Here is a 72,089-nt window from a genome sequence, read left to right as displayed (position 1 = left end):
CCTTGTATACATGGCCAGTTTCTTTGCCTTACTCTTTCTTCATCATACTCACCTGGCAAAAATCTCAAACCTGGCTAATTACCATGCTCTGACTATTGCATAGCTGTACCCATACTCCATGAATGAGACTAAGGAAAACGGCACAGCCCTGTTGACTGGCCTCATGTTAAATTCATGAGTATGAACCTTCAGTGATACTGGAATGCTATTTGGTAATCATGCTGTACTACCTATTTTCTCTCTTCTCTATTCTATTTTCTCTCTTGAACTCTTCTAGATAATAACTTCACGTCTTCTCCTTCTTCGAATCTCCAATACCTCCTCCCCACTCCTCATTCTCAGATCTCACTTACTATTTCATGGAGGAAACAGCAATAATCAGAAGAGAACTTCTGCAAGCTCCCATCCTCACATATACCCAGCTATCCCTTCCAAGAAATTTATCCCTCTTACCAACTGGAAGCCATTGCTCTAGCAATCCTCCAACTGTCTTCCTGCATCATTTTCCCCTCTCTAATGCATCCTTCTTACAGCATAAAGCATGCTTTCTCTTCCATTTAAAAAATGAAAACCTCTTTCTCATTAGCCCTAGGTCTCTTCTCAGTTCACAGCAAACTCCTCAAAATATTTTTCTATACTATGGTTTCCAATTTCTGTTTCCCTACTTTCTCTTAAACCCACTACAGTTGGACTTTGGTGACTACCACAACTCTGAATCTGCTTTTGCTTTTTGCTTGTTTTTACATAACCAACAGTAAATTTCTTATTGCCTGCAAGGGAAAAAGCTTAAAAATAATTTTGGTTACACAGAATGCGTAAGCTACTAACTAAATGTGAACAGTGAAAACAAACACAATAACTAACCACAAGCACACTCTGCAAGTGTGGGTTTAGCCTTGACCCCCAGTTAGGAAGCTGAAAATGGTTCTCCAGTTGGAGCTGGCTATGTCAGTGTCTCACAAACTGACCACCTAATTGATTAGCTGGTTCACTTACTCATTTATACACTTTTTCAGTCACTGATTTACTCATTTCCTCCACAGTCTGCATTTTTTTCTTTGCCCCCTTCTGCATCAGTTTGTGGGTGTTGTGGGGGAGCAGAATTTGCCACCCCAAAATGTGTCTCTTTGGCTGGATTATTTTTAAGAACCAAAGATTCAGAAAGAAACTTTGAACTTCCTTCAAACCGCCTAAAAGAATGTAAGATAGAAGCCTTGCTCCAGAAAGCAGTTACGGCCATAGGCAACCATAGAATAATATGAACTAGGTGTGGCAGACAGGGAGGAACTCAGCAAGGCCCATTTGATCAAGTCCTCCCCACATCTCATTGTCTTTGCAAGGCATGGAAAGATCTGTTTACTAAACATTTGCTTTTCCATCTCCATGTGAATTGCCTTCCTCCCCTTTGAAGTTGCCAAATCACTGCCCCCAACATCCTCTTTTGTCTTTAGCAGAAGATGGTATTTAAGGTGGTGGCTTTGGTCATTTTGGCAAGTTAGTCAGTTTTCCTGGGCTTCATCCATGTATAAATGTTAATAAACTTGGTTGATTTTCTTCTGTTATTCTGTCCCATGTCAATTTAATTCTTAGATCAGCCAGAAGGACCTAGAGGGTAGTGGAATATTTTTTCCTCCCCACAGTGTTGTAGGGGCTCTGAGGTTCCCTCACAGTGCCTCAGTGTTCATTACAAGGATCTTTTTTATAGTGCTTTGCTGCCCTCACAGAAACTCTGATAAACTACATATTTCATCTCCCCATTTTATTTATCTTATGTGTTTTATGATATACTCCTATTCAGTGAGTCATCAAGCCTGTTACTGCTTTCACTTAAAATAGGGAGATTTTAAAAAAGTACTTCATCATCCTATGAATAAAGCAGAAACTACATTTGTTATACATGTGGTTCAAGGATTTAACAACATTGTGATTTTTCTGCTCTCTCTTTGCTTTTGTACTCTGCACATTTTATGTTATTTTTCTCTTATCTTTGGGTCCAATTTATGGTTGTTATTTCCTAGTGGACCATGCTTCATCCTCTAATACAGCTTTGAGAATCTTCACTAAAAACTGCATTCTGTTACAGGTGGTAGTTAGTAGTATTCCACTTAACTAACTTCAGAATAGGAGCAAATATTTATTTTTCCAACAACAATTTCATTGATTCAGAGGAAAAGAACAGGTTTTCTGAAATAAAGCCATGAAGGAAGTCCTTCCTCCATGAAAAAGTAGTCCTTGAACTCTTCTAGATTCTTGTAGATTCTAGATAAGGCTTTCTGGGCCGCTTCTGTGTAATGCAGAGGAACTGATGCTTGGTGTTGTAGACACATTAAAGATTTTTAAACGCTTATGGAACAACTCTTTATGTGCATGTTTAACATATACATTGGACAAATATGTGTTTGCTATACAATCATCAAACATTTATTTATTTAGTACTTTTATTTATTGGGTGCCTTGGACATCTAAAGAATTTTGAGAAGTTTATACACTATGTCTGATTATTTTTTAAGGCAACATCTACTTCCATTCTATGCTATAATTTATAACTGAAATGTGTGTTACTAGAAACAAAGTTTTATTACTGATGCTTCTAGGTCCTAGACTTTTTGCTTTGTGGCTCACATAAGTTTCTCTGGAGTTCTGCGACTTGGAGGACTGGCCAAGGCAGGCTGTGGAATGTGCTCCTAGAACAGTTAGATTTCCTTCGTCGCTTGCTATGGAGTCTCTGCAAGTCTTCAGATGTCCAGCACTTGGCACCTGGAAGGCTACAAGGAGGCAGCAGATAAAAATATTTTTTTATGTTATTCCATGAACTGCAGTTTTAAGGTTTTGTCAGCACAGCTCTGTGGCCTGTGGGACTGAAACCCATTCCTTAGCTTTTGATCACTTGTTAGATATACGGAAGCATTTGTGGACAGCAGTCCCAGGTGGTGAAGTAAGGACATCGCTATTGGCAGGGTTTTGTGAAAGAGGAGACTGACAACACAGACAGGACAGAGAGGCTGACCAATAATCATAGGGTAGGATGGAGTCACAATGAGGGAACCAGCAGGAGACTCAAATGCACCTGACTCTGGATCCACCCAGAAAGCTCACAGGCTTCAATCATATGTTGGCCCACAGTCAACTGACATCGTTTCGTATTATTTCCTCAAGACATGAGCTGATAAGAATAATAGGACTGTATATTTTTTCTTTTTATTGAGGTTATGATAGTTTACAACACTGTGAAATTTCAGTTGTCTATTATTATCTGTCAATCATCTTATAAGTATAACCCTGCACCCTTTGTGCCCACTCCCCACCTCTCTTCTCCCTGATAACCACTAAATAGTTCTCTTTGTACATGCATTTGTTTATCTTTCACATATGAGTGAAATCATACAGTGTTTGTCTTTGTCTATCTTGCTTATTTTCATAATACCCTCAAGGTCCATCCGTGTTGTTGTGAATGGGGTGATTTTTTTCATTTTTTATGACTGAGTAGTGTTCTATTGTGTGTGTGTGTGTATATATATATATATATATATATATACACACACACACACCATATCTTCTTTATCCAATCATCAATCAACAGGCACTTAGGTTGCTTCCATGTCTTGGCTATTGTGAATAATGCTGCATGAACATAGGGGTGCATAAGTCTCTTTGAATGGCTGATTTCAAGTTCTTTGGATAGCTACCCAGTAGTGGGATGGCTGGGTCATATGATATTTCTATTTTTAGGCTTTTGAGAAATCTCCATACTATTTTGCACAGTGGCTGAACCAGTTTGCATTCCTATCAGCAGTGTATGAGGGTTCCCTTTTCTCCACAACCTCTCCAACATTTGTTGTTTGTTTTGTCTTGGTGATTATAGCCATTCTCATGGGTGTAAAGTGATATCTTAGTTTAGTTTTGATTAGCATTTCCCTGATGATCAGTGATGTTGAGCATCTTTTTATGTGCCTATTGGCCATCAGTATATCATCTTTGGAGAAATGTCTGTTCATATCCTCTGCTCATTTTTTGATTAGATTGTTTGATTTTTTGTTGTTGAGTTGTGTTGAGTTCTTTATATATTATGGAGATTAACCCTTTGTCAGATATATGATTTACAAATTTTTTTCCCAGTTTGCTGGGTTGTCTTTTCATTTCAGTCCTTGTTTCCCTTGCTTTGTAGATGCTCTTTAGTCTGATGAAGTCCCACTTGTTTATTTTTTCTTTTGCTTCCCTTGTCTGAGAAGACATGGTATCTAAAAAGATCTTTTTAAGACTGATGTCAAAGAGTGTACCACCTATATTTTCTTCTAAGAGTTTTATGGTTTCAGGTCTTACCTTCAAGTCTTCGATCAATCTTGAGTTTATTTTTGTGAATGGCATAAGAGAATGGTCTACTTTCATTCTTTTACATGTGGCTGTCCAGTTTTCCCAGCACCATTCATTGAAGAGACTTTCCTTTTCTCCGTTGTGTGTTCTCAGCTCCTTTGTCAAATATTAGCTGTCCATAGATGTGTGGTTTCATTTCTGGGCTTTCAATTCTGTTCCATTGATCTGTGTGCCTGGTTTTGTACCAGTACCATGCTGTTTTGATTATTATAGCTTTGTAGTATATTTTGAAGTCAAGGATTGTGGTGCTTCAAGCTTTGTTCTTTTTATCTCAGGATCGCTTTAGCAATTTGGAGTCTTTTGTTGCCCCATATGAATTTTAGGATTCTTTGTTCTATTTCCGTGAAGAATGTCATTGGGATTCTGATTGGGATTGCACTGAATCTGTAGATTGCTTTAGGTAATATGGACATCTTAACCATGTTTTTTCTTCCAATTCATGTGCATGGAATGTCTTTCCATTTCTTTATGTCATCATCAATTTCTTTCAGAAAAGTCTTGCAGTTTTCATCGTATAGGTCTTTCACTTCTTTGGTTAAATTTATTCCAAGATATTTTATTCTTTTTGTTGCAATTGTGAATGGGATTGTATTCTTGAGTTTTCTTTCTGTTAGTTTGTTATTAGAGTATAGAAATGCCACTGATTTATGTAAATTGATTTTGCACTCTGCAACTTTGCTGCAATTGTTGTTTTTTTCTAGTAGCTTTCCAATGGATCTTTTGGGGTTTTCTATATATAAAATCACGTTGTTTGCAAACAGCAAGAGTTTCACTTCTTCATTGCCTATTTAGATTCCTTTTATTTATTTTTCTTACCTAACTGCTCTGGCCAAAACCTCTAGTACTATGTTGAATAAGGGTGGTGAGAGTGGATACCCTTGTCTTGTTCCTGTTCTCAGTGGGATGGCTTTCAGTGTATCCCTATTGAGTATGATGTTGGCTGTGGATTTTTCACATATAGCCTTTATTATGTTTAGGTAATTTCCTTCTATACACATTTTGTTGAGCATTTTTATCATAAATGGACATTGGATCTGGTCCAATGCTTTCTCTGCATCTATTGAGATGATCACGTGATTTTTGTTCTTGATTTTGTTAATATGGTGTATCGTATTGATTGACTTGCAGATGTTGAACCATCCCTGTGTCCCTGGTATAAATCCCAGTTGATCACAATGTATGATCTTTTTAATGTGTTGCTGTATTCAGTTTGCCAATGTTTTGTTGAGGATTTTTGCATCTACGTTCATCAGCAATATTGGCCTATAATTTTCCTTCTTTGTGTTGTTCTTGTGTAGCTTTGGTATGAGGGTGATGTTGGCCTCACAGGATGTGTTAGGAAGTGTTCCTTCTTCCTCAGTTTTCTGGAATAGTTTGAGAAGGATAGGTATTATATCCACTTTGAATGTTTGGTACTATTCTCCAGAGAAGCCATCCGGTCCTGGACTTTTATTTTGGGGGAGGTTTTTGATTACTGTTTCAATCTTTTTACTTGTGATTGGTCTACCCAGATTCTGTATTCTTGATTCAGGTTGGGTGGTTGTAAGAATCTAAGAATTTACCCACTTTTTCTAGGTTGTCCAGTTTGTTGGCATATAATTTTCATAGTATTCTCTTATAATCTTTTGCATTTCTGTGATATCCGTTGTAATTTCTCCTCTTAAATTTCTAATTTTATTTATTTGAGTCTTCTCTCTTTTTTTCTTAATGAGACTGGCTAAAGGTTTGTCAATTTTGTTTATTTTCTCAAAGAATCAGCTCTTTGTTTCATTAATCCTTTCCATTGTCTTTTTTGTTTCAATTTCATTTATTTCTGCTCAAGTTTGTATTATTTCCCTCCTTATACTGACTTTGGGCTTGGTTTGTTCTTATTTTTCTAATTCTTTAGGTGTAATTTGAGATTGCTTATTTTAAATTTTTCTTGTTTGTTGAGGTGAGCCTGTATTGCAATGAATTTCCCTCCTAGGACCGCTTTTGCTGCGTCCCAAATGAATTGTATGATGTGTTTTCATTTTAATTTGTCTCCAGATAGTATTTCATTTCTCCTTTTATTTCTTCAATGATCCATTGATTGTTCAGTTTAATCTCCACATCCTTACCCCTTTCCAAGCTTTTTTCTTATAGTTGATTCCTAGTTTCATAACATTATGGTTGGAAAAGATGCTTGATATTATTTCAATCCTCTTAAATTTATTGACACTTGCTTTGTTTCCCAACATATGGTCTATACTTGAAAATGTTCCATGTGCACTTGAGAAGGATGTGTAACCTGCTGTTTTGGGGTGGAGTGTTCTATGTATGTCTATTAAGTCCATCTCGTCTAGTTTCTCATTTAATTCTACAATTTCCTTGTTGACTTTCTATCTGGATTATCTATCCATTCGTGCAAGTGGGGTGTTGAGGTCCCCTACTATTATTGTATTGCTGTTAATATCTTCTTTTAGGTTTGTTAATATTTGCTTTATGTACTTTGGTGCTCCTGTATTGAGTGCACATATGTTTATAAGTGTTATGTCTTCTTGGTGGAGTGTCCCGTTTATCACTATATACTGTCCCTCTTTGTCTCTCTTTACCTGTTTTATCTTGAAATCTACTTTGTCTGATATAAATAGGACAATTCTTGCTTTCTTTTGCTCATCATTAGCTTGGAGTATCATCTTCCATCCCTTCAGTCTGAGCCTATGTTTGTCTTTGGGGCTGAGATGTGTTTCTTAGAGGCAGGATATTGTTGGGTCTTGTTTTATAATCCATCCTGCCACTCTATGTCTTTTGATTGGAGAATTAAATCCATTTACATTTAGAGTGATTATTGATATGTGAGGGCCTAATGCTGCCATTTTCTTGCTGTTTTCTGGTTTGGAGCTGTATTTTTGACATTGCATCTGTGAATAATCAAGGGTAACATTCTGGCATACCATATGTCTGTGAAATATCTTTTTAGTCTTATAAAAAATGAAATATATATTTCTATGTTCACTTTATCCTTAATGTTCTAAGGTGACTACTTGACTAGTTATCTATAAACTTCTGCTTGTCTTTCAGAAATAAGTTTTCTTTAGCATAAACACACATGTGTGTATATATAAATACAACACATAATATACATATGCATATTTAATACTTCTCTTCTTCAACTGGATCCCCAAGAGGCCTATGTTTATGATTATGCAAATCAAGATTGAAAGGTCCAGGGGCTAGCCCTGTGGCCTAGTGGTTAAGTTTGGTGCTGTCCGCTTCAATGGTCCAGGTTCGATTCCTGGGTGCAGACCTACACCACTTGTCAGTGGCCATGCTGTGGTGGCATGGCAGCAATCCACATACAAAATAGAGGAAAATTGGCACAGATGTTAGCTCAGGGCAAATCTTCTTCAGCAAAAAAACAAAAAAAGAAAGGTCCAGTAAATTCTTCAGTGCGAGCTGTAAAAATGCAACATTAACAAAGAACTGATTTCCTCAATAGAAACCTACTTTCATAGCTTGAGGATATCTGTATGAGGAAGAGAAAGAACCAAAGCATTAACTGTGAAATGTGAAGATTAGTTCTAGGACCACTGAAATCTAAGCAGTCCAGCTCAACCAAAGAAAATTTCCCAAACGTCCTCATATGAATGAGACAGATTTCTGTCCTGTTTATCCTTAAGCAGAAAATTCGAAGAGGAAACATTGTGCTTCAGATGTTGCTCAGTCATTCAACCAAATACTTTGAATATTTGCTATGTGCAAAACAGTGTTCTGTAGTAGCTGCTACAACACTTAGTCTTTTCCTTTGGATCAAAAATCATGAAAAGACAATCCAGGGATATTCTGATAATAGGAATAAAATACACATTAAACAACAGAGCAAAGTATCAGCAAGTGGAAATTATTACGATACTAGGAAAGTACATTTAATTGGTGAGAACAATGGAGAAAAAAGTAAATAATGTATGGAAGGGAATATAACACAGTGATGAAGAGCATTCAGAATCAGCCAGGTTTAAATTCTCATTCTGCCATTAGACAAGTCACCTATTCTCCCTGTGCCTCAGTTGGCATATCCGTTAAATGGATACCATAACAAGATCCATCTCATAGAATTTTTGAGAGGATTTAATGATGACATTAATGTATGAAAAGTACTTGACTGAATATCAGGAATAGAATAACATTCAGTACGTGGTGGCTGCTGCTGCTGCTTTTATTATTATTGTTGTTGTCATTATTACTATATTTAATAATGAAATCTAGGAAAAGGTGAATTTCAAATGCAATTGATAAGAGAGAGAAAGAGAGAGCCAGCCCTGATGGTCTAGTGGTTAAAGTTCAGCGTTCCCACTGCTTTGCAGGCCTGGGTTCGTTTCCCAGTTGTAGAACCACACCACCCATCCGTCAGTTGCCATACTGTGGCAGCAGCTCACATAAAAGAACTAGAAGGACTTACAATTAGGATACACAACCATACAGTGGGGCTTTGGGAAGGGAAAAAAAAGAGGAAGATTGGCAACAGATGTTAGCTTAGGGTGAATCTTTCCTTAAAAATAAGAAAAAGAGAGAGAGAAAGAAAGAGAGAAAGAGATGGGTTAAAAAAAATGAGATAGTAAAACTAAGAATACAGTTTCCACCTGACAGAAGATCCAGAAAGAAATCATCTGTCTTGGAGTCATCGGGATGCATGATTTTTTCTGCAGTGCCTTCTTCCTCATGTCCATCCTTCCTAAACGTCTCCAGGACCTTGGTGCACCTGGGTCTTCTGAGAGCCCTTGATTCTCCCCATCGGAGGGACCAGGCAGGGAACAGTTCCTACTGGATCAAAACTTGAGACTCTTATCCAAACTGCAGTCTGCATGGCAAAACCAGCGTGTTCCTCTTTTAGAAGAATTTCACCCTGTGATTCTCTAAAAAGATTGCATTTCTTATAGCAACTCAAATTCTAAGGTCTTAATCATTATATTTTAGATTCAATGAAACGGTTATATTTCAAAAGGCTTTTCTCTTGGACAACAAAAGGAATGTTTTCTTACAGTAGAATGGCCAAATGAATATGTATACATTTCACTTGATGACATTGTTTTTTTTCCTTATATTTTTTACTGAAATAGTGCAGAGACTGAAAACCCAACCTATAGAGACAAGACAGAGTTTAAAATTCAAACCTGTGAAATTCAATTATCATAGATTTCAGTTAAACAGGAAGAATATCTTAATCCACAGTTTGCAGTTTTGTGCCACACACGCAGAATTTCCTAGTCTCCTTGTTGCATTTGGTATTTCAGTGGGAAATTTTTACATTTCTGTGTGTTCCAGTTTTTTGGCCAACGTTCGAGCATCTGTCACCAGGGAAGGGAAGGGAGCTGGGTCAAGGATGAAGGAGTTTGGAATACTAATTAGGAGGCTTGCGGTTCTGGATCCAGTTTGCCAGTCACTTGGCAAATCTGTGTAACCAAAGACTCTACCTTCTTAGATTTTTAATTTGCTCCCTCTATGCAATCTTGAGTTTGGGCCACACAACCACTCACAGTTGTAAAGTTGTAATATTCACAATGCTCCCTCAGATATTTCATACCTATTACAAAAAACATTATATTTGTCATAGAGACCAATAAGAGTGTATCACTGAGGTGATTTTTTTTTTTTTTGGCAATTATCACAAAAATTTATTGAATGCTTCCCATGTAGGATATTGGGTTAAGCATCTTACAAATATGACCTCAGTTAAATTCATCCTTACAACAATATTGCATGGTTATTATTGTTATTATGCTCATTTTATAGACAAAGAAATTGAGACAAATGGGAGCAAATTATAATGACAAAAACAACAGATGTCAACAGCATCCATGATTTCCTTGTTCCCAAATAGAATCTCTGAGTTTTAGCTGGCCACCTGAAATAAAGACAACTCTTCCCAGCTTCCCTTGCAGTTAGCTGCCGTCATGTGCCTATGATCTGGTCAACGGGACACAATTGAAAATGTGTGGAAGCTTCAGGGAACATTCCTTAAAAGACAGTCATGCTCTCCCTGTGTCCTTTTTCATCTTCTTCTTCCTTTTTCTACTCCACCAGAAATGCGGATATGATGTCTGAGGCTCTAGATGCCATCTTGAACGAGGAGGAGGAGCGCCACACCCTAGGGATGGCGGTGAAGTCTCTGAGGTCACTATGAGGTTGAGCCTCTATATGACTCCCTTAAGAACTAAGTCCAGCCTTTTAGAGGAGAGAGAAATAAAGTTGTCTAGTTTATGCCACAGATATTTTGGCTAGATTCAAACTTGATCTTACCTAACATGAATGTATTGCCAAAGGTCACACAGCTAGTGAGTGGCAGAGCTGGTATTCAAATCCTTATTTGCCTGATGAGAGAGGGCACAAGTGCATCATCACAGTGTTATACCAACCCTAGAATTAGGTCCTTTACTCTACAACATTAAAATAAGTATACTTGGTCCTGGAATACAGTTGATATATCGTTTCCAGTTAGCCTGTCTTTCTAATTACATTTGACCCTGGCTGACATGATATTGAGCTCCATACCCTAAACACGTACACAGTTTTTAGCGAGAGGAAGGATCTCATGAAAGCTAGTTTTTGTTGCAGATGCTTGGAAGATATGGAGAATGCACACCAAAGCTCTTGAAAAATTAGATTGGCGTAACAACGGTTTCCATCTGCCTTCTTCATTTGCTTGAAGGGAACCCTGCCTGAAGGACTTGCTGGGTTTGCCTCTGCACCTGAAAGCTGTATTGCTGGGGGCCCCTTACATTGGCCGCACAATTCAAACCGTGAAACCACTTAACATTTCTTTGGCTATTTTTAAACAGATAGATTTTGGATCTCAATTATCTGGAAAATGCCTCAATTCTACATTCAGAATTGTAAATAAGATGATAATGAACTATATTTTGTCCCTGAAAATGATGGCAGGCTGGAGGATAGAAAATGATCATTATTTGTAGATAATGTGATTTCACCACTCAACACCCCAAGAGAACTAATTGAAAAGCTGTTAAATTCATTAAGATTTCATAAGATGGACAGATATGATACAGTTACAAATATTGGTAATTTTCTATATAATAGACATAACTGTATAACATATTGGAAAAATCTTATTCATATGAGCAATCAAAAACAAAACAAAACAAACAATAGCAAAAACTTAAGTGACCTTAATAAATATATTGGACTTTTAGCAAGAAAATTACAAATTTTCTGAGATCTTTAAAGGATGATTTAAATTAATGGAAAGGCACATTACATTCTTCTCTGGGACAACTGAATATTGCAGAAGTGTTGACTTTTCCAAATTAATTTATAGGTTATGTCTGATCAAAATTATATTGGAATTTTATGAATTAGCAAAATAATTCTAACGTTCACTTGGCAGAATAAATTAAGGAAAACAGCTAAGATAATTTTGGACATTCAGAATAATGAGGGCTTTAGATACATTATAAAAATTAAATTATTTATACAGAGTGATATATATAAAAATATAGATGGAGCCAGCCTCGTGGCTGAGTGGTTAAGTTTGTGCGCTCAACTTCAGTGGTCCAGGGTTTTGCCGGTTCGGATCCTGGGCGCGGACATGGCACCACTCACCAGGTCATGCTGAGGTGGCATCCCACATGCCACAACCAGAAGGACCTACAAGTAGAATATACAACTGTGGACTGGGGGGCTTTGGGGAGAAGAAGAAGAAGAAGAAAAAAAAAAAGATTGGCAACAGATGTTAGCTCAGGTGGCAATCTTTAAAAAAAAAAGAAATATAGATGGACCAACAGTATATGTAACAGCTCAATAAATAATAAAGAGGTAATGAAAAAAATTGAGAGAGTAATAGATTATTTAATAAATAGTGTTAGGATATTTGCTATTTGGAAAAAAAATTTGATAGTAATCATGCATCTTATATTAAGATAAATTCTGAGTGTACTAAAAATTAGCAGTCACATCTGGAAAACGTAAAAATAGGTAAATATGAAACAAGAAGCAGTCTAATGAGACAGGGCCATCCGTAAGGCCCTTGACCCATCAACATAAAGCAGTTAACTAATCGGCAAGCTAGGAGAATCACCCAGATTAGAGACCACCGAGATCCACATTCCGTGGCCTCTGGACTTTACTAGGCTTACACATGCACCTTAGCACCCGGGAGACCACTGAAGGTGACCCTACCCCATTAGCATAACAAAGATCACACCCAGGAGTGGAGGGCTAGCATGCTAATGGTACATGCATCGCGTGTAGTAGCATGCTATGTGACAGTGCAGGCGCAAGCACAACCCCACCTCTGCATGCCATGCCAAGGCCCTCCTCCCCAACATTTGCCTAATAAAAGGTTCACTTGTCCCACTCCCTGACTAGCCGGTCACCTGACCCTTTCCTTTCCGTATCAGCTCCCTGTGACTCTCCTGTGAACGAGCTAATAAACTTTTACTTTTCTACTCCCATTTGATGTCTCTCTTGATTTCTATCCTAGGGGACAATGAGAACCCAATGTGCCAGTAACAAATATATGTCAAGTTTCTGGATGGGGATGAATTTCCAAGCGCAAAAGCAGTAAAACAAATCACAGAAGAAGAGATGAATAGATTTGACTCCATAAAAATTTATAACTTTTCTATGTCAAACAAACAACAGAAAATTACAAGGAAAAGGGGAGTTTCAATTCTGAGATGGCAGAATGAGGAGCCTGGTGGACCCATTCTCTGGTGAAACAAGCATAACTCATGAAAATTATACATACAAAACCCCCAAACATTTAGTCTCTAACAATTGTCCTAAAAATATACAGCAAATGAAGAAATATTTATTCAAGAAAATCTACTAATCTCAGTAAGAACAGCAAGAGTCTGTGGCCAGCCTGGTGGCATAGCAGTTAAGTTCATGTGCTCCACTTCAGCAGCCTGGGGTTCACTGGTTTGGATCCCGGGTGCTGACCTACACATCACTTACCGAGCCATGCTGTGGCAGGCGTCCCACATATAAAATAGAGGAAGATGGGCACAGATGTTAGCTCAGGGCCAATCTTCCTCAGCAAAAAGAGAAGGATTGGCAGCAGATGTTAGCTCAGAGTTAATCTTTCTAAAAATTGGTAATAATTATAATTTTTCAAAGAGACTGGGCATCTCACAGTCAAAACTGTCTAAGCATATCTAGGGCTCAGATCTGAGTTTTAAATACTATTCCTTTCTTAAAGAAAACCAGATTCAATCGGAAAATAGCTGGTCCCATTCCTGGAGCAGGGAAAGTAAACACTGAGTCTGAAATATCTTTTGGTGTGAGAAAATCAGAGAGTGGTCTGTACGAAAAGGTCACTGAAGCCAGCTTAAGTCAGGAAAAATTTGAGCATCAAAATGATTACTGACAGTAATGAATTATAGTACACTGAATAAGATATTGAGTCCATGTTAATAGTGAAAAATATAAACAAGCAAACTGAAGAAGCGGCGCTTTTTTGGTTCATTTGTTTATATTCTATTAACTGTCAGATAACTAGTAAATATAGAAGAAATGACAGAATTAGAAAGTCACCATTTTGCAACCATCATAAGAATAACTGATTTGGGCAAGAATCATCAATGGATACTAAAAGCACTGAGTGAAAATTTGTTGGGTTATCAGATACTTAGTCTCAGAGCATCTCCCCACAGATTATTTATTAATTGGAATGTTATAAAAGATACTTTAGACTGGAGAAATTTGTCAAACACCGCCTTAACTAAGTGACCAAAGTTAACATCACTAACGATGGGACCGGCTGAAATCATGTGCCTCTTGATGAAGGACACAGATCGCTTATGTCATATTCCAAAATGCATAACCTGAAACCAACCAAGGAGAAACCACCAGACAAAGGCAAATTGAGAGACATTCAACAACACAATTAGACTGTACTCTCCTGTGAATTCTGCTTCCTTCCATCTCTCCCATTCAATAAATCATCTTGCTCTGCTGATTTCACCTCCTAAATATTGGTAGAATTCATTCACTTCTCTCCATTGTCTCCGTTACACCATGCCACCTAATTGCTAAAACAGTTGCTGGCTGTGTTCCCCTTGAAGCCACGCTTCACAGGTTAGCCTGAGTGATCTGTCTACAGTATAAATCTGATCACGCCCCTTTCCTGCTAAAAGAGTTTCTGTGGCTTTCAGTGGCTATTAGAATAAACGCAGACTCTTAAATGTGTTTAACAAAGTCCATCCTTATCTGGCTCCTGCCTTGCCTTCTAGCTGTATCTCTTGCTACTCCTCCGTTGCCAGCTCCATAGTCTTTCAATGCCACTTCCATTAATTTTCAGGTTGAGATATGTTCTGTTTTGGGTAGGCTTTTTGTCCATGTCTAGGATCTTCTCTCTTTCTATACTTCCTACCCTACTACTCTCTTTTTGAGACTCAACCCTTTTTATTCTTCAGATCTTAGCTTAGATAGGATTTATTCCAAGATGTTTTTATTTACCCCACCACCCTCATCTCACTCCGAGTCTAAGTTAAATGTTCTTTCTGTGTGAATCTGCCATACCTCATGCTGCCTCAATCTCAGTACTTAGCATATTGTTTTGTAATTTCTCACTTAAAGTCTAGCTCCTCTAGAAGTCTGTAAGCCTCACAGGGCAGGGACTGAGTCTGTCTTGTTCGCATTTTTATTACCCAGGGCCCACCAAAGTGTCTGGGACATACTCGGATTTTGATTGAATGAATAGACAATGTAGTTACAATGGGAGAAGAGGCATTTTACAAAATAGTAGTAAATGTTCTAAATGGCACAAACTATGTGACGCTAACCTTAAGGACTGATATCTCAAGGTGATATTTAAAGGCTGAGAAGTAACTTTTCAACTTTCTATTAAAAAATATATCATCTGGGAGATGGCCAGTTTGCATAGCGGTTGGGTTCGCATGCTCCACTTTGGCAGCCTGGGGTTTGCAGGTTCGGATCCCAGGTGCAGACCTACACACCACTCATCAAGCCATGCTGTAGTGGCATCCCACATACAAAATTAGAGGAAGATTGGCATGGATGTTGGCTCGGGGACAATCTCCCCCAAGCAAAAAGAGGAAGGTTGGCAACAGATGTTAGCTCAGGAGCAATCATCCTCATCAAAAAAAGAAAAAAAGTCTATGTCCACCTCTTAGTTTCTAAATATCATTCTTCAATAAAAGCAACCAGGGATCCTTGGAGAAGTGGTTGATTCTAGGATTGAGAAAGGAAAATATAAGAGAGCCTGGAACATCTTATGAAGACTGAATGCAAGGAAAGGCTCAAAAAAAAAAAAAAAAAAGAGGTCATGTTGAAAGGACACAGGGCCAACCAAAGGAGATTCCATTGGCCAAAGCTTTGAGTAGTGAAATAAATAGTAGTGAATTATAGCCCAAAGAATAAAATAAATATCCACAAATCCATACCAATATAAATTAATTGCATAAATAAATACATGGGGAGGAGGCTTCTTATAGAAGAATTCCAATTAGTCAATGTAGAAGGAATAAGGAAAACAAAAAAACCACCATTCGGTAAACACTACAGTAATGATTGTTGCAGGCAAGATCCATCAATGGATCCTGAAATCAATGGGTGAACGTTTGAGGAGGAGCAGAATATTTGTATAGCCTCCTAATGTCTTCCCCAAGACATTGATTAATTACAAAGGAAAAAGTAGAGACTTTATAGTCGAGAAATCTGGCAGACACCATCTCAAGCAAATCATCAAGGTTAATATGACCAGTAATTAGATATATGGACATCTTACCCTCTAATATGGTACACTGAGGAGTGCAAACATCACCTGTGTGATATTTTTGTCAAAATGTGTAACCTCAATCTAATCACAAGAAAATATGACACTGAAATAGAGGGACATTCTACAAAACAGCTGACCAACACTTTTCCAAAGTGTCAATGTCATAAAACACAAGAAAAGACTAAGGGAGAGTCGCAGATTGGAGGAAACTAACAAGACGTGACAACTAAATGCAATTCTGAACTTTGTATTAGATTCTGGCACAGAAAAACGATAGGAGCGGAAAGCAAGATCCAAATAAAATCTGTAGGTAGGTTAATAGTAGAGGAGAAAACGGTTAGCTTAGCAAACAGATTATTGTCTAATAAGTAACTGCTGCAAACATTAAAGTACATTATGGGTGTAAGAGATATGAAATGAAACAAATACCAAGGTGTTGAAGCATCTGTTCAATTTTTTCTAAATTGAAACGAATTCTTCAAGGTGCCTGCCACTTGCCAAAGTGCTGGGAATTCTAACAGTCTTTTTCATTTCTGTTTTTTTATCTCTCCCTTGGACGGTACCAGAACCCATGACTTACATGGTTCAGGTCATCCGGTTCTTATGGACTGACTGCTGATCCTTCTGCCACACCTGCTACTGCACTGTGCTGACCCCCCTAATTTGGTCAGGCTGGGGGGCTTAGAGTGGTGCTCCCCTCTGAGGCATGGTGAGAACATGCTTGCTGCGGCTCCTGGGCTGCAGAAATCCTTCCTTGCCAGCTCCACAGGACTCATGGGAACACTGTCATTTGAGTCTAAGTCCCTGGTTGCAAGTGAGGATATAAATTGTGCAATAAGCAAATGCCTCACCTGCTCCCCTACTCCTTGGCATGTCATCTTCTCTTGGGAAAGGTCCCTGCAGGGCAGGGCCACTTGCCTCTAGCATGGCCTTCATCTTCTCCTCTTTGCAGCCCTTCAGCCAAGTGTATGCATGTGCGTGTGTGTGTGTATGTGTGTGTGTGTGTGTTTATGGTATAAGGAGGATGTGATGGTTAATTTTATGTGTCAACTTGACTGGGCCACCAGGTGCCCAGAAGTTTCATTAAACACTATTCTGGATACGTCTCTAAAGGTTTTTCTGAATAAGACTATGTTTGAATTGGTAAGCTGAGCAGAGCAGTTGCCCTCTCTGAGGTGGGTGCACCTCATCCATCCATGGGAGGCCTGAACAGAACAGAAGGCAGAGTAAGAGACAATTCGCTCTCTGCCTGACTCTCTTGGAGCGGGGACAACCGTCTTTTCCTACACTTGGACGGGAACTTAAACCGTTGGCTCTTGAGTCTCCAGCTTGTCAATTGCAGCACTTGAGACTTAGCCTCCATAACTGTGTGAGTCAATTTCTTATAATATGTCTCTTTCTGTACATATACACACATCCTATTGGTTCTGTCTCTTTGGAGAACCCGCGCTGATGTATGGGATGTTTACAGGATGGTCTCTGCCCCTATGAAGCTAAAAAGTCTGTCAAGCGCTCCCTGAGGGAAAAAATCCCAGAGCTCTGGAATACCAACTTTTCTTTCTCATGTAAAAGGAGAATTACTTTCAAATTTTAGTTTAATTTTAAATTATGAAGTAAGTCTAACATGCACAAAGAAGAGAGAATAATACAACGAACATCCCTTTAAAAATATTAATATTTGCTTTAGTAGACAATTTCCTATTCATTCTTTTGCTAATGAGCAAACATGAACAAAACACAAACTAATTAAATTATAATAAATTGCTTTGCCATAGCAGCTTTAGTCTCCATGCACATGACTTTATTTTATTCTCATGTATTTAAAAAAAAAAATAACACATTCACAAAAGAATTGGATTAAGAAATACTTTGAAGTCATTACACTTGAAAGAACTTGAAAATCATAAATGATATTTCTTTTCCAAATAATATCAACTCAGATTTTTCAAATTTACCTTCCCACTAATTAATGAGGGTTTTTTATTTTTGCCAAAATCCAGAGGCTGCAGGAGGTTCTTTCTATGACTCACTTCCTGTACCTTAAATGCTCTGAAGAGGTTATTTGAATTTATAATATTTTACTCATAGAAAAATCAGTGCAACAATTTATTCAGGGACTGGTGTCACTTTGCCCACATGTCTCCAGCATTTTTGGAAAGAGCCTGTCCTCTATGAGGAGTGGTTTAAAAGGAAAACTCCCTAAGTAGCCCATGACTAAGACTGAGCACATTTCACTTTTTTCCTAAATGAACAAGTCAAGTTGGTTTACTCACCAAAATATGATCAACTCCATCCAAGACCTTGTTCTGATATTTTGCAGTTAGTTGATTGACCAATGATTTGACAAAGATGACTGGCTCTACTTCATTAGGATGATTAATGAGTGTGGGTCCAGGCACAGCCACAGCACTCCTGTTCCCGTCCCTCACATGCAGCCGGGAAGCCTTGGCCAGAGGCAGTCCATACACACTGGAGAATTCTCTGGGCGGCACCAATTACAGAAAGAGAACGTTCCTTTGAGATTGATGAAAAGAAGAAGCGTGGTTTCCTGAGTCCACAGCTCTTGGCTGAGTGTTTTCTGGAGCAAAACCTTAATTATAATTCAGATCAGTTCCCTTCAATGTCCCAATCCAGGGTGACTGTAAAAGTTACCCCACAGTTGACTAACTTCTCTTTAATTGTGGAACAAGGGCAAGGAGATTTCCCGTACTCCTTTCACATTCTTTCCTCTTCTTTGGCTTCAATATTTCTGTGATGGTTGATTTTATGTGTCAACTGGGCTAAGCTATGGTGCACAGTTGTTTAGTCAAACACTAGTCTAGATGTTGCTGTGAGGGCATTTTGTAGATATGATTAACTTTTTCATTCAGTTGACCTTAAACAAGAGAGATTACCCTCTTTAATGTGGGTTGGCCTCATCCAATAAGATGAAGTCCATAAAAGCAAAAATAGCTTTCTTGTGGAAAAGAAATTCTGCCTCAGCACTGTAACAGAGAAATCCTCCCTGAGTTTCCAGCTTGCTGGCCTGCCTATATGGATTTCAGACTTGCCAGCTCCCTTAATTGTGTGAGCCCATTCCTTAACATAAATATCTATCTATATCGATAGATAAAGAGATGATAGATAAGATAGACAGATGGACTACATACACACACACACACACACACACAGATATTGCCTATCATCTCTCTCCCTTTCTCGTTCTGTCTCTTTCTCTCTGTCTATCCTGTTGGTTCTGTTTCTATGGAGAACCATGACACATACAACTCATTAAAAGCTTTCTTTTTTTCTTTTTTTAAATTGTCTATTTCCGTTTGGCAAAAAAAAGGACTTTTGCCTTTGTCACCAAAATTCTACCTTAAAATCAATTTCTTTATTCATTCATATAATGTTTAGATTTAGTTACATACATTAGAATCACTGGCATGGAGCTGAGAAGTCACTCATATTTGATAGATTCCCCCACCCCTTGCGCCACTATCTGACTGTTTTACAGCATCAACCTAAAAACATAGTATATCTGATTCATCCCTTAGGGAGAATTATCTTCAGCTTATAAAATTCCCAATAAAGAGAGAAAAGAGTATACAAATAATGCTATAGGTTACAGGCATAAGACACTAGGACCCATGAGCACCTCATGGGTATGAGATGAGTTGAAGGAGTAAAATATTTGAGTAGTGAGAAACCAAGGAGCCTTCAGCAAGATTTAAGATGTCATATGAGTATGTAAAGAGTGTATCGTGAAAAAGAACAGAAACAGCAGTACTTTTCCTTATTGATTTCTTGCTGTCCTGAGATTTTTTAAACAGTCATTCTTTCTCAAAATTTCAAAATAGATTGCTTTGGTCTCAAGATAACTCTGTGAAGCCAAGTCATGAATTCTTGAAAAGGAGAAATTATATGGAAACGTGTTCAGAACTCTGTTGTGTTAGCAAGAAAGAGATGTCAGCACTGTGCCTGATAGTCAATTTTTCTTAGCTGTTCTTCTGATCTTAGTGACAATATGATGGAAATTATTCACACAAATGTGTGACCTCCTTGTTTGCAGTTTTGAATATGCTGCTCTTTCCTGGCAGCATCCTTCCCGCCCCCTAGTCAGGCTAATTTTGAAGAATACATTTGAATGTGGAAATAGACATTTTAATCTGGAAGTGTTTATTATACACACTTTGTTATAGCAAATGACACACATTCAAGGAGCGAGCACTGCCTACATCTCTTTTGCCACTCTTGATGTTGTGTTTGAAGCAGAAAGAAGTGCTTATTGGAAGCACAAATTGAGCAAACTAGCACTTTCATGGTGTTGCCATGAGCTGATTTTGTACACAATATGGAAAGGCTTACAAACAAAGAAGCCAGTCAGTGGCCATTCATCTAGCGTCACCTTAAATATCAGGTTGGTTTTCTTTGTCCATTTACCACTTCAGAATCAGTTCCAAGGATTTTCTTTTGAGACATTTGTTGAACTGAGCTGGTTGGATTGGTGTCATATAGACCCAGTTTAATTTCCTAAAAGTCAGAGCCTCAGGACAGCCAAGTATATTTGCTGATGATGAATTAGAGTATTTATTTTTTCTGTGTCTAAAAAACACCCCCCAAACACCCCCATTCCCAACAGTTTAACAATAAGTAAGTTAGCATGTGATGCCTATGACTTCAACTTTAAAAATTTATGGTGCCTCTATTTATTCTTGTCAATTTTAAGAGTTAATGCAACTTCTTGAAAAATCGTTTAAGGGCAATGTGGTAAAACATGGGTATGTCTCATGGCCGAAATGTGAGATTTGCTCACATACAAAATCAAAACGGATCATAAAACAGCCACTGAAACCTTTTGCCAATCGTCTGTAAAAGGAGACCCCCAATGACCTACAGCAGGAACATAGATGCGAAGTTGTACTTTGCCTCATGCCCTAGGGAGGTTTTTGGCTTTAAGATTTTGTCTCCTTGCTGCCAAATGCTAAAGCCAAGTGCATTGCTAAAGCTTTAGACACATTTTCATCAATAAAATTTCTTATAAAACAGATCCTGCAAATGCTGAACTTATCTGCCAAATAGCCAATTAATTATTTTACATCCTTGTTGAACAATGAAATAATTTATGATAGGTAAAGGTTTTACCATCACAAATTAGTGTTCTGGAAACCACAAGGCCTAGCTTTCAATTAGCAGGAGACATCACAATTAAGGATGAAAAGAAGTAATGCTGTGTGTTGGAAATCCTCCCCATAGAGAAATAAAACTCCCAAGGAACAATGACCCAACTAATTTGAGAGAGTTGGGTTTTTAGAAAAACAGATCCTTGTTAAAGGGAAAAGTTCAAACATCACTCAGATGCCTAGACTCCTCAGTCGTTCCCTTCCCCCACGGCCCTTTCTTTTCATAAATTGCAGCTATTGAATTTGGACCATACTTGCCCACTGTGCATTAGTGTGTGTTAATCCCAGTTCAGACATTGTCTGTGAGTTCACTCTATCACTGACAGTCACAATTTCCTGCATTGGGTCAAGGGGGAATGGTGCCTCCAATTCTCTGAATTTTCCAGAGAAGAGGAAACTCTGGGCTAAAATATCACTCATACAGTTGATATTGTTTCTCAAGTTCAGACCAGATCTGGCATTGAAAGAGCAACCCTATAGGAGAGAGCATGTTCCAGATTCCAGATGGCTGATTTGGATCTTAATGCAAGCCATTTGCAAAGGATGATGTCAAACTGAATGGACCAATGTAATTAAGCGCCATATTTGTTTACCCAACCAGGATGAAATCAACAACCTGCAGGGAGATGTAAGGAGTAGGCAGTTGGGGCATGGAACAAGGAATTGTCTTTCAGGTTGTAGTCCAGAGAAGAGAGAGACTAAAGAATCTTTATTCCTAGATGAAATTCTTGAACCTTCTGGCGTCTTTGGATGTTTAAGTAGAAAGAGGTGGAAGCGAAATATAAAATCTCTTGAATCTATTTCAAATGATATAATTGGATGAAGCCTGAAATCGAGAAGCTTGACTGTCTTCTTGAGCGTCCCAATGTCCCTAGTATTGTCTGTGGGAGTCTTTACTTCCAAAACTCCTACAACTTCTGGAAAGTGAACTTACTCCCTTAGAAAACACCTACACTCAGCTGGCTTCACTGGAACAGAAATCCCCTGAGTTGTGGATTTTGACCTTGGAGTCACAAGGGCAGCTCCTGTTGGAATTCCTGGAAGCCACACATTGACATCAGAGAAAAAATTTGGCTTGGCCTTTTCCTCTTTACCCAGTCCAGGATGAAATCCTATTCTTTCAGAAACTTGGAAGTGAAAATGTTGGCAGGCCTTACTATGTGTATTCAACACTTGTACCTTCTCCTTTCCCACGTGAATGAATGTTCAGCACCAGTCTTGGGCATGTTTTCTATCTCTGTGTTGTTAGCCAAGTCAAAATCCTCCACACTACTTCTTCATAATGGGCCATGACGAAGACTTCCCAGAAGAACTTTGGAATAGCTTTCTCTTTGGTACCAGACCATCATCTGTGAAATCCTCACCTTAAGATGATCTGAGATATAAAAGAAATTCATATTTACAGATAAGATGAATTGGGTGAAATATAACTTTCTTTATCTGAAGAAAGAGATTTTATTTTGTTAGTAGAGTAACCACTGGTTCCCTTAATAATATGCTCCTTTAATGCTTAACTGCCACGGTTCAGATTTCTCCAAATCTGGTTTCCAGAAAAGTCTTCATCAGCACATCTGTGATGGCTCAATTGCTAGTGAACATTCTTTATGGAGTCAGCCATAAAGTCCTTTAAGCAAGTTGTTCCTACGTGACTGAATTCAAATGTCTGAAAGACAAATAAAACAACGACATATATGATAAAAGGCTTGTTTTCCCAGAGAAAGAAAAACATGATGAAATCTCTGATTTGGTCAGGCACTGCCTCCCTAGGATCAGGCCCTCTCTATGTTGACGAGAGCCTTCTCAGGTGGGAGGGGGCTTCTGCAAGCAGGTACCAACTTTCCCTTGCTGGGGAAAGTCAATCCAAGTCAGGGAAGTCAATCTAAGCACCTACCACTCCCCACCTTCATTGGAAGCAAGGACTAAAAGTTTAACAGCACCCAGAACCTGCACATCCCTCCTGCCTGGATATACTGGGGACGCCCCACCACTGTCACCAGAGTGAGGTGTCAGCCCTTTGGGGGCACAGATGAGTATTCAAGGAGGTTCCTAACTCTTGTCCATCAGATGGTGGGGCTCGAGCCGAGAATTTGAAGCAAAGAGAAGTTTGAGTGGATACTCACAAGGATTGATAGCTCCATTTATGTGATAAATAAGCGCCCCCCACCCCCCCCCCCCACCAAGAGCTCTGCCTCCTCAGTTTGCTTAATTTGGCATTTCCTCTTCAGCAAACACTCATTGTTTTGGTATTCTGTCAGCAGAAGCTAAAAAATAATACACTATTAATTATAAAATGTCTTTGTCCCCTAAAAGATTGTAAACATCTTATCTTGAAGAATGACAAAAGAGAAGGTTGAGGCAATTATTCCTGAGAGTCAGAAAGAAGGATAGACTTTCAGGCCTGATTTTATCATTTATTGAATTTGGTGGCTCTGGGTAAATCCTCTAATCTCTATGAGTCTCAGTTTCCTTATCCTTACTAGGAGGAAGAAGGCCATTCCTACCTCAATGGATTGTTAAGAGATGATGTGTGGGAAAGCACCTCGTGAAATTCCTGGAACATAATACTGCCTCAAAATAAATACTGAGTCTGACAAACTTGCATTACCAAACGGTTGTTTAGAGTGATTCTTTTGTTCTATTCAATATGCTGTGTTAATGTTCAGATATTCAGCTCTGCTCTCTATCTTTTTGTGTGTGTGTAAGGCATGGGAAATGAGGGAAAAGAGGACAAAAATTCAACAATACCTCTTGGTATTTTTTTTTCCCTTCTTGGATATTTAGTTTATTTCCCGTAAGTATTCATTTCTCTATTTTTATCCTGTCTCACAATCTAACCTTGGGTTGGAAAGGCTCTGAAGGTTCACAGGAGCCATTTTAGTTCAGCCTAAAAAGTTGTATACCTCGGGGTCGGCCCTGTGGCCGAGTGGTTAAGTTCGCAGGCTTCACTGCAGCGGACCAGGGTTTCGCCAGTTCGAATCCTGGGCGTGGACATGGCACCGCTTGTCACGCCATGCTGAGGCCGCATCCCACATGCCACAACTAGAAGGGCCCACAGCTGAAATCACACAGCTGTGTACCAGGGGGCTTTGGGAGAAAAAGGGAAAATAAAATCTTTAAAAAAACCCAACAAAACAATGTATACCTCTGAGAGATGCCCAGAGCTGGTATGGCTCGGGGAAGAGAAATTTCTGAGAGAAATGCCTAGTGGTTGGGCCTGACATAGAGCCACCCCGGGGTCCCCAGGGCCTGGGCAAGGATTAAAAGAGAACCAGAAGTTTCCAACAAGGGGCACAGAAAATGGCTGAGAGTATTAACTAAAGTGTGTGTTCTCCACAGGGGATAGAGGGCAGGTGGGAGGTGACTCTGTGGGCAGAAGGCAAGGGGTGGACCACCCAAGCTGAAAAGCAAAGGGGAGTTGCAATCAGGCACTGGGAACAAGGGTGTCAGTGAGAACTGAAAGAGGGTCCCTTCAGCATCAGAAACACCAGAGTTTTGACTGGGATTAGCAAACAAAACCTGTGCTACACAAATTGTGGACCTCAAGGATGCAGAGGTCATCAGAAAGACCAGAAGGACCTTCCTCACCTGGTGTGATGCCCTACTTGGAGAGAGGGCAATTTATTATGTCATCTCCCCAAGTACCTAGCTAGTCTCCTGGAATGAGGTCCTCCAAGAGGCTGTGGGGTTTGTACAAGACCACAGAGAAAGGTGGCAGAACCAATTAAAATCGCTTCCATTTTAAGTCTGTCTGGCTCAGTCACATTGGGAAAATTGAGGCATTAACTCAGTTTGAGCTTCAAGAATAGTTGTTCATAATTAGCATCTTATTATGATAAATCTATACCTTTAACACAGGGAGCTTCATAAAGTGTAGCCACATAAAGACACCTACAAAAATGAAATCATAAGCTTGTAATGAAAAGTCATGCTATTTTCCAGGATGGAATAATCTGCAGGGAACTTCTTGTTCCTGGTAATCAATTGTAGGTCCACCAGGTAGAGAGTTTTGTATGTTTTGTTCGGTAAATTGCTTCAGAGCCTAGAGTAGCACCTGGGACTTAGGTGCTGAGTAAATATTGGTAGAATTATTAATAAGGTCTTGGTACTCAGTAGACTAAAGGAGAATGAAAAAAAAAGACATTTCCCCGATTTGAGAAGACCAGTTTGAATTAGGGAAAAAAATCTGAAGTACAATATTTTTTTATTTTTAATCAACTTTACTCAGGTATAATTTATGTAGAGTAAAATGCACCTTTTAAAGTTAATAGTCTGATGAATTTTGACATTTACGCACTAGTGTAACCAGCAACCCAATCCGGATATAGAGCATTTCCATTTCTTCAAAAGATTTTCTCTCTTCCCTTCTCAGTTAACACTGACAATCCTGGCCCCAGGCAACTACTGATTCTATTTAGATTCCAATTTAAGATTAGATTTTCCTCTTCTAGAATTTCATATAAATGGTACTCTATTGTGTCTTCCGTTGTCACACAATGTGGTGGTATGTATCAACAATTCATTCCGGGCCGGCCCAGTGGCACAGTGGTTAAGTTTGCACGTTCCGCTTCTCAGCGGCCTGGGGTTCGCCGGTTTAGATCTCAGGTGCGGACATGGCACCACTTGGCACACCACGCCGTGGTAGGCGTCCCACATATAAAAGTAGAGGAAGATGGGCACGATGTTAGCTCAGGGCCAGGTTTCCTCAGCAAAAAAGAGGAGGACTGGCAGTAGTTAGCTCAGGGCTAATCTTCCTCAAAAAAAAAAAAAATAATAATAATTCATTCCTTTTTATTGTCAGGTAGTATTTCATTGTATGAATATACCACAATTTGTGGTATCCACTTGCTTTTTGGATGTTTGTTTCCAGTTTTTAAGTAATATAAATAAATTTGGGATGTGAACAGTCATGTATGTAAGTACATATTCATGTGGACATATGTTTCATTTCTCTCAGGTAAATTTCTAGAAGCAGAACTGATCAGTCATTTATGGGTGTATGTTTAACTTTATAAGAAACTGTCAAATTGTTTTTAAAGTGGTTGCACCGTTTTATATAGCCCCCAGAAAGATACGAGAGTTCCAGTTGCTTTGCATCTTTGCCTTAATTTGATATTTTCAGTCTTTCAGATGTTACTTCTTATAGTGGGTATGTAGTAGTACCTTGTTGTAGCTTTATAGTCAATTTTTTTCCTTTTATAGTTAGTGCTTTTCTGTGTCTTAAGAAATCTTTGTCTACCCTAAGATTGCAAAGATTTTATCCTATGTGTTTTTCTAGCATTCCATAGGTTTTTTATTTTAAGTGTATGATCCACTTTGAGTTAATTTCAAGCCTGGTAAGAAGTAAGATGTTTTTGTCTATGGATATCCAGTTATTCCACTATCTTTTCCCATTGAATTACCTTAGCACCTTTGTTGAAAATCAGTTGACCATATACATATAGGTATATTTCTGCAAGCTCCACTATGTGCCCCCGATGTATATATCTATGCCTTTGCTAAGACCACATGGTCTTGTATGCTATAACTTTACAGTTAGTCTTGAAATCAGGTAGTGTGAATACTTAAAATTTGTTCATCTTTTTTAATATTGCTTTGGCTATGCAAATCCTTTTGTATATAAGTTTTAGCAAAAACTTGTCAATTTCTACAAAACAAAACAGTAAAATTTTAGGGGGCATGCCCCATGGCTGAGTGGTTAAGTTCGCATGCTCTGCTGCGGCGGCCCAGGGTTTTGCCAGTTTGGATCCTGGACACGGACATGACACCGCTCATCAGGCCATGTTGAGGTGGCATCCCACAGGCCACAACTAGAAGGACCCGTAACTAAAATATACAACTATGTACTTGGGGGATTTGGGAAGAAAAAGCAAAAAAAGAAGATCGGCAACAGTTGTTAGCTCACATGCCAATCTTTAAAAAAAAAAAAAGTTGGGGCCGGCCTAGTGGTGCAGTGGTTAAGTTCACATGTTCTGCTTCGGTGGCCCAGGGTTCACTCGTTCGGATCCCGAGTGCAGAAATGGCACCGGTTGGGAAGCCATGCTGTGATAGGCATCCCACATGTAAAGCAGAGGAAGATGGGCATGGATGTTAGCTCAGGGCCAGTCTTCTTCAGCAAAAGGAGGAGGATTTGCAGCAGATGTTGGGTCAGGGCCAATCTTCCTCAAATAAATAAATAAATAAATAAATAAATAAATAAATAAATAAGTAAGTAAAATAAAATAAAACTTTGACAGGATTGCATTAAATCTGTAAATCAATTTGGGGAGAATTGATACCATCTCAATACTCAGTGTTTCAATCTATGGAGAGCATGGTATATCTCTCCATTTATTTAGTTCTTTAATATTTCTATCAGCATGTTCAGCATGGTTTTCAGTAAGGAGATCTTTCATGTTTTTTGTTAAAGTTATGTCTAAGTGTATTATGTTTTTTGGTATTGTTGGAAATGGTATAGCTTTTTAATTTTATTTTCCAATTGTTTGCTGCCAGTACACACACATACAGACACACATACACACATTTGTATACAGGTTTGTTATTTATGTGATAAATTTTATCTTAAGTTGCCAAGTTTGTCACATCTTTCTTCTGAATTTCAATATAAAATTTTTCTTTTATCTTTCTTAATACTTTATATCTTGATGTCAAAATCTTCTATTAATTTAGGCCCTCCAACCTTTTTTGATTTACTGTTTGCATGTTATCTTTTCCATCCATTCATTCATCCTTCTGTGTCTTGCTATTTCAAATATGACCATTGTAAACATATAGTCACACACACACGCACACACACACACACACACGCACACATGTATATATATGATTGACAGATGATTTCTTAACAGAAATACAGAAATAACGGAAACCAGCTGACCATAGAATGATATTCTTTACCATATGAAATTATTCTTCAAAAACAAAGGTAAAATAAATACATTTCCAGAAACACAAAAATAGAGACAGTTGCTAGCAGACCCATCCTCCAAGAAAAACTAAAGGGACATCTTAATGTAGAAGAAAGTGATTCAAGATGGATACTTGGAAATGCAGGAAACAATGAAGGGGCAAAGACAGAGTTAAGCGATGAGTAAATCTAAATCAGTATTAACTATACACAGTGATGATCTATTGCGAGATCTGACGTACATATAGAATCAATGTATAAACTCATCTGTCAGTCTTATTGCTGTTCCTTTGTTGGTAATCATGCCTCCCACTGCTTTTGAAAAACAGATTTTGCTCTTCTTTATTCATTCTCAGCAGTTTTATTATGTTGTATGTAGATGTGGTTTTATTTTTGTTTATCTAGCATGGTGTTCGTAGCACTTCCTCATTCTGTTACTTGATATCTCTCCTTAGTTTTGGAGGTTGTATGACTCCCTTTAATATGGCTTCTTATGTACACACTCGCTTCTTACCTTCTGGGATTCAAATTGTATTTTTTAGGTCTATTTACTGTGTTCCATTTTTTTTTCCTGTATTTTCTACCTTTTGGTTTTCCTGCTTCTACCTGGATATTTTATTTTCTACTGATCTACCTTCTAGTCATTTACCATCTTTTCTGCTATGTCAAATCTGCTTTTAAACCCATATATTGAGTTCTAAATCTCATTTCTTTCATTTTCCCATGTTGGATTTGCATTTGATATCTTAAAAAAAATCTAGATTCCAGTTCTCATATGAAATTCTCAGTCTGACCTATATTTGATAACTCCAAAATTGGGTTATATGTATGCTTGTTTTTATTTTATGTTTTCCTCTTTATCTGGTTCCATATGCCTGTTACTTTTGATCAGTTGTGTGCAGCTTGAATACAGCAGATCACCTTAATCCATCATGGAGTGAGCTGATTTGTGCCTGGGCTGCAGTTTTTGTAAAGTTCTATTTGTAGTTTATCGCTGCTTCTAGAGTATAGCCCTCCGGGGGTCCCAACTGAAACCTGGGGTGTTTGCTAAGCCTGCTCTTTCTTGGTAAATCCTAGAGTACAATGTTTGTCTCGTGTAACCCTAGAAAAGTCTGCTTTTATTATCTCTGTTTTTTAGCTACTTAGTCTACAGGCTAAAGCAGCACAAAAATTCAACAAATGTCTTGAAGGCAAAAAACACTGAGTGTCCTTTCCCTGTGTCTCCTTTCCCTGTGTCTCCCTTCTCATTGCATCCTGGCCTCTCAATTCCTGGCTTCCTTGCTTATCTCTCTGGCTCCACGATATTGCTCAAGACTGTGGGCTCCCCTGTCACCTAACAGCAGTCCTTTGCCTGAATTCACAGCCTCTTGTTCTCTACTGAAAGATGCTCCGTACAGCAAAACTCCTTAAAGAATATCAGCTGATCTGTCTCAGATTCCTTTGACTCCAGAATCTTAACTCCCAAATCTTGCTTGGCTTTGCAACCCACCAATGACCTCAAGCAAAAAAAAAATTTTTTTTCTATTTTATCTGGCTTTTCTAGTTCTTCTGGGCCAAAACATTGGTGTGCTGCAAACTGTCATAACTGAAGGCCAAAGTCAGTCTTGAGACTCCTTGAAATTACTTTTGTGTGTATGTACGTTTATAAATTTGAAATCCAGTATTTTTCTCCTTCTTTCTCTTCACCATTGGGTTTCCCTTATACTATTAATTTGCACAACATTCAAAGAACAAGTCAAAAAGCTGGCAAGTTTAGCTCAACCCTTGGTCAAATAGACCAGCGTCCAGCCAGGCCTTTTATCTAGTTAATCTAAAGCCTCATCCATACACTATGCTTCTAATAAAGGCAGGCCATGGGCATGGCCTCTTTGCTTCTAACAATAACTGCTCACCCTCCCTTCTCTGTTCTCAGTCTTGAGCCTTCTTCTGACTCTAATTTCTATCCCATCACCAGTCAAACTCTTTCTCTTTGGACTCTAGCCCACCTTTGCCAGTTTAGTCCAAGATGTTCTCAAATGGTATTAGAGTAGGGTTACCCCATGGTCTGGGCTTTTCAAATGCTATGGAGCTTGTTAAAAATGTAGGTTTCTAGGTTTTGGCCACAGATTCTGAATCACAGCTGGTCTGGGATGGACCCCAATAATTGGTATTTTTGGTAAGCACCCTAGTACCTGAAAAACACTTTGAGGAGCAGGCAGGATATCCTACCCTGGCTCCCGCCCCAGGGCCTCACTCTCTGCTAGTGGCTGACTTCACCGGCTCTCAGGTCTGCTCTGTCCTGTGCCCTGGGAAGGGACATTACTCACTGAGAGTTTAACTAATGTGGTTTTTGGCAATTTGAAGTGATCCCTGCCCTCTGGGGAAAAATAATCAGAGGATTATATAGAATTATCTCCCCCAAAGGCTATGAGGACATAGCCCATTATCCATGTGAGGTGGCAATATGGCGGATTATGTGACATTTCATCTTTGCTACTCTCTGACTCAGAATATTTAGAATGTAAAGTTAAACTCAGAAACACCTGCCATTGATTGTCTGAACTATTCTTGGGAAATCTGGAAAACCTTTTCTCATCTGATACACGCAGTCTCCCCAACATCTTAAGCTATTATTCAGAGCATTTCTATTCTTCATTTTATACTTAGGCCCGTAAGCCAAGCCAAGAAGACATTTTTGTATTCCCCCATCTCCTCCCTACCAGTATTGGAGGAATGTCAACATAAAAGAAGAAGGGATATTATTTAGGGTGGCCTGAGGGATAATAAGTAGGATTAATGGGATGAAATTGAGCAAAGGAAAATTTAAAGCGAACATCAGGCACATTTTCCGAAGATTGAGATCAATGATCCTGTGGAATTAAGATCCCAGGGGAGGTTGTGGGAGCCCTATTACTTGAATCGGTTCAAACTAGACTGGACCGAATATTTGAATATAATCCCACCTTGGCAGAGAGTAAACCTGCAATGGCTGGAAGATGGAAAAAATGACCTAATAGGTCTTTTCTGTCCCTGACTCCTATGAGTCATCCAATGTATGCTGTTGTGCGTCACCAAGCCGGCCAGACCCGGGTCATTCGCTATACATTTCAGCCACAAAATCCTCAGATTCTGACTGTGCCCCAGCGAAACGGCTACCTCAGCAGAGGCTGAGGGCCCCTTTGGGATTTCTGGTTAGTTTATAATCAATTAAATATCAGAAATGAAGGCAGAAATCAGTCATAGGAGCAGAGGGTGGTGAGTAATTGAGTTCTTTCCCCTGCCCTCTGGGAGGCTCCCCCTCAATCCTTCGCAGACAGACAGAAATCTTTCCACTGTAGTTGTGTCTGTAACTCTGCCTCTCGGGCTTGGCTGGCCTGTGCACTGTGCTCGGAGCTGCCTCCTGCAGCTGCTCCAGGCTTGCTGTGGCCTTTTTGCAGCAGCCACCCCCCGTTCAGCTGCATTCTTCTCACATGCCCCTGCCAAGGAAACCACTGCTTTAGGACTATCAGCTGACACAAGTCCTAAAGCGTTTTCTTAAAACATTACGATTATTATTAGCTTCATCTTTCCTTCAAATACAGTTTGGGGAGAACACCTAACACTGATAAAAGCAGAACTTCTTTGGCTTCAACAGGGAGGGGGCTTAGGACCTCCCAAAACTTTCCTTCTTGCCACTACCCAGCCTCATCCCTCTTTCCTAAGGCTTCCTAGAGGAATGCACAGAAGCCAACATCAGGCACAGATTCAAACCACTTTTCTAGGCCCTTATATGTGCTTTCTTAACATTTTACTGTCAGTTAAATCCACAAAAGGCGGATGAAACAATTGCTGTAGCTCCTGGCCTTTACAAAGCCCAGCGGAAAAGCATCCACTCCAGGTCTTGGTTATATAGTCTCTCCTTTCTCTCTTCTGATTCCCCAACCTCGCCTGCTGCTGGTGACTGGTGAGTGATTGGAGAGGAGAGCATAAAAGGAGGGTCAGCTACTGGTACCAGCAAGGACTTGTGTTTCATGTTGATTACATCAGACCTTAACCACTGCTTTTCATGCCACCAAAGAGAAATGGGAGCATCACCTGTTCCCCCTTTTGCATTTCTCCTTTCTTCCCTATTGCTTTTGGTAACTTCAAGTCTGCCCTAAATGTGCTTTACACCTGGTTTTTCTAGGCCTACGTGGCGGCATGGGGGAACACCTATTGCGATCAGCCACAGTCCTGGAGCTTGAGGAAGTTCGGATAGCATCCATTGCTTCTGCTAGGGGAGGCGTTAGACTAATCTCCAGAACTGCAACTGGCCTCCATGTTTTAGTTTCCATCTTCTGGTTCTCAAAGCATCCTGAGCTAAAATTTGAAGTTTTTCTAGACAGTGGGGAGAGAAGTAAATGGATTTGAAGCCAAACCTGTCTGAGATCACAGACCAAACTCTGAACTCCTGAGTTGCACTGGCTCTCTCTTGACTTGACGGCCTACAGAACAGCGGGAATCCTTAATTCTATATTTCTGGTGTGAACCTCCTGCTCTGCAAAGGATTTCATCCAGCACTGGGTTCCTTTTATTTCGCACCTCCTTTCTCTGGTATTTCTTCCTCGGTATTTTCAATATGAAACAGGCTGAGACGGGAAGCGAGGAGTTAGAGGATTAAGTCACCAGTGCTTTCATTGCCCACTGGTTGACCTTCTTTGCCTTTATTGTCCCTCTCATTAACCAGAGATAAGTTGCCCCATTAACCAGAGTTAAGTACTGCCCTTAACTAGAACCTAAGCTCTTTATTTATTTTGGTTCCTTCAGTAATTTCTAGCATTCATAAAAAGGAAGCTTCGGTTTAGGAGTAAGATAACCAGTCAGCGAACCTGAAAGTCACTGAAGTCCAACAGCATCCTGGACTCAGAACTAGAAGGACCACTAGATGAGAAAGCCTTTGATTCCTCATGCCTCGCCCCAGCTTTTCTGAATGAGAAAAAAAAAAAAAAAAAATGAAAGCGGTTATGTGCTTGTCCAAAGTCACACAGCTTAAAGTAGAGAATTAGGAGTGAATTAAGGTTTAGCTTCAAATCCACCCTTTCTTTTGTTTACTCCACATTACTCAGAGAAATGTGGGGCAAAGAGTTAGGACACAAGCTTGAGCAAAATGTGGCAACTTTTGGAGAAAGAGTTTGTCTAGAAATTTCCTCAGAGGGCAATCTTTTACAAACCAGTCCTCAAAGGGCCTTGTGTGAACACATCAGAGACGTATGGATTACAAACATTTAAAATCCATATGAGTTGAAGAATGGAGACAGGGGAAAGATTTTGGCAAACGCATTTGCTTTTTTAACATATGTGTGTGCGTCTATATATGTATATATATTATCAAATTTAAAACATTTGAAAAGCAATCCCGGGTGTTTCAGCCTAAACCACAGAGTGGTTCATCCATCCCCGCTAATAAGTTCCAATCCTTCTGTTGTGTGGTCTTTCCATTCCACGGGTTAGGACCCCACTAAGTCTGTTCTACTTCAACCTGAACCCTGCCTGTTTTATACATTTTTAGGATGGGTATAGAGAGACTGAATCTCATTCTCCCATACCGGAACCCAACTCCCAGGAGTCAGCATTTAGTCGAATGGCTTCATTGTATTTTAAAGTGTTTTAAGTCCACTTATAAATAAATTGGGCTATACCAGTGCTTTTGTAATGCACATCATGAAAAATGAACAGTCAGCTCAAAATAGGTTTTCTTTTACTGCCAAGTGCATTATGTGAAAAATGTACTCCATCTGGCAGGACAGACAGTGTGGTCGTGTGGATGGAGCTCAGATAAGGGAGCCGTCCTTTGTGTAAAGAGGATGCCACTAAGGCCCTGATCTCTATCAGGACGTATGCCGCCATTCATCTAGAAGTCAGAGATGGAACAAGCCATCTCATTTTCCTGACACACAAACTTCCCTTCCTTCAAACAATGGCAGCTGACCCTCATGAGCCTGGAATTAATTATATTCTGCCTTACTTTCCCTCTCAGTTTTGAACATACCAGCCTCCATATCAGAAGCTCCAGCGGGTCACTCTGGGTGCCTCAGCCCAGTATTCGTCATTTCACAATAGTTAATGTCTCCTGGAGCCTCTGGTGATTTCTTCACTCCAGCAAGTTGATCTTACAACCAGCTCCTTGCGATTCTTTAATTTTTGCCCTTGAAACTTTGCTCATTTACTCTCCAACCTGACATGGCCTTCTACTCTTTTCCTATGAATTCATATTCATCACTTTCTTTAAGCTCCATGATGATGTCCAGTTTCTTAAAGATGGCATCCATAACCCCATCCAAATACAATAATCCTATTCTTTGTGTAGAAATACTCTCATATTATCTAGCTTTTCTCCCCTCTGGCTTTCCTCTTTCATTTCTTCATTTTTAATAAACAGCTACCTGTGGGAGAGGCTGGTGACTCAAACCAAATATAACTCAGCTGCTAATCTGAATCCTTCAGCCTAGTCATTGGACATTTCTTGTCCTAGTTTCCTTTCTAGGAACACTTTCTAGAATATCTAGGTACTTATCCTGATTACAATTCTCACCAGAACTCTGCTAATTAACTATCTCATTCCTGCTAAACTGTTAACCAATGATTGGTTAGTCCTTGGATAATCCTCTGAGTATTTTCATTTTAGTAGAGAATCTTCAAATAACCAGCACTACCCTGAGCCTTTAAGTTGAGCCACCTCATCCACGCACCATGTCACCATCACCCAGTTAGGCCCTAATTTTGGCCCAAATCCTAGAGCTATTTCCCTACTCCTGCTCCACACTGTCCAACCTGCTCTCTGCTTGTGCCCTCCTGGTAGGGGGATGTGGTGACTACAAGCTGTGACTCATGAGGCAGACAGAACTGACTCTGAATCTTCATTTCAAATTCATCTTTTGGAACTTACTAGCTCTGTGACTTAAATCTATCTGAGCCTCAGTATCTTCATCTGCAAAATAGGGACAGTACCTATGCTCATTATGTCCTTATGAAAACTACTGGAAATAATGCATGTGAAATATTTAGCCTGGTACCTGGCAAAGAATCCATGAATTTTGGTTGTGCTTATTATTGTTTTAAGTATTGTAATCACTCATCAGATCTGACACATTGGTAGCTTTTTCTTTTGAGCTTTGACTCTTGGCCTTTTTCTCTAGATTTTGACCCCCTTTACATGTGATTTTAGGGCTCCTTCTGTCCTAACCTAGGTGGCTTTCCCACCTGGTCTGTTCTTAGCTTCTAAGTCCCCCACTGTAGTATTATTCTATGTCCACTCAGAAGAAGAAAAGATCAAGACTCAGGGAGTGAACCTCTAATGGTCGAACAGCCGAAGCCTTCATATGCAAATAGCTAATATATTTAACAGGATGCCCTACTCACACTACCTAAGAAACATCACTTGGATCACTCGACTTACTTACCACCCTCCGTGACAGATTCTGTTGGTTCAGGGCTACATATACAATAGGCAATAATAAAACCTCCTGGAGTGAGTGGGGGAGGGCAGAATAAACTAAAGAAAATGGTGGTAAAGCCATTTCTGTGGACCTTTTCATCAAAATGATTAGTTGGAGTTTGTCCTGTGTTCAGGAATTCTCCTGAACTGGCTACTGTCATAAGTAAAATGTGACTCGATTTTCAACTAAAAGTCAGTGAGCACTGACAAGATTTTCTGACTGATTCCCTCCCATAGACTCCAGGGAGGAAGAAATGGTGAGCAGTTGGGCAAACTTCAGGGTAGGGCTTCAGGAGTTCAGTACCCAGAGAAGGTCAGGAGCAGACAACCTCCCAGGGCCTAGGGAAAACTCATAACCAAGTAGGAGACTGAATTGGAGAGACCAGATCAGGCATCAGCACAAAAGGGCAAGTTCAAGATGGTGGAGAATGGAGGAGGCAAGGTGGTAAACAACAAAGATAAGTTGAGAAGAGGTAAAAGCAATTATTAAGAAGTGAGCTACAAAGAAGGCAGAGATATTGAAGCCTCATACTTATTAGGGTCTGATAATGAGACACAATTGGTTTAGCTGTTTCAAAGTCCAGGGGGCAACTTTGGATTAACAGTCTACTTAAAGTTGTTCAAGGGTTTCAAACTCAACTCTGCTACCAACAGAGCTCTCTTTGCTTCTACTGCCCTCCATCTCGGCATGTTAGGCACATGTGGATAAAAAAAGTTTCAGCATGTAAGTTACACGTCAAATATCCAGTTTTACTTCTGTTTTTGTTCTTAAATCAGAGAAGAAGGCCCTGATTTGCTGTGCTTTGTCTCCAAAAGAAGGACTTCAACAAACTTTCTATTTGCCAATGACATTATGTAGACTGTTCTGGTAGGCAGAATAATGGCCCCCAAAGATAACCATGTCCTGATCCCCAGAAACTGTGGATATGTTACTTACATGGAAAAAGGACTTTGCAGATATGAATAAATTGAGGATCTTAAAATGGGGAGATTATCTTGGATTATCCAGTTGAACCTAATATAATTTCAAAGGTCCTTATATGTAAATGAGAGAGACAGGAGAGTGAGTGAAGGAGAGATCTGAAGATGCTACATTGTGGGTCTTGAAGACGGAAGGGGGCCACAAGTCAAGGAATGTGGGTGGCCTCTAGAAGCTGGAAAAGGTAAGGAAATGGATTCTCCTATGGAGAATCCAGAAAGAATGCCATCTTGCCAACACTTTAATTTTAGTCCAGTGAGACCTATTTTGGACTCCTGGCTTCCAAAACCATAAGATAACAAGCTTGTGTTGTTTGAAGCCACTAAGTTTGTGATCATTTGTTACAGCAGCAATAAAAGACTAATACAATTATGCTGCTACTCTTACCTTAAGGACTAGTTTGTTTCCAGCATGGCACTAAGGGTGAAATTTTTTCTGTTAGACTTTTGTTAGGAGATACCGTCACCTATTGAAAAATGAGATTTTATGTCTTGAGGTTTTAACTGCTTTTCCTGTAGAAAATATTAATGAAGAGATCTAGGTATGCCTTTCTACTCACTATTCTTTTAAAATAATAATTAAAAAATTTAAAAAAATATTTAAATATGATATTTAAATTTAAATTTTTAAAATATTATTTAAAATAACTTTAAAATAATACAATAAAAAAACTTTCTTTAAAATCCCTATTATTTTAATCCATTCTGTCTTTTCCCTGGTTATCTCCTTAGGCATCTTTAGAATGCCTCTTTCAATTAATCTTGAGTCTGTACCTTAGAGTCAAACCCCTTATGTCTTGGAAAAATTATGTAAAAGTGAATCTTCTGTCTATCTTCTCTAAGGGAAAAGTGCTTTTTATGCTTCTCAAATGGAAAATACTGCTTTGTCATTTCTCAGGTCATTTTTCTTGTTTATCCCTGTCTCAGCTAGCAAAAAGAAGAAAATACCCAATGCCCTGGAGAAGAAATGGTAAATTTGTCTCCTTCATTTGTCTTCTCACAATCTCTGGATGTCTGTGTCTTCAGGAACCTTTCACTCTTGAGAAACTCTCATCCTTCCCATATCTACTTTTCTCTACCTGTATTCTCAACTTGACGTACTTCTGATTCTTCTGGAGACGCACTCCATAAGTTAGTCTTTTTATCTTCTTCCCGTACCCGATAATGCAAACTAACAAACATACACAATTCATTTGTTCCATTGGATCCTGTTTCTGTCTCTAAATACTTTTCTCTTTCTTTTCTCTCTTTATTTCAATACCAGACACTAATGTTCAATATGCGATTTCTAATTCTTTACTTTTCATTCATATTCCGACTTTGACCACCTGGATCCCATACCAACGTCTCCACAGAAGTTATTTTTGTAAATGTCATAGATGATTTCCTGATTGCTAAATCCCATGAGCAGTTTGCAGCTTAAAATTTCATGTCAAAATATAACATATTTAATCTGTAAGGATCCTTTTATAGCTCAATAAGACAGCAGTAGTAGCTGTATCGAAAGGCAATATACACAATTTTATAATTCAGAAAAGAACTAGAATTTATCAATAAATATGGAAGCTTCTCCCTTCTTCGGCAGTCAAATATCTGTTAAGATATTTGAAAAATAGACATCCTTCCCAGTGTGGGTTAGGCTGTGACAAGATAAATATTCTTAGAGGTGTTCTCTTTGTTGTGTGCAAAATTTCTTTATGAAGACATTCATCAAAGGAACTTTACTAATGACAAGATTTTAGAAAGAAACCAAATTTCCAATAATAGGTAATTGGTTAAATTACAATATATTTTATATACCAGAAGACTACATTGGACATTGGAAATAATTAAGATGAAAAATTGAAATGCAGTGGCTTTCTTTTTGTGGGGGAGAAGAAATAAAATTCATAATGTTTTAAATGGTTATAGGTGATTCTAAAAACTGTTTTCTCTTTGTCTTTTCAGATTTTTCAAATTTCTATAAAAAGTATTGATTTCAGTGGCTGGCCCAGTAGCATAGTGGTTAAGTTCACACACTCCACTTTGGTGGCCTGGGGTTGGCAGGTTCGGACCCTGGGGGTGGACTTACACACCGCTCATCAAGCCATGCTGTGATGGAATCCCACATACAAAAAATAGGGGAAGATTGGCACAGATGTTAGCTCAGGGCCAATCTTCCTCACCAAGAAAAAAAGTATTGATATATAGGTGATATATCAATATATCAGTATCAAGATATATATATGATAAATAGAAATAACAAGAAAAATCTTTCATTTTAAACCATAAATGAGCAAACGAGGGTGTAAATATCATTTCAAGGAGCTGAGATTATGCTAAAAAATCTATGAAAGAGCCATGAGTTTGACGTGATGTTACTTGAAAACAGCTAGGAGGCAGCTATTCTGTGAGGTTAGTGAAGATGGACTCATGTGCTCTAACAATCTGAAAAGATCATGGTTGGACTGATCATCTCTTATGGAGCTGGAAGACGCTGATAACAAAATGTGCCTGATCAGAAGGCTGCCCCGTCTTGTCACGGAACCAAAAGGAGATCTACGGGCTTAATGAGTAATGGAGAACTGTATATGGCCTACTCTCCAGGGAGAAGAGTGTGTAGAGGTTGGTGAAGGTGTGACTTTGGATGGATCTTGAACAAGTCAGGACTTGTTCCTATAGGCCCAGCCCCCAGGGGAAGCAGGTAGGGGGCCATTATGCTCTTGGAGGAATCAGGTGGTACAAGCCTGAACTAAGATCCTGTCCAGAACGGTGGGAAGGAAAAACCACTGTGAAGAAAGAATTGCCAGTACATGGGGCTTGTTTGAAGGCGGGGATCAAGAAAGAAGTAAAGGCCAAAAATTACGACATTTCTGAGCCAGAGGGTGTCAAAGAAAGGATGGAACATCCGTCAAAAATGCAGTTATGAGTGGAAGTTGGTTTTAGCTGGAAGATTGTGAGTTTAGTGTTTGACACAGCACGTGAATAAATGACAAGATCCTGTAGGGCAATGTCCAGCAGGTGAGTAGGAATGTAGGAGAGAGGTTAGGATTGAACACAGAACATGCAACTATAAACTTTGTGAATAACTTTGAATCTAAATTGAGACTGCGAAGGAAATCACACTCATGTCACTAATGGCTGATAACGGCACAGGTCTTTCTTTATTATACATGAATTCAATTTCACAAGGGCCACCAAGTTTCCAGGCATCATAGTTCAGTTTTCCTTGTTCTTCTTGGGTGGTTAAAACCAGACTTTGGCCTTGGAGATTTATCACCTGACCTGAGATGGGTTATCATATCCTGGAAATTAACTTCACATAATAAGGAAGGCTTTTAACTACATAAAAATCAAAATCCACTAAACCTCGTCATCATCATTGAGCTATATATGTTGTTGTGAAACCATTTCATTCTAGTGTGGGAGAAATTCCTTTCACCAAAATCTTCAATAAGACATCTGCTCAGATTGCTTCTAACTCCTAATTAGCCAGATCAGAACAAGAAGGAAGTAAAGATGAAACTAAATGGATAATTCAACAATTTTAGTGTTAGAGTTGTGCAGTTGAACACAGTGATAGAATGTTTATGATTGTATACATCTGTATCTCACAGAAACTTTGCTGCTGTATTATATTTGCTTTAAGTGGCAAGAAACTTGGCTTCTAGACCTGGTTTCTCCCTCAACAGATTCCATGATGGCAGACAAGTTATATATCTTCCTTTGGCCTTCTTTTTCGCCAGTTGAATAAAGATTACAATACCCTATGGTCCTAACTCATAGCGCCAGCATCACGTAAGATAATGAATGTGAAATTACAATGGAATCCAATTTAAATGTTAGCCAAATCTAATTTTCGGCACACATTACATTTGCAAAAGACCTCCTTAAGATCATGCAAAAAGGTGTTAATGGAAAATTAATACTGGGTGACCATTTTGGTCAAGCTTTATTTCAATGTAATATGTTTTCTTAAAATAAGTTAACAAACACTTTCAAAGTTTGTTTTGTCATAGCCACATGCACATGGATGTGTGGTTGAGCTCACACACACACACACTCACTGTGACTATACAGATACTATTTCCTGGAATGGGCTGCCACTTTCTATCTCTAATCAGACAGTTGTGAAACGTGAAGGTAGCTGAATGGTCATAGCTAATCTTAATGAAATCAGTAAACTGAAGCTCAAGATGTGATTAACAGTGATTTACATTTTCTTCGGAGAGTTTACAATTCACTTATATCAGAGCTTTCCAGGAAATAACTTCCAGCTCTTTAATTTAACTTCAGCTTGAATTGCAGAACCCTTTAATTTTAAAATTCTCTCCAGGATTAATATTTAGAAAGCATCATCTTTACTAACTTTTATGGGGTAAATTTTGTCCCCCTAAAATTCCTATGCCTAAGTCCTAACCTCCAGTAGCTCAGAATGTGACCTGATTTGGAGATATTGTTTTTACAGGGGTAATCAAGCTAAAATGAGGCCATTAGGGAAGGCCCGAATCCAATATGACTGGTGTCCTTATAAAAAAAGGGAAATTTGAAGACAGATATGTACACAAGAAGAATGACATGTGAAGACGAAGGCAGAGATCAAGATGATGATATATTCTTTTTAAAGATTGGCACCTGAGCTAATATCTGTTGCCAATCTTCTTTTTTTTCTTTTCTTCTTCTCCCTGAAGCTCCCCAGTACATAGTTGTATATTCTGGTTGTTGGTCCTTCTAGTTCTGCTTTATGGGACGCCACCTCAGCATGGCTTTATGAGCGGTGCTAGGTCCTTGCCCAAGATCCAAATGAGCAAAACCTTGGGCTGCTGAAGCGGAGCAGGCGAACTTAATCACTTGGCCATGGGGTTGGCCCCAAGATGATGATTCTATAAGCCAAAGAACGCCAAAGGTTGCCAGCGTGTCACCAGAAGCGAGGGGAGAGGCCTGGAATAGGTTCTCCCTGAGACTTCTCAGAAGAAACCAATTCTGCTGACACTGATCTTGGACTTATAGCCTCTGGAGCTGTGAGACAATAAATTTCTGTTGTTTAAGCCACTTGGTTTGTGGTACTTTGTTATGGCAACCCTAGCAAGCTAATACACCAACAAATTCCCTTCTCCTATTTACAAATTTGCTGAACGAACTAACAGAAGACTTTGAAGAGCGTGTAGATGTTTATTAAGAAAAGTTATATTGTGTGGGTATCCAAAGCCAGTTACTTAAAAAAAACATCCATTACTGAAGAGATGTTATTTTTATTCACAGGCTAGCAGCTACATTATGTGGAATATTTTGGTTAGAACAGATTTCTTCTTCAACAGAATTCCAGCAAAGGAGTGTGAATATGGGCTGTGAGCCAGAATATAGAAATGGCTCCATGATGGAGAACAGAAGCTTATAATGGGATTAAATTAAAGCTACCTCCCTCTTTATTTAGATTTCAAATGTGATAATGCAGTGAAAACATCCGGTTCCATGCCTAGGACATGGTAAATGTTCAGTAAACAAAGCTAAAATCTGAAACCTTTGAAGTTTAGATAGAGTCACCCAATTTGATTTTAAAAGGATAAATGTTTTGAAAAAGCCGTTATGTGAACTCTGCTGTGATCAATATTGGTTATTAGTATAGCTCCTGAGCACTTTCCATCAGAGCACTGAACTAACCTTGTATATTTTCTCATCCAGCTCCATGAAGTCAGGATACAAATCTAGGAAACTGGGTTTTCTTTTCTTCTAGAGGTACCAGCACATGCATTAACATGGACTGCTAAGGATGGGTTAAATCAGGATGTTGGACCCCCCTCTCTTTGTGTTTCTTTGGTACCTTCTGCGTATCTCTATTATAATTTCTTACATAGCTCAATGTAATTGTTGTGTGGGCATTTTTTCCTACAGACTGAAGCTCCTTTAGGCAACTTGGCCTTCTTCATGATGACTCCAGGGCTTAGAATAGTGTCTGTCACATAGAGACTCTCAATACAAATGATAAACTTGTTTATGTGATGAGAAAACTTCTGCAGGATGAAAATTATATCTTATAAGACTGTAGCTGGTTTACTTTTCTGCAGAAAGCTTGTTTCAGAATTGAGTCATTAACATTTAAAACTTTACCACAAGAATCTTTATGTTATTTTATTTGGTTTTTAAAAACAACCCCCAAAGAGAGAGAGAATGCTATTATTCCCATTTGAAAAATGATAAAACTGATCCAGAGAAGAAAAGTAACTTGCAGATGGTGATACAGATATTTATAAGCCTAATCAGGCTCAGAGTGTTGACTCCCAATTCAGCAATTCTGTTTGGGCCCTTCTGCTTCCTAAAGCTGTCACACAGTGTAATTTATTGTATGACAATTGATAGCATTGACCATGTGATTTTCTCCTGCAGCCACTGAGACCACTGAAAATTCTGGATCTACTAAAGCCCATTCAAATAGTTTTTGGTTGTCTGTGAAAAGACTGAAACTCTCCTGAAATAGATGAGATAAAGGGTGTTTATGAAGTAAAGACATTGTAAGAGGCAGTACTTTCAAGGACACTACAATAGAAGTAGACTAAGCTGTTCTAGGGGAGCAGAATTTGATACCCCCAAATATGTCTCTTTGACTTAATTATTTTTAAGAACAAGAGACTCAGGAAGAAACTTTGACCTTCCCCCTAACTGCCTAAAAGAATTTATGATAGAAGGCCTGTCCCAGGGATGAACTATCACCATAGATAACTACAGTATAAGATAATCTAGGTGTGGTAGATGGGGAGGAGCCTAGCAAGGCCCGTTTGATCAAAGTCCTCTCTATGTCCCATTGTCTTTGCAAGGCATGGCAAATGCTTGTTTAACGAACATTTCCTTTTCCATCTTCATGTGAATTGCCTTTCTCCCCTTTAAAGTCCCAAACCACAACACCCAACATCTTCCTTTGTATTTCGCTGAAGATGGTATTTAAGGTGGTGACTTTGACCATTTTGGTGAGTCACTCTGTTTTCCTGAGTTTCTCTCGTGTATATATGTTACTAAATTTGTTTGATTTTCTCCTGTTATTCTGTCTCATGTCAACTTAATCTTAGACCAGCCAGAAGGACCTAGAAGGGTAGAGGAATATTTCTTCCTCCCCTACACTGTACATTAGAATAAGTTGCATACCAAATATCCTTAACAGGACTTTTTCCCTGAAACAGACCAAATGTGGTAGATACAGGATATATATCAGTCAGACTGACTTATGTACCCTACCTCTATATTCTCCCCAGGGTTTGTAGGTTTACCTCTAAGTTGGTGCTTTTAAAGCTGGGCCAGCACAGACACCCACTGCGCTTGCACAGCCCATAGAAAGGACACTTCTAAATGCTGGGCGGCCTGGCCCTTGAACTTGCCCAGTAACTACTCCCAGAGGCCAATTTCTTCCTGACATTTAGGTGGAGAGAAAGGTGTGTATAAGATGTTGAGTAAGGTTAGTGCTTAAAAACAACAACAACAACTGTATACACATATGCGTGTGCACACACATTTTCTTTATATGTGTATACATATGTGTAAAATGTGAGGATAAGTCATCACTTTAACAGGCATATGTATTTCATGTCTGTATCTATACGTGAAGGGGATGTGGAAGGAACAGGGACACCATTTCTTGGCACTTGTGTTGTGATAGATATGTGACTACACCAAGGACTGAAACATGTGGTTGCTTATATGGCATGATTTTATAGAGCCTAAAAACTCTGCCTGTCACCAAACTTCCCTAAGGGTCTTATCTTGGGAATAAAAGTAGAGGGTGTTCTATAGACACATAAATCTAACAATCATAGTAAATTTTTATGGAATAGTTATATGTGTTTTAGATTCATCAATTCATTTAATCTCAGTTCACACTTTGAAATTAACATTATCAATATCCTTGTTTTACCAATTGAAAAAAAAAACAAGACACACTTGAACCCAGGGAAGCAGCCTGAGGAGCTTGTGTGCTTAACCACAATCTCCTGCTGTGTCAGTGGGCTTCTGGGATGGGAACTCACTATGTCATTACCACCTGCTGCACAAGAGTGGATTAGGTTGTTAGATCAGCTATCGCAAAGGATTCTGACTAAATAACAATCAAGATGAGAATATTTCAGTAGGTAAAGGAAAATTTAAAATATTTTATTGAGTAAAGTACTTATCACTCAGAGGGTACTCAGTAAACAGAAGGACATGTGAGAGTCCAATTCATTTTAAAATACTTATTAAACCCCTGTGATGAGCTAAACACCATATCACCAACTATGAAGGGACAAAGGTGAATAGATTATAATTTGTTTTCTAGAAGCTAATGGTATACAAAGGGTAGGGGAGACAGGCAGGTGAATAGACGCAGCAGGTACGGAGTGAGCAAAAGTATAAAATAAAAACAGTAGGTGCCAAGTGAAAGTCTCTTTGACCAGGAGATGCTGGGAAGAGGTGATATTTGAACCGGGAAGAGGATGAAAAAGAAGAGTATGTTAGGTGGGGAAGTTGGAGGCAGGCATTGTTGGAGAGGGAACACCATGTTCAGAGAAGGGCAAAGGTTTGTGAAAGGACCTGGCCTTATGAGAGAGGTGGGTGTGAATGGAGGATAAGAAGCATAAGATGGAAGAACAGGAAACAAAATAGGACAGAAAGAGATTTGGTTCAGCTCATAAAGGGCCTTATAAGTCATGCAAACAATTTGGACTTTGTCCTTCAGGCCAGTGGTTCTCATCTGGGGATGATTTGCTACCCAGGAGACGTCTGGCAATGTCTGGAGACATTTCGAGTTGTTACAGCAGAGGAGGGACTTATGGCATCCACTGCATAAGGCCAGGGATGCTGCTAAACATCCTTCAATGCTCAAGACGCCCCTCCCAACAAAGAATTATCTGGTTCAAAATGTCGGTAGTAATGTTGTTGAGAAATCTGGCTGTAGGCAATGGACAGGAGTTTTAAATTAGGAGACTATCAGGCCAGCCAGGTGGTGCAGCAGTTAAATTCTCACGTTCTGCTTCTCGGCAGCCTGGGGTTTGCAGGCCCGGATCCCAAGTGCGGATGTGGCACTGCTTGGTAAGCCATGCTGTGGCAGGCATCTCAAATATAAAGTAGAGGAAGATGGGCATCGATGTTAGCTCAGGGCCAGTCTTCCAAAGCAAAAAGAGGAAGATTGGCAGCAGCTAGCTCAGGGCTAATCTTCCTCAAAAAAAAAAAAATTAGGAGACTATCAATAGCTTTATTTTTAGAAATATACCTCATTGGGTTGTTGTAGGAAGGGTCTTATGACAGGGCAAACTTTTAGGAAGGAATGGCCATTTATTAAAGGCTCATTGTATGTGAGGCAAAACCTCAAGAGTATTAGAAACATTGAAATTTTTACTCAAAATAACCCCATGGAAAGCTGTAGATGTAGACAAATTAAGTATCTCAATCGAGGTTACCCAGTTAGTAAGTAGCCAAAGTAGGATTTAAACCCTGATTCTAATGCCTAGGCGCCCCCACCCGCAATATCCTGCCTCCTTAGTCCCCACATAACTATCCCGGTGGGAGTCTGAGGCTGAATTTTGAGAGCAGGAATGTGAATGAAAAGAGAAGCCAGTTTTGAGAGACGTTTGAGGTAGATTTCATCAATCGCATTTGGGAACACATTTGATGTAGGGACTGAGTAGAGGATGGACCTAGGACGACACAGAGGTCTCTAATGTAGATGAGATGGATGATAGGATATTTCGTCATTAAGTCTTTAATAGCATGAAGGTCAAACAAAATTATTCCTTTGAAGTGCCCAAGAAATTTTTGAGGGGGTGGTGATAATGGAATTGCTGGAGGGGAGGAGGTAATGAGGTCATTTTGGGACATATTGCCAATACTCAGGATATGGGGTGGAGCCAAAGATAAATGTTTGGGATCCGTTAGCCTTACATGATGATTGAAGCCATGAGAATGCTACAGGGTAGTATGTAGACCAAGAAGAGAAAAGGATCAGGGAAAAGTCTTGGAGAATCCTTAAGGCACACTCAGGATGGTAGGATGCTGGAGGAGTATGGAAAGGACACTGAAAATCCTTTTATTTATTTCATACTTTTAACTAGGAATATATCCTTCAGTGGCACGTAAATTCCTTATTGATATAGATATTTATATCTAAATCTATCTGTATCTTTAGATACCATATCTATCTATCATCTATCTATCCATCTATCAATGGTGGGTCCATGGAAGAGGGAAGGGACACAGGGCTGTAGGAATTCACATATTCCTCTGAGAATGGTCTTAATTTCTGCAGATTAAGAGTGGGTTTTCCTGGCAAAATAAATATTTGTACAATAAATCTTATTACTGGCTGTTACTCCATAGTGAGATGTAGCCACCTGGGAAGCCAGCTTATGGTCCTTCACCCAATGAAATGAATATGGTTAAATGATAAGAGGTTGGTGGAGGGGATTCTAATTTCTCCATGCATGGAAAGAGCATTCCTGCCCTGGAGAACAAAGTGCTCTCCAGCATTTCACTCATTGACAATGAATAAATTCAACTCTGTTTTCCTTATTGAGCCTTTCACAATACCAAAGTCAAACAAAATTATTCCTCTAAAGTGCCCAAGAAATTTTTGAGACACAAATTGTAGGTCATGAATTATGATCGCCTGCAGGGAGTAAAAGTTAAGTTTTGCCTTAAAAAGAACAGACAATTGAAATCAAGGAGTTGGAAAGTTTTCAGTTAGAAAATTGCTCTAAATCATAGGTGCTAAGGGTTAGTTTGTGCCTCAATGTTTTATATACGTTTCATGTATATATAAACAGGCATTTATACATAAACATACGCAAATATGTATTCTTGCACAACAGAATTTACACCAGACCTCTGCTTTTGCTTGCATTGCATACTCATCCATGCCCGTGTCTAGCAGAAGGCTGCACAGCTGATTTAAAAAATGGATCATTTAACAAAATACTTGTATTTTTTACTGGGGGTCGGGGTGGGGATGGGGCAGGTAGTCCATGATGTCAGACAATCAGCTGATTTTTTAAAATATATTTTTAGTGTCACAGAGACAAGTCAAACCAATATATTAGAAATTGAAAATTCATCCAAATACTTTTGAGCCTAACTTTGCCCAAAGAGGTCCGTTGTGTGAAAGACCCACTGAACTAATGTATTTAAGCTCTCTCTGCATTCATCACAACAAAGGACGATCAGACTTGAAAACGGTTTTCAGGCAGCCAAAGAAAAGATAAATCTCACTTACATTTTCATGACATTATAACTCTTGTGTACCCGCAGCTGAGCAGGCCAATGAAAACAAGACACGCCATAAGTCCAGACTCAAAAGTCTTCTGGGTGTATTAGCGACTCTCAGAAACTGATCGCTAGAGAGGGAATTCCTTTTCAGTAAAGACCACCTCACATATAATTAAGCCAAAATGAACACTCATTCGTGTTATGGTCCAGGAAATGTTCTAGAATTGTCTCTAGTGCAACTCTAATGTCCTGGCCTCACAAACACAAATCTGTGACTAGAAAAGAACGGCATTTAATATTTCTTATATAATAACAAAAGCACAGTCAATATCGTAAACGCTGGCCTTAAAATACAGGTGGCTGGGCCGGCCAGTGGCACAGTGGTTAAGTTTGGGCGCTCCACTTTAGCGGCCCGGGGTTTGCGGGTTTGGATCCTGGGTACACACCTACGCACCGCTTGTCAAGCCGTGCTGTGGCAGGCGTCCCACATTACCAAGCAGAGGAAGATGGGCACGGATGTTAGGTCAGGGCTAATCTTTCTCAAAAAAAAAAAAAAAATACAGATGGCAAACAGTCTATGTATTTATATGCTACTTGAGGGAGAAAGAGATTTCTCTTCAAGAGGAAACAAAATCTGGAAAGACAGCTCCACCAAAAAATTGATCAATTTGCGTGATAAAAGATAACAGGATTTCCTAGGCTGAAGATTCTGCCTTGAGCTCACTTCTCGAGACTTGAGTTCTGCTTTCAAACAGTGGTTGTCTTTGTGTTTTCATTGCACTCGAGGCAGCTTTCCCATAGAAAGTAATGGAAACAGCTGCTCTCAAAGTAAATTCAAACATTCACCTTTCAGAAGGCAGAAACTGTTTCTATTTTTTTTTTCCCTAGAAGTATACTCATTTTTTGTTGTTTTTCTGCTCATATATCATCAGGGTTAAAGCAAATAAACAAATGATGACAAGTCAGAGTTTCGGCCTGGCCCTTTTTTTTCCGGATTCTAGTCTTTCTCTCTCTTTCTTTCCTCTGCCTCTAGATATTTCTCCTCTTCCTCCACCTTTGGCGTCTTCCTATTTCTCTTCCCTTCCCCTCCTCCTCCTTTTTCACCTTCTTCCTCATTCTCTTCTCTCCACTCCCCTTTTCCTCTCCCACCTTATATGTCTTTCTCTTTCTCTCTTCCTCCACCTCCTTGGAGTCGCAGTAGCAGTTCTGGTCCTTTGGCTATGGCGATCCCTCTTGCTAAATTCCTAGGTGGGTATCGCATGTTTTAGGATGTGTTACATGAGAAACTCAGGTTTCTCTTCCCGGGTACAATTTGGCCTGGAACCCAAGTGGGTGGAGCGACCCAGGAAGGCATGAGTCTGGGGTCAGGGGGCATCTGTCATGTCACAGCCTGACTGAATATGCTCAAAACACTAGCCGGACAAAAACTAGATTGAACTGATTTTTTTCAGGAAGTAGCACAGAGTATTTGGAGCAAGGTGTTTTAAAGACAACGAAGGCAAAAGCTTTCATTCTTCCAGATAATTTTTCTGGGTATCTTGTTTTATTCCCATTGTCCTCTGTTCATTTCTTATTTACAGAGCTCTTTACATTTACTGAGTTTCTGTGTCTCTTCTTCCTCAAACTCATCAATGGCAGGTATATTTTACCTAACACATGTGCCTGGCACAAAGTTGATACTCTATAATTTTTTTAAAATACTGTATTAAAAACATTACATTGAGTCAGCATGATAAAGTGCAGAATTTCTTGAAAATTCCCAAAGGTTTATATAAGCTGAAGATGACTATTCTGTCATGTTTGATTTGGGGGTGGGGGTTTGCTGCATGTGATTCTGTACTTTTCAGCCAAGTCTACCTCCCAGGGCAGTAATTTTTGTTGTGGGGCGGTCCTGCTGCCCTCCCAGGTGATGCTCATAGCTGAAACTGGGTACTTCTCTGCTCTAAAATGATCACTATTAGCATATGTGAATGCTTACTTTACAGGTAAGTTTTATGGACCAGAGCACCAATTCTGTTTGCAGTAAAAACCAGCGTCAGATTACCTTCCCCTGGACGGCTGAGCAAATCTCCATGTTGTTGGGCTGTTAGGACTACTAGAGACAGGATTTCCAGGGATGGGTCATCACTAGTCAGCAATTCCTTCCTCTTCCAACCTCTGGAAAAGTGCAACAAGTGAGTTACTGAGTGACAACTCAAACACACTCAAGGAAGATTTAGCAAAACAAGGACCTCCCCACCCAACGCGCAAAACACCTCCTAGAAATGTGTCTTGTCGAACAACTACTAATTTGAATATCTGGTAATTTCTAGACTTTTTATGATCCAGTGTTACTGCTTGTACTTGGAATAACTATTGCTTGACTGATTTAATTTTTTTCCCTCCTCTGAATTTATTTGCTGTGTAGACACAACTTTGGGGAAACCCATTTGACTAGGTAACCCAAAAGAAATTTTCAGATGTGGTGGAACCCCCACCCATCCTTACCCAAATTTCCTAGTGGAATTTTGGAAAGCCCTGACGACCTTTTGTTAATGGACCACACCTTGAATTCTCATTTTTCCATTCTCTGGGCAGTTCTTTATTTGTGACCTTGTTCTCCATCAAAGCACAGCAGACGCCTCCAGGTACTTCCCTTAAATATGTTAGCAGCTGGACTTCAGCACCTACACCCGAGCGGAGTAAGCAAGATCACCTTTGGTGTGCTCACATGAGCCACCGATTCTGATTTGTCTGAGGAAGAGTACAAATGACTTCCAGCTGAAGCAAGATTTATCCCTATCCAATTGGCTCAAGTTGGGGAAAGCTTCCTGTTGGCTCCCGGAACAGACCTACTGCCTCTGACCAGGTCTTGGTTGGAGTTCAGGGAGTAATAATATGAGGATACGCCCTTCTTATTCAACCACTGGAGAGGGGATTCAGATAATTGAGTTCTCTAGTGTCTTTCCAACAGTAGACAGATGCATTTTCTGTCATTGTGGAATATAAATAGAGCCGGGAATGCCTTTATAACAGGACATTACAGCTAATTTTTCCTCTATGATGGGTTGCCAGTACTTTGAAAATAAGTTTCCTTGCTCTTTCATGAAAGAGCATCCTCGATTCAGTTGATATTTTGGTTGAAGAATCACACTGGTCCTCATTTTACAAATTCATTGCTCCTGATTAAGAAAGCCAAAGTACTCTGCTAAGTACCCATTTCTTTTTGGATCTATCATCTCTCCTGAAGCTAAGTCTGGCAATTTTCTCTTTCATAATTTTGCCTACAAGAAACTGGAGAGTCACTATGGATACATTCTTTTTGAGGAACTCTGGGGCCCATTTGAGATGATTAAGTAATTCTAGGTCAAACTAGTGGAGCTATTGGGTTCTTGGATATGGATAAACATCTGATTCAGTTTGACTTCCTACCATACCCAGAAGTGTCACTGTGCAGTGGTAAAAAAGCAGCAAATCAGGGCAACCAGAATCAATATGTGGAATCCTGAGAAACCCTCCGATCTTTCAGTTTGCTTGTAGATAGTGTCCTATTTACCCAAGGTAGATCTCGTCAATGAAAAAATGAGAAGTAGTCTCATGTCCCAAATGGACTGCATTTTTCTTATCCATCTTACTGTCTCTATCAATATCATATGCTCAATACACTCTTGAATAGACAAGTAAATTTAGTGAAAGTAACAGTCCTTTCTATTTAATGTCGAATATGTACTGGTTTTGTCTGATAAAAGTGACTATAGGTTATAGTATGCATCCTCTGTAAATGAAACCACAATGATTACGCATAAATAAAAGAACCAGAGAATATCAGAGAATGAGTGAAATTTAGACATTTATTCCAATTCATTTACTTCATGGGTGCGACTGAGTCCCAGAGAAATGAACTGACTAACAAATATCTCTGAGGAAATTAGTCATGAAGGGGAATTGGAATACACGACCCCAAAGCATGTGACTTTGGCATATGGAATATTTTGAGCTGAAGGCAATTGAGAATCAGCTGACGTATAAAGAAGCCTTGGGACTTCTCTTATCTGACTAAAAGCAGAAGCTTCTGAGAACTCAGGACTGCCATAAATCCTCTCTCTGGAAGACTTTTGTGGGCATGAGTAAGATGGAAATTCAGCACTGAGATGAGTCTGCATAAATGAACCTTACTAAAGTAGCTTATTTTCCATTAGTTTCCCCATATGTTTACTTTTCCACAATTCACCAACCTTAGAATCATAAAAGCCCCCTTTCCTTTCTCTAGTCACTTCTCCACAATTTATTGCCCCTTATTAAAATGATACATAAGGTTCCAAGTTTAACCCCTTCTGTCAGTTTTCGTTTATTTTTTGTGAAGTCCTCACACACATATAAATATTGACCTTAATAAAGAAACGTATATCTTCTCTCCTGTTAATCTGTCTCTTGTCAGTTTAATTCACAGGCCCCAGTTACAGAATCCGAGGGGTAGAGGAAAAGTGCTTTTTTCCCTTACAGTGGTAAAGTTAGACTAAGACTTCCTGGTCTTTTGATACCCTATATGGCACCCAGAAGAAAATGAAAAACCAAAGTCATATTCTATTTATGAAAAGTTCTCAATATCTTACAAAATTTGTTTATCATGTTGTATAGTTTGCTATTTTTCTCTGTTTCTTGTTGAGACTGTTTGGAAAAATGAGGAGAATGAAGGAATTTAATTAAAATTGGGTCTACTTGGGATTATTGAGGATATTATTTTTTTTAAATTCACTGGGAAATTTTCATATAATGATCAACTCAGAAAAAAATGCTGGTTTGCCTGTCCCACACCCCCAAATGACAAGGGTTTACACAAATGGGTATAGGATAGTGTGTAAAGACTCAAGCTATAGAGTCATACGTACCTGGATTAATCCATCGATTGATTACATAAAGACTGGTTATGAGAGCTTTGACAATATTATTTTTGGTGTGTATTTACCTAGCCGACAAATTGTTGAGGGTCCTGAACACCAGCTGGTGTGCATCTCAGTCCTTTGGAAAACGGCAGCTTCATTTCAGTGACTTTTGAAAATCCAACAGCGACGGAGTAGAGTAAGTCTTCAGGCTTAGTTTTCTGCTTCCTCAATGAAATCCAGCGTATACTTAGAGAAAGTTCTGCATTTTTCATAACCAGAGCAAGAAGCTGACGGAATCCTCTCGGTGCTGTGCAGCAGGAGCGAACTGACTCGAGAAGGCCTACACTGCTTATTTATGTGTAGAGTTTAATGCTAAAAGGTGCCATTAAAGGTGAAGACCACATCTAGTGTCAAAGCAGTTAAAATCTTAAACATCTCTAATGACTTCTTTTAAGTCATTGCAACTCCCTACATAAACAAACCAGCACTGGATAAAGTGCGGGGCACTCACATTTCAAATGATACCCGTCATCTGGATTTCTCATTATGGAGCTTCTGCCAAGTCCAGACTCTCTGCCAAGGATGATTTAACCATTCAGAGTGTCAAACTGACCTTGTACTTGGACATGGGGGAGGAGAGAAGTCTAATTGCCTGAGCATTGTTTTCTTGAATTCTAAAATATTGAGGAGATGAAACCATAAGTTTGATGGCCTTTCTTCACTACGGTAGTTAAAATCTACACCCTACATAATTGCACTCTTGAAACTGTGTGTGCTGGAGGCCTCTTTGGCTTTCACGTATTAAATCAAACAAATACTTTTAAGAGAGGTTTTAGAGGACAATGGGAGAAAACAGAGATAAAAGGATTAGAACCCCAGAGTTGGCAAAATGAAGAATGATGATTGTTTAATTGTAGGTGTCTGCTTATGTGTACTTTTTTTTTTTTTTCCTGCTCTGAAAAGTGTTAGGCTTCAGTGTAGGCCTATATAAGAGAGAAGGAAATATTGTCTGAGCCATGAGTCCACAATTCTGGATGCATTAAAAAAATAAGGTCATGGGGCTGGCCCAGTGGCGCAGCGGTTAAGTTCACACATTCCGCTTCTTGGTGGCCCGGGGTTCGCCGGTTCGGATCCTGGGTGAGGACATGGCACCGCTTGGCAAAAGCCATGCTGTGGTAGGCATCCCATGTATAAAGTAGAGGAAGATGGACATGGATGCTAGCTCAGGGCCAGGCTTCCTCAGCAAAAGGAGGAGGATTGGCAGCAGATGTTAGCTCAGGGCTAATCTTCCTCAAAAAAATAAAATAAGGTCATACATCCTCCCAAATATAAGTAAGCACAAATAATTAGTTTTAAATGCTTCTTTGTCACTCTGCTATTAGACTGGTAGATATAATTGTTGTAGCGCTAATGGAACCAAACTTTGTGTCATTGTTAAAATAATTAGAAGTGTTACCTAATCATAGCTGTCATTAAATCTCCCTCTTTTATGCAGAATAGAATTGCATGTCGTGGTTATGGCTAAAAGGTTCTTAAAATATTCTGGAAGTAGTTTGTTATTTATAGTATCTAGATAATGCTTCTGGGAGGAGGGAGAGAAAGTCTTGCTGAATTCCCTAACACACACACTCACGAAAGTCACGACTCTCAAAGCACAGAGGGCAGCCTACAGAAAAACTGCTCTAGATGAGGAGGCAACTGGTGGTAGGCGAAAGTCACAAGAATCTCTCACTTATCCAAATTGTTTTCCAAGTCATATGGAAATAACTTCTCCATCTCAGCCCAGCATTAGCTGATAAGGAATTGCATACTCGCTTTTCAGGTCCCAGCTTGTTGGACTACTCACGAGGATGCTTTCCCCACTGCTTTGGGCTTCCCCTCAAGCCCATCAAAGTCCCAGGGAGACAGCTGGGACCATTTTATCAGTAATAGTGTAGATCCTTTTCATGAGCATCTACTGTATGTCAGACATTACTTTACATGTTACCAAATTTAATTTATTATTCATGCAAATCTTGTGAGAAAGATTTTAACCCCATTTGCCAAATGGGATTGAAAGAGAATTTCAGTATATTGCTCAAGATTGCACAACTAATATTTGGTAGAAGTCAGGTTTAAATTAGGCCTGCCTGGCTCCAAAGCCCATTTTCCACTACAACATGCTGTCCACACTTGTCCACACATTTCCCAACCAATCACCCTGGTGGTATCGGTGGTTATTAGTTATTATTTTCTTTCACTATGTCTCCTTTATTTACTTTTGTAGTTATAAATTTAGAATTCGTAGAATCTTTCATTTGAAAGGATTTTTCTGGCTTGTTTTTAAATAAAAGCTAATTTGGAAGAATGGCTTGAATGTGGTCCTGCTCAGAAGCTGCTCGGTGAGTCTGTGATTCCAAGACCCACCAGTCTACTTGACATTCATTCATTGGTAAGTTGCTTTCTAGGAAAGAGAAACCAATTAAAAGTAGTCACTACATGTTCACTACCGTATGCTCTGTTTACTGAACAAATTAGTTGTCCTTAGGCTCTAAATGTGATTTTTAGGTGACCTTGAAGGAAAAGATTAAAAAATAATTTGCTAGGCCACTTTTGAATAATCAGGAAGATTTAACATCTGGATAGGATTTCAGAAGTTCTGGGTATGCACAGCCTCTGAGCATTATTTCAGCTTTGCACTTTTTCTTTATGTTCTTAATCTGCATGTCCCAAACACACCTTTGTTTATTTTGGTGATGAAAAAGTTTGCAACTCATTGTTGCTACTGCTAAGGGTTGCTTCTTTGAATTGTCTTCCCCTAGTTGAAGGACAAAATTATGCCAGGGACAAAACTATACAAAAAGTAAAGTTTATCCTCAGCACATTCTAATCTGCCTCACTCCCAGCCCCCATTCTTGGCCTTTTTTTTTCTTTTTAAAGATTTCTCTTTTTTATTTTTCCTTTTTCCCCCCAAAGTCCCCCGGTACATAGTTGTATGTTTTTAGTTGTGGGTCCTTCTAGTTGTCGCATGTGGGATGCCTCCTCAGCATGGCCCAATGAGCAGTGCCATGTTCATGCCCAGGATCTGAACCAGTGAAACCCAGGCCCGCCAAAGCTGGAGCCCACAAACTCAACCACTCAGCCATGGGGCCGGCCCCCATTCTTGGCCTTTTATATTTGTTTCTGTTACGAGTGCCCAGTGGTGTCATATTTCCCCATCTCCTATCCAGGATAAAAGTATTCAATAAACTCGTTCATACTGAAGGAGTCCTAAGTTAATAACATACTTCCTGGGGTTTTTTTTTTTTTTTTTAGTCTTAAAAGAAAAAAACCTCCAGAGAGGATCTTTAATTATTTCAAAGGTTTAAAGGGCTAATTATAACGGACAAATGCTGTATGTGTATGTGTCTGTGTTTAAATACCCTCCTTTGGAGAAGCCACACTCTCGCTCAGTGCCAGGGATGGGCAGGTGAGCCGAATGGGCTAATATGGTGCTTCATCTCTTTGTCAATAGAGATTAACTCAAGGATTCTGTGCTTGAGTCACATAAGCTCAAACCCCTTTCTTCGAATCAATATACAGATAGAGGGGGAGAATTGTTCTTTCCTCCGGAGTTGCTAAAACAGGTAAATGTGAAAATAAAGTACTTGGGCAATCATTTTTGGCCCTGTGGGAAAAGCTCCTACTCAGTAGGAAAGAATAAAGTCAGCACACAGAAAGAAGAGCTAAGGGATGCAAAGACAGCTCTGCCATTGTGACTCCTTTCAAGCCAATCTAGCCATACCTGAAATTAGATTTAACTGCACTGCTGAAACGGTGCGTGTGTGTGTGTGTGTGTGTGTTGTATGTATATGTTATTCACGCAATCCCTTCCTTATGTGGAATCACACTTCACTCCCTTGGTGCCAGGGATGAGTATATAACTTAGGATGGCTGGGCTTCCCAGTTACAGTGAACTATAAACCATCAATTTCCATCCTGAGTTTTGGGGAGATAGGGATTGGATCTTGAGCTGGGTTGATTCAAGTTTTTTGGTAGTTGGGATTGAGAAGATCCTGACTGATACATTAATGGTAGGATTTAAGATATTTGTGGGTGAAATATTTTTGGGTGGACAATATTCCTGTTGCCTCTCTCCTACCCTGGGAATGTTGCTTTGCTATTGGTTTTGAATAATAATGCTGTATTGACATTGCAACTTGCAGTTGTTTGCCAGTGGGCAGCTGTGATGTGTTTTTCACCGTTTCTTGTTGGTGTCTTCAATATGGTTCAATTTGATTCGACTCGATTCAATTCAGTTCAATTTAGTTCGGTTTAGTTAATCTGGACTAGGTAGACCTCAATGAGGTCTTTTTCTAGAAGGTAAGCAGGGAATATCATTTAGGTATTGCTTTGCAATGCAACAGTTCTTCCACTTAGGGGGTTTGGGAAGTATGAACCACCATTTCAGATTTTGCACAACAATGTGCGTATCTTTTAGGTCCATCTGTTGAGCATTGATAAAAATCAATGACTTGCCTCTGTGTTGACCTTTGATACAACTCTGAAGTCTTTGGGAAGTAGAAGATGGGATTGGTGATTACAAGCTGATACTTGACAAATTCAATGAAAGGAAAAAGATCATTTATATTTATATTTCTAGTTCTGGGTGGTCATACAACTTTTTCAACATCATTGCCAACACTCCAATTAATGAAAAACTATGCAAACATGAGTTGAAAGTGTGAATCCTCTGGTTTTTGTTTTAAATGTCTATTTATTCTAAGTGATTATGGCTGTGTATTTATTTATATGTGTGTACATAAACTCACACACTTCTTTATAACAGAATCTATAAATAGCTATAAAAACCATCCTAGTTAAATATCACATGGATTCCAGTGGAAGAAAAGATCAAACTGGTGGGGCGGTTATAACTTTCTATTACTGCTCACTTCCTTTTATAATTTTCTGATCTTACTTTGTTTTTGGCTTGTAGACTGTTGACATTGAGTGTGACTAAGCCTTTGCCCTGAGGATCTTCCATTCTCCTAGTCACTGATGTCTGCTTTCCATGTCAGAGCTGGGGTCCTCTTTGCACCTCCAGACTGACTCCTGACTCACAGTGCAGTGAAAGGTTCTGTGTGGGAGGCTCCAGTCATGAGGATGGGCCTGCCCAGTGGTTGCTGCTACTGTCGCAGGCAGTAAGTCAGGGTCTGAACATGTTAGCTGAGGACTTTCTCCAATTCTCTTTTATGAGCCTCAGTCCTAGACTGCATCAAACTATTCAAAATCAACTAGACGAAAACTTCAGGCAGTCACCTGGTGCTTCTGTCTACAGATCAACAAGTTACCAGTTTGAGTGATTGTTTTTTCAAATAATTACTGTGACTTGAGACTATTTCTTATACAACAAAACCCAGCATCCTTGCTTTGATCAACTTGACTGGTTAAGAAAGTCATATGGAAAAATAATGAATGAATTTTATGTATTGATTCAAAATAAAATAACCAACTTCACTTTTTTGTGATTGATTTGAATCAAATCTTAATTTTTGTCATCCATAACCTAAATGAAATAAATTCTTTGATGAGAAAATCTATTTTAGTAGCAAGAGCCTTTAACAAGAAAAAAGATGTTTATAGCCTCAATCAGATCATTGTTCCTTAGATCAAAGTTTCTTAATCAGTTGTATATTAAACTATGACTATAATGTAAAGTTTGTTGGTTACTTTAATTATAACAATTTGCATATTTATGAGCAAAAAACAGGAATTATCTTATTTAAACACCAATTATTTTCTCCAAAATCACAACACTATCACTTAAATTGTAACTTTTAAATGAGTTATTTTGACTTTATAAATATAGGTTTATGCATAGACATCCATCTTTTCAAATGACTAGATCAAGTTGATTGGTGATCACCCATTATGATGCTTGAAAAAGGCAATTGGCTGTCAAAATGATATATTCAATAAAGTAATCACAGAATTATGTAACATGCTATGTTACAGTTCAATGGGATATAAAGACAGAAAAAATGTGAAAACGTTGTTCTTGACATTAAAGAATTTGAAATCTACTTGAGGAGGATATGTGGGCACACACACACACACACACACACTTACACACACAAGATGGACCCTAGAAGACAAGTAAATGTCATAGTCAGAAGTTCAGAGAAGTTTGGAGGAAGAGTGGTCCAGGAGGGCTAAGATGACCAGTGACTTGAAATGGGGCGTGAAGAATGAAACAATGCATGTAGTTGAAAAGGAGAAGAAAATGCTATGGGGAAAAAAGAAACATTGTAAAATGAGTCCCTATTCCTCTCACAGAGGAGTAGTGTAGCAATATTAGACAAGTAAAGAAGGACAAGGTCTTAATAAAAGTTCAGAGAAGTGGCCTGATGTCTCTGATTGAATCTACATTATTCACAATCTCTTTCTGTCTATGTATTGGTTCAATGTTTCTCATTAACCAAATTAATAAGCTATTTGATTCAATTAACAGGGCACTAGGTACTTTGATTATCTACTGGTGTATGATATATCACCCCAAAATTTAGTGGCTTAAAACCATCAATACATATTCATAATCTCTGATGGTTTCTATGGCTCAGGAATTTGGGAAGGGCTTGACTGGGTGGTTCCAGATCAGGGTCTCTCACGTGATTGCAGGCAGATGTTGGCTGGAGCTGGAAGAGTAGGGGTGACAGATGTTAAAGAAGTTGGGGGTTGGTCATGGATTCTCAGAGCCTCTCCATGTGGTCTTCCCCGACAAGTTAGTTTGGGATTCCTCACAGCGTGGTGCTTATAAACATGGCTGCTGAAAGCCACAAGAGTGAGAATTCTAAAAAAATCAAAGCTTCATTGCCTGTCTTTTATGACCTTTCCTTGGAAGTTGCACAGTGTCCCTACCACCCAGCGATCACATTGCACCCGGTTTCAAGAGAAGGAAACATAGATCCCATCTCTTGATAACGAAGTTTAGTTGCAGGAAGAGAATCTGAAATAGAAGATACTGTTTTGTTCATTTTGGAAAATATAATCTATCACAATGGCTCACTATGAGCGTTTTGTTTGCTTAAGCACTGTCTTTGAGGAGCAAGACATTAGTAGAAAAACCTTGAGCAAGGGATGCGTATATTTATTGGCTGAAATGCATAGATAACATACACTCAAAAGTGTGGATCGCCTTCACTAATACACTAGTATCATCACACATATACTAGTGACTCAAATAACCCATCTCCAGTTCAGAGCTAGTGGTCCATAAAAATAATACAACATCTGGAGATTAGCCCCATTAATAATAGAAATGAAAAGTAGTCTTCAAAACACCTCACAGGGTTTTAGCATGTTGTTTTTTAAATTTATCCTTTATTTGAATCAAAACCAAACCTGGTGGTGTTTCACAATAGTTTTTTTTTTAGGCTGGATTTAATTGCTGGAGAGATGTGTTTTGCAAATGAGGTTGAGCAATCAAAACTGGAAGCTGCATTCCTGAGTCTTGGGCTCATGTATTTAAAAACATAGCTAAGGGTTAAATAGAGTTTTGAAACAGAATCTCCTTTTCGTTATTGTTATTATTTTAAACATGAAGCTTCATGTTCTAAAAATATTTCTTATGTCCTTTTATAAGAAAGGGCAATGCCCCTTGAGGTTCTCAAACATGAGCCAGAAAAGATATTACTAAATACCATCCTCTCACCTAAATGAGAAATAGAGTTTCTCTTCATTTTCTGGTGCTATTTATTTTTCAAGAAAAATATTCTCTTATCTCCTCTTTTTTTTTTTGCCTTGTTTTTTATTCTTTCCCAGATGAAATATCACCGGGGAACCATCAGCTGCAACGCACGTGGTTAACTTGCATTCACCCCAGGTTTATAAGGCACTTCGGACTGAACCAGATGACTCCTCTAAAAGCTTCGCAACTGTCGAAAATTGTCATAAAAGTAAAACTTGTGTTTGCACACTTTTCCTGAATGCCTTCACCCTTTCTCCAGCAGGGTCTTGCTTCACGAGGGATCGTTAGTGTTTTGTCAAGGGCACAGTCCATATAACAATCTGTTGTTTACACAAGGGGAGTCAAAGAGACTTCACAGAAGGTCCATGGCATTGACCTTGGCTTGTTATGAATACCCCCTGTGTATAACGAGATTATAATTAAATCTTTGGTGTTAATATGCAGAATCTAGATGGAATCTCTGGAGTTACGATTTGGACTGAGAGCTACTTGGTTTGACATCAAGAATAGGCAACTGGAAAACACAATTTTCTAAGAACTGTAAGCATTTTTTAAACTGTAAGCATTCCCAATCATCGAGTTAGACAAGATTGTGACTAACTTAGACATTTAAGTAGTAATCCCTTGAAGTATTTCTCCCTATGTTTAGATGCTTCTACGGTTATGATTTGCAAATAGTAAAACAACTAGAAGGTTTGGTTAATTCATAGAAAATTTGTGATATGATGCCTTCACTTGTGGATATTGGGGAAAAAAAAGCACCAGAGCTCTTGAGAATTTCATTTCAGTTTCCACTCTCCAAATCTGGGCGTTCATTTTTGAGTTTTTATTGGCATCCTCTGTGAGGATTAAAGAAACAGTTGTAAATGAATCTCAACCTAAACTTTACACCTCACATAAAAATCAGTTCAAAACAGGTCATGGGGACTTCAATGTCACATGTAAAACTGTATGACTTTTAAGAAAAAACGTAGAAGAAAATCTTTGAGTTCTAGAGCTAGGGGAAGAGTTTTTAGAGTTGACACCAGAAGCACAATCCATCAAAAGAAAAACTGACAGATGAGACCTCATCAAAATTAAAAACTTCAGCTCTGCAAAAGACTCTGTGAGGAAGAGAAAAAGACCAAGCTACCTATTGGGAGAAAAATCTTTGCAAACCACATATTTAAGAGAGGCCTTATGTCTGGAATATGTAAAACCTTTCAAAACTCAACAGTAATAACACTAACAATCAATTAGAAAGTGAGCAAAAGACATGAACAGACATTTCGCAAAAAAGGACATACAGGTGGTAAAGAACCATATGAAAAGATGTTCAACATCGTTGGTTCCTAGGGAAACGAAAACTAAAACCATGAGATATACTACATGCCTATCAGTGGTTAAAATAAGAAATAGTGAGGACACCAAATACTGGTGAGAAAGCAGAGAGACTAGACTGTTCACACATTGCTGGTGGGAATGAAAATGACACAGCTACTCTGGAAAATAGTTTGGCAGTCTCTTTAAAAACTCAATATGCACTTACCATACAATTCAGCCATTGTAGCCTAGGGCATTTATCCCAGAGAAATGAAAACTAATGTTCACACAAAAACCTGTACATGAATGTTCATAAGAAGCTTTATTGGTAACAGCCCCAAACTGGAAACGACCCAAATGTCCTTCAACAGGTGAATGGTTAAACAAGCTATGACACATCCATACCAGGAATGCTATGTATGTAGCAATAAAACTATTAATACCAGCAAAAGCTGGGATCCATCTTAAGAGAATTAGGCTGTGTTTAAAAAAACAATCTCAAAATGTTGCATTGTATAATCCTATTTACACAACATTCTTGAAATAAAAATTTGAAGATAGAGAAGAGATTAATGGTTGACAGAGGTTAGGATGATGGTTACAAGAATATACGCATGTGATAAAATTGCACAGAAAAATAGATACGCCTGTGGATAGATACACACACAGACACGCAAATTAGTGCATGAGTCCCTGCAAAACTTGTGAAATTTGAATAAGCTCCCTAGATTGTGTCATTATCATTTTCCCAGTTGTGATGTTGTACTATATAGTTTTGCAAGACTTTACCATTGAGAGAAACTGGGTAAAGGGTACATGAGGGCTCCGTGTACAATTTTTTGCAACTTTCTGTGACTATATAATTATTTCAAAATGAAAAGTTTTAAAAAATAGTCGTGTGCTGGACTCATTTTAAGGTCTAACCCTGTATTGTTAATAACGATGTCTTTATTTCCACTAGAAGCAGGGAATGAAAGCAATTAGCACTAAAATAATATATTTAAGAAACCATATAGAGGTGTACATAAGATAGGGCTGCTGTTGAGGTTTATTGGTAATTCACTTAGAAATTCATGTAAGTTAGGTAAGTTTGATAAGTATTATGTTAGCTTACTTATTTTTTCATGAATATAATTACTTGATAGTGACAAGGAGAACAGAGGTAAATGCTACCAAAACACTTTGCAAAGTCTGATAACGTAGGATCAAATTCCTGCTGGCTTAGTTAGTAGAATAGCAATAGCAATTTCTTCCAGATCGAAGCCTGGAAAAGACAACAAGAACAATTGAAGGTATGTAAACAGCAAGAAATCTATTTGTTCCCCAAAAGGTTTTGATCATAATTTTAAATTTTCCCATTTTGTATTTCTCATGTTGGAATTCACTTAGGCCTCAAATCGATGTTTTTTGGAGAAAGAAAAGCAGTTTTGGAACAAAATGCCGAGATGCTGTTTACTTTTATTCTTTCACACAAATAGCAAATTTTGAAGCCTTTCTATGTCTTTTCAGCTATGGTAGTATATATGAAATATATATGTCTTTATAAGTAAATTTCAGGTGGTTCTAAGCAAAATGTCATCCTTATTAAGAACCTTCAAAAAAGGGCAGACGTTGTATAATTTATTTTTTGAAAATTAATTTAGTTTTTTAAATGAATAAAACATTATTCATTATAGCCATAGGGAACTTTAAAAATTATGGGACATCCATACAGAGTTTTATGCTATACGCTGGATATGTAATATCTCAATGTATTACTATGGGGAATCTCTAGGAAATATTGTTAAGTAAAATATGCAGGATGGAGAAAAGCATGTAATGTAACCACCATTTAACTAAAATGGAGGCATACAAAAATACATACATATATTTGCTTATATTTAAAAAATGAAAGAAAAAAATAAACGCTTTAAAAATGATCGCTTACAGGGGAGATAGAGAATAAGGGGCAGGCCACAGGGACAAGAACTTAGCTTCTCTCCATCTACCTTGTTTTGTTGATCTGACGTTGAAATCATATACATATTTCACATAATTTTCAAGTGAAATGAAATTTAAAAAGCAACCCCTAAAAATTGAACGAAAAATGAAACATGTGGACCTAACTGTTAACAATGCACAGAGTTGGTGGCATAACCTCAGAAAGAAGAGCTCTCTAAATGGCTTTAAAGCACAGTAGTTTTACTGCACACTCCAAGTGGGATATAGTTTAAGGACAAATAAAGTGGCAAAAAAATCTTAAGCTTTTTTCATAGTTTTGAAATATCATATTTTTGATGTTAGTATTAGCATTGTTTTTGGCAATGGTTGGATATTTGATATTAGAGAATCATTAGTTTTTTTAGATGTGATCGTATTATGAGTATGTTTCAAAAGAGTCATTGGCGTTTGGAGAAACATGTTTAACTATTTGCAAATGAAATAAGAGGATGTTTATTTGTTTCAAAATCATCCAGGGGTAAGGAAGAGGGTGAAATGTAGTTAAAAGATGGCCATGAGTTGGTAATTCCTAAAGCTGGATGATGAGTAAATGAAACTCATTACCTTGCTCCTTCTCCTTTTGCATAAATTTGAAATTTTTCAAATTAAAATGTTAAAAATGTTAATCAAGTCAGAGTTGAAAATTTTAAAATAAAAGAAGATGTATTGCTTCCTTCAGTACTGTAGAAGATCATCTCTATGGAAAGTCACTTTTAGTAAGCCCAGCATCATTTCAAAAAAATTGCAAAGCAAGTGCTTTTCTCCAGTGCTCTCCATCAAGGTTCTTATTTTAATTTATTCAGACTATAAGAACACAGGAGTCTAGCATAAGATTTTTGAAAATCACCTTCAATTTTACAGATGTAAGAAAAGCAAATTAGTAATTTTCTTGAGCATGGAAGGAAAGCTAGCTTCTTAGCTAGCTTTATGTGAGAAAACCCAGAACAGAGAAGCATAAGCATCCTGCTTGCCTGGTCCTGCTAATGGGTCTCAAACACCATAGCTCTGCTGGACAGAAAGGATCATGGCGTGGCCATTAGAAGGCCTGGAGTTTCAGTCCTGGCTTTAATCTTTCTGAACTTCATATATTTTATTGTAAAATGAGAAGATTACACCTATTTCATAAGGCAATTGTGAGGTTTAAATGAAAAAATCACAACCAAAAAAACTTAGGTAAACTGCAGAAAATGGTGACTGGAAATGAGTTACGTGCTCAATAATGTCATATATAACATATGTTTTTTTTAAAGATTTTATTTTTTCCTTTTTCTCCCCAAAGCCCCCTGGTACATAGCTGTACATTCTCCGCTGTGGTCCTTCTAGTTGTGGCATGTGGGATGCCGCCTCAGCGTGGTCTGATGAGCAGTGCCATGTCCGCGCCCAGGATTCGAACCAACGAAACACTGGGCCGCCTGCAGCGGAGCGCGCGAACTTAACCACTCGGCCACGGGGCCAGCCCCTGTAATATGTGTTTTATTCTTCCTTTTCCAAGGGAATAAGGTCCTCCGCATATGATTGCTATCAGCTTCAAGTGAAATAATAATGTATGTAAATGTGGTATTAGTTGTTATTGTTATGCCTCTGTTGCCACTAGGTCACAGGATATCAAGACCACCACTCAGCAAAGTGCTTGTTTCATACAAGGGTATTGGGAAGTATGGAGTTCCCAGTTTGATGGACTTCCAGGGAGGTAAGTCGGTTGATATCATCTATGAAGTGTGCTTACTTGGGTGAAACTGTTGTTGACTTGTTAGCACTCAGAGGTATGTTTATTGGAGTGAGTCTGCCCTTGACTATCTGAATTTCAGAAGGGAGTTGCTAACACTGGTCGCTTGACTTGCAAAAGTGTGTTCATTGAGGTGAGTTATTGATAGATTGAATGTGTTAAAATCTGGTTCTGACAGCTATTTGCGACGAAGACTACAGAATGATGAATCTTTTCTTAAGTTTGTGGGAACTTTTAGCTTCTCAACTCTCACTTTTCACATACCTACCAATTTTCCTAGAATCCATCTCATCTAAAAGAAATAATTATTATTTAATAATATTAAATATTACTAAATTATTATTTAGTAATAATAATTATTATTTCATCTAAAAGAAATAATTTTATACCCCCAATGCTGAATACACAGCTACAACTGTAAAGAGAAGAAGAGTGAGGAAAACAATCCCCTACTTACAGTCTTAGGATGGACCAAGATGTTTTAACTCAAGATGGAAGAGTTGACAAAATTGATTTGTCCATTTTGTGAATTCCTCTCATTTTGTCTTATCCATGCTCATCATCTGATTGGTTAGAGAACTGGAATTTATTGGCTAGTGTAGCGATGCAAGTCATTAGCACATTTTACTAGAACTACTTTTGGTGAGAGAGATTGATAGTCCTGGGGAGGGGGCATGGAGTGGTCACCAATTCAACTATTTTCAACAATATTGAGAGAGTTAACTATGAACAGACTCATTTTCTCCCAACTTGGTAATTCTTTTCAGGTATGGAGGTAACCAAAACATTTTTGAGTAATTATGATATTCATTGCAATTGTGTTTGTCCCACCTAATGACTTGTCTATTGTGTTATTCACAAGCAAGTAATAAGCAATGAGACTCTTAGGGAGAATATGAACACAAACCCACAAAACTCAATCAAAGCTACAGGACAGCTTGTGACCCCAGTCTCAGTTCCTTACCCTCTCTATATATCCTCCCCTTGGCTGAGGATTGTTCGTTATCTGCTTACCACGGTTTTCCTGAGACTATTTTCTTCTTCGGAATACATTTGTTAAGCCCTAAACCTGGAATAAAGATGTTACCTAATTATCAATAGCCCTCCGTGGTCCATTTGACCTCAGTTTTCACCCTGGTCGTTCAGCCTCAGATAGGACTGAGCCAAGAGATTTGGGCATGTTTGGGCCATGCAGATAATTGGTACCTCTTAAAACTGATATTCTTTAAATGTTTGTAGCACAATAAATTAGTAAGGGCAGAGATGAGAAAACTATCAAAAGCAAGACACTTTTGTTTGTTGTTTACTTTTATTCCAAAGGGTTGTCAACTTGAGCAGGAGTAAGACCAATTTACATTCACCAGGGAGAAGAGAGGACTGTTAATAGACCTCAATTTAACCAACTTGTTAGATAAACTGACACTCTTACTCCTTCTGTTAAGCATAACGACTACTGTGAATGGTACGCCAACAGTTCACAGCTAGTGGCTACTCTCTAGTAAATAACCAACCCCAAGAGCTCCTACTGCTCCCATCCAATTGTTACCAAGGTTTAGCCTTGTTTGTTTCCAAACATGATTTTATACAAAGTTACACTAGTCATGGTGATTATGCAATTTAATGAACTTTTATGCAACCTAATGAAATATAGTAAAAACAGAGAGAGAATTGCTATTTCTGTGAAATTTGAATTAAAACTTTCAGAAAGACTTGATAAAGACTGGGGGCTAAAATATTTTCATCCAGTGGGTATATATGAAACAAAGTTTGGTGAAGAAACTTTTGCAAATCTTGAAAAATTCATACTCGTATTGTTTTGCAATTGTCTTAAATTCTTACTCCACTTTGAAGAAAACAAAACTTGGAATTGCAGCCCACATGTGTGGTTCATACAAGAGAGAATAAGCAGAGTGGTAGATAATATATCCATACTTAAATAAAAAGTCTTAGTCCTACTTCAAAGATGGATACATTTATGTATTTTAATTAAAATAAAATTGTAAAATAAAATTTTTACTAAATATATAATTTTAAAAGTTATTTTTAATTTTAACTGATTTATTTTTTGGATTGAGAAATACCAATTGCATCAGATAAGGAAACTTTTCCCTATGGACAAGTCACCTACGAAGGGGACCATATTGGCATTCTTCCATCTCTTGATCTTTATTTTTCTTCCTGTATTTGGTCCTCTGCTTTTGCTGACTCCTTTAACATATTTATTGTCCATATCTTTTACTTGGTTCTAACATCAGATCTGCCTGGGTACATGGGCATTCTGCTGTTCTGAATTGGGCATGCCACAGCTACTGTCTACTAATCTTGCACTTCCGATATGCCATCTGATCTAGGTTTTTGCCTTAATATCATAACCTCTGTTTACCACCCATGACATTCCCGTTGATCTAACCAATGTCATGAAATGTATCTCTGCTAGTGCTGGCCATTCTGCTGATTCTACCCTGGAATTCTGGACCCGTGTTTGCATGACCCACCTGAAAATCACAGTGGGAATGTTCAGGAAGAAACTTGTTGTCAGTATCTAATTATAATAGCTGCATTAATTGAGCACTAGTGGGTGTTTTTTTCACTGCCGTGCTCTCCGCTTTGTAAATGATCAATATAGGTTTGTACAATAAACTATTGAGCAGTTATCAGACGTCAAGAATTTTATTGACATATTCTACTGAAAACATCAACTTTAAGAAGTACTTATTGTTATACTGATTTTAAAGGAGATGAATCTGAGGCACAGAGAAGTTTAGTGGTTTGGCCAATATCAGATAGCCAGAAAATGATAGTAAACAAGAAAAAGGATTTGAATCCATAGCTGTGTGACCACAAAGCCTTGACTTTTAACCTCTATGCAGGTTCTCATTGCTGCCAACTTTCTTAAAGCAAATGCTAAAAATGTTATTATTTAAAGTAAATGGGAAACACAAGTTAGTTATTCACTCATTTATTCATTCATCCATTTCACACATCTATTGAGCCCCTATTACCTGCTAGGCACAGTTATTGATGTTTCTGATGATAGGGAGATAAAGACAAAGTCAATGCCCTCTTAGAGCATACGTTTTAATGATGAAGTTTATAAAGAAATAAACAAAAAAATATTAATGTCAGATAATAATAAGTTATTGAAATACCATGATAGAACTTGTTAGTTCCGTTGAAGAACTAAAAATTTGGTCAAGATGACAAGGCATGAATATACAAAAAGTTAAATGGTTAAAAGTGTAAAACAACTTAAATAAAATAATATAAGAATCGAAGCAAATCAAAGATTAACTTCTATTAAGGATCTTAGAAAACAAATGATGGAAGCGCAGAAGAGAAGTTTGCTCTGTTCTGCGGTGTTCTGGGCAGGTTTTGGGGAGAAGACCGAAGAGTAGACAGGATTTGGCTGGTTGGAGGGAGGAAGGTATTCTGGGACAGTGAAAACAAGTTAATTGTCTCAACGAGACAACTAAAAGTTCATTTTTCTGCTGATAGTTGCTAAACGTGACAGATTTAAAGAGTGTAAGTTTGGCCCTCATGGCTCTTAACACTAAATCTGAAGCCCCATTCAATTTCATCAACCTGACCTCAAAAACATCAGTGCGGTGTCTGGAGGTTCATGCATCAATTTCTGAACCTCAACAGATGGATACGCTTTCTAAAAAAAAATGCAAACAAAACACTACATTTACCATGCCCTGTAGAGTATGAAAACCTAGCTGACATTCTCATTTACTCATCATCCCTCTCCTCTAATATGTCATTCATCATTTGCTCCCATTTCCCTTAAGAGCTTGTGAAAAGTTGGAGTGCAAATGGCCGAGCAATCAGACTCCTTTCATTATTTTTCTGATGGGAATACAGGGGAGAAGTCAAGTTCCTTTGACAACAATGGCTGATGCATGACAGTCTTGAGGCAGCCTGAATAAGAACTTGATTTTGGACTAGTGGAACACTCCTCTGTTGGGTAGGACATAGAAAGGGTGGTTGAGAGTAAGGCACAGCGCTGTATCTATCCAGAGATTGGTGTATTCTGAAATAAGGTGCTGCCAGGTAACCATTCTAAAAAGGAGCCTCTTTGTCCTTGCTGCCTGGAATTTGAGCAGATGTCCAAAAGAGTAGAGCTAGATCCTTTCACACATTCCCTTGGAATCCTGAAAAAGTAAACTTGAAATTAATCCTGTGGCCCACGTTGGCTCAAACACACGTGGGGGAAGTGAGAGAATTTATTCTCAAGCACTGAAAAGGAAGTGGAAGATGACTTTTTTTCTATATTGACAGAGAAGTTGAGGAAAGAACAATGCCATATTTTTAAAAATGCAATCAACAATATATCCTTATTTAACTGTTATTTAACTTCAGCAATGCCTTAGGTGTCAGAGACACATTTAGAGCAAGGAGAGTCAAATTTAATTTCCAGGGCTCAGTGAATGCCCATGGAGCCTTGTAACCCGAAGTTTCAATTGCCTTCTGAGTAGCTGTTTTTCCACTTGTGATTTTTTTTCAGGGACTTTTTTGGGAGGTGGGAGTGGTGGTATGAGGTTGAGATAAAGATAAAATTCACAAGTGTTTGTGATATATACAATTTAATTATTTAGAAATATTTGAACAGGAGGAGTGTGTTCTAAAATTTAAAACTTCTCAGAATGGAATATACCAATGTTCCAATCACCAAAATAAACAAAATTAATTCAATGAGTTTCTATTAACTGCTGAGTGTTTAATGAAAGTCACTATGCTATGTACCATGGGAGATATGAATAAATATATTATATACATCCTTTGAGAAGTGTCAATCTTACTTATGAACAAAATAGAGTCAAAAAAAAAAAAAAAGAAGCCAAAAAACCCAAATCATTTTTATAAAACTTTAGTGGTTATCTTTATAAATCCATACTGGTTTCAAAAATCTTATGAATACCCAATGCAGTCAAATAAGATTTCCTATAAAGGAGTCCATCTTACAGGAATTTAGATTCTAAGTCAGAAGAAAAATGAAAATAGTAAAATCCCAGTTTGCAACGAGTTGTGTTTCCTTCTACCTTCTCCTAAAATGACCAACACTGTCAGATTTTCCTCCAGCGTTGGAAAAAGTTGCTGATGCTTGCTGTGCACAGCAATAAGAGTTGGTTTGTGTGTAGGGACCTTACTCAGTTCTGCCCTTGGACCTGGGCGAGAGGAACCTGTGTCCTGAGCTATGTATTTAGACTCTCTCCCGAAATATCACAAATAAGAAAAAAAAGCTAATTAAACATATTAAAAATACATGACTGCTTCTGTCACTTGGAACTTAGAGCTCAGTGCTGGTCCAGTATGGTCCATAACCAGGGCTGGCTACATAATTTGTGTGACTGAGTGCAAAATAAAAATGTCCCTTTTACAAAAATTAAAAAAAAAAAAAGTGCTGTGAAAGAAACATAGGAGGATATTTTTTTCCTTCTTTGATCAGTCTCTCTCTCTTGATTTGTAATGGTGTAATGCTGCCCTAAGTAAGAAAATTTAAAATTTAAAATTTTTAGCATATATTTTACCATTCATCTTTATATTGTGCAATGCCAGTTGTAAAAGTAAACATCAGAGCATTTAGCTTGTACGCAGAATCACTGAAATGATGCAATCTGCATTTTGTGGCTCAATACTTGGAGCTGGCTAGGAAAGACAAAACACAAGCCAACCTCAGAGAGGTTAGAGGAGGGAAGACAGGATTCCCCACCCAGGCTTGGAGCCAGCTGAGGCAGCGTTTGGTATGGAGATCTTGGTTGGGAATGTAGACCCTCCTTCCTCACAGATAGCACGGATGCAAGAGAATCTTGCATAAGGAAATACTATTTCCCAGTAGTCCTGAGCATCCATGGTTTTGCTTCCTTCCCTGTCCCAATTTATGGTTCTGGAGATATTTAGGAATGAGCGCAGTATTTGCAACAGGTGGACACAGTAGCTGAGAGGCAAATTTGCATTATTAAATTTGTAAAATGTAGGTCTAGGTAAAATGTGCATTAAATGTGATTCCAATTCTTTGCATAGGCAGGTAGATGAACACCGAAAGCTGTAAATGTAAGTTGTCTTTTTATTAAAAATATTAAGAGTTTAATTAAATTTTCAAAGCTTTTCAGCTTTATTTAAACATTTTGGTTTATATTTTAATGGATAACTTTGATTTTAATGGATAACTTTTTAGACATATACAAAGATAACTACCTTTCTTTTGTTTACATTTACTTTAATTTACATTTTATATACTTTGTATATATTTATATTTTACTTTGTACTGGAATAATACAACATTAAAACAAAAATTTTGTGAAAATCTTGTTTTTAACAATATAATTAGTGATTTTACTGAAACAAAGGAAAGAATTATAAATTTTTATGGGATAAATGCATAATACTTTATGAATTGTGCATTTCTTTGCTTTATTACTCATCCAGACATCACCAGCCCATAAACAGGATACCCTTACATGTATAATAATAATTAAATTCCATTGTCTTTGATGCTTTGCCAACTTTCAGCCATATAAAATTTAGAGTTTTACTCACACTTATTTTTTAACTTTTGTCAATATAAAGGTATAATTTTCAAGTTTTAGAGGATAGAATTTTTTTACTTAACTCTTTGTTAACTCAATTTATAACTTAAGTTTTTAGACATATGGTTTGTAGCTATGATAACCATATTTGTAGCCCTACCCTAGGCCTCTATATGTGATATTGCCCTGGGCCTCAAAGTTAGGTGAAGGCCTGTT

General features: G+C 38.5%; 1 long non-coding RNA gene across 1 annotated transcript; it reads right to left on the bottom strand.

Annotated features, from left to right (window-relative positions):
- Positions 1-20,227: 20,227 nt before the first annotated feature.
- Positions 20,228-53,162, bottom strand: LOC138921483 (uncharacterized). The gene is made up of 3 exons (XR_011434104.1): positions 52,634-53,162; positions 49,810-49,922; positions 20,228-22,915 (listed from the first exon to the last, which is right to left on the bottom strand). It is a non-coding gene; the product is annotated as an uncharacterized lncRNA (long non-coding RNA).
- Between the last annotated feature and the right edge of the window lie 18,927 nt (positions 53,163-72,089).

The sequence above is a fragment of the Equus caballus genome, chromosome 30, assembly GCF_041296265.1.
Source record: "Equus caballus isolate H_3958 breed thoroughbred chromosome 30, TB-T2T, whole genome shotgun sequence".
Classification (NCBI taxonomy): domain Eukaryota; kingdom Metazoa; phylum Chordata; class Mammalia; order Perissodactyla; family Equidae; genus Equus; species Equus caballus.
Note: the sequence above shows the minus strand (reverse complement) of the source record. Positions and strands in the feature narration are given on the sequence as shown.